The 60,948-nt window shown below is 43.9% G+C and overlaps 2 protein-coding genes across 3 annotated transcripts; one reads left to right on the top strand and one right to left on the bottom strand.

Annotated features, from left to right (window-relative positions):
* The first annotated feature begins 6,988 nt into the window (after positions 1-6,988).
* Positions 6,989-23,919, top strand: RSPH9 (radial spoke head component 9). 2 transcript variants are annotated; one of them, XM_075042994.1, is made up of 5 exons: positions 6,989-7,531; positions 7,728-7,890; positions 8,443-8,572; positions 9,145-9,291; positions 23,670-23,919. In XM_075042994.1, the coding sequence occupies exons 1-5, from the start codon at positions 7,242-7,244 to the stop codon at positions 23,828-23,830; spliced, it is 891 nt and encodes a 296-aa protein (XP_074899095.1). In that variant the 5' UTR covers positions 6,989-7,241; the 3' UTR covers positions 23,831-23,919. The 2 variants fall into 2 exon arrangements, with proteins under 2 accessions (XP_074899095.1, XP_074899096.1); XM_075042995.1 differs by having other exon boundaries at positions 6,990-7,468.
* A 1,241-nt stretch (positions 23,920-25,160) lies between these two features.
* MRPS18A (mitochondrial ribosomal protein S18A) lies at positions 25,161-47,451 on the bottom strand. The gene is made up of 6 exons (XM_075042996.1): positions 47,303-47,451; positions 47,083-47,114; positions 43,469-43,573; positions 36,334-36,457; positions 35,449-35,515; positions 25,161-25,900 (listed from the first exon to the last, which is right to left on the bottom strand). The coding sequence occupies exons 1-6, from the start codon at positions 47,400-47,402 to the stop codon at positions 25,756-25,758; spliced, it is 573 nt and encodes a 190-aa protein (XP_074899097.1). The 5' UTR covers positions 47,403-47,451; the 3' UTR covers positions 25,161-25,755.
* Positions 47,452-60,948: the final 13,497 nt, after the last annotated feature.

Genomic DNA, 60,948 nt, shown 5'->3' with positions numbered 1-60,948 from the left:
TCGTGATGGTTCTCTGGGAAAGGAAATGTGGTTCAAAAGCATTGCTGTAGTCCAAGTCTGCATGTCGCAGGTGGTCAAAAGTTGGCAACAGCCCATCCCACGTTGATTCTACCGTGCTAGGTCAAGCTTTGTGATGTGTTGTTATTAGTCTGAGGTGAATTGTAAGAAACACTATGGCTGTCTAAACCAGGAGTCCACCATAGCACCCACTCCTTTGCCCCCAATCCCAGTTTTCTTTCCAATGGAAAGCCAGAAACATGGCAGGGAGGAAAGGGAACAGAGGGCAGACAGTTACACACCTAGGCTGCATCCTGACAAGCAAGCAGGATGTGACTACAGTGCACATCTGGGCCTCCAGGCTGGAAAACAGTTCCAGGCCTCAAAGTTCAGATGCACCTCTATGCCTCAAAGGTTGTCGTGAGCATGAAATTGCCCTGTGGCTGGCTGTAAAACCCAAACAACGGACTGTGAGACTCACCCCATTTTCCATTGGCACAGCGCTGTGTTGCTGCATTGACAAACTCACAGTGGGGGCTTGGGCATGTGGTTTCTCTTATTGTCATTGAGGAAACTTCCCTGGCTCAGATCTGCAATGACCTCCAGACCTTGCTGGACAATGACAAGGTCACTGTGCTGCAGGAAATTCTTGAGGTAGAGGCTAGTGGAAGCAAAGGCAAATATAACAGTTACTGCAGGAAAGCAAGCTGGTAGTCATTATCATTATTATACGTAGCACTACTTGTATTCCCATACAGACAAAGGCCACAGGTGAGGCTGGGGGGGAGGATTAATTCTGCTACGTGCTGAACAAACCCAGAGTGACCCTCCACCCTGGCAGTTTACAGGTGTAAGCTGGGCTCATGTAAAGGAAGATCTCTAAATTTGCAGTATTTACTTGTTCACTTTTTTGCTATAAATTCTTTCACTTATTTAAAGATCAGAGAACTGGAAAAGATCAAACAAAGAAAGGCTGGAGTCTGCAAGGAGCTGTGTGGCTCAAGCCTACAAATTATGATTTTATAGATTTAATCAGGTTTTGGGAGTGATGCAGACAATGATAAAGAAATCAAGGCAAGGAGGAGAGAGGTAGGAAATAAATTTCAAAGGATTATGACTCTGGATCAGGTTAAGAAGAGTCTTCATGCATATCCATGAAACCACAGACTGCATACTCCCTTTAGATCAAGTAGGAGTTTCTAAGCAGACAAAAAGGAAAAAATTCTCCTACCAGAGCTCTGTCAATAAAGACATGTCAATAAAGGTTCAGCTGATTAAAACAATTTCCCAAAACAGATGATAAAATACATTTTACAGGGTAGTCTATTACTTCTTTCAGTGACAACCCTTCTCCTCTGTTACAAATGATTACTTAGCTTTTCAACAGCTATGTTGGAGGCACACATGCATTTAATATTTGGAGTTTTTCACATATAATTCCCTTCTCAATGGGCAGTGTGTGTTTAAGTTTTTGCTAAATTAACAAGGACAAATTCTGCTCTTTGAAAATTTGATGTAAATCTGAAGTATCTGCCCTTATATACTTACACTTGTTAAATCAAGAGTAAATGAGAGCACACTTTGGCCTCATGATATCCAGCAGAGGGGCAGGAATACAATACAAGAAAGGGTTACTTTCTAACTGCTTGTAAGTTTAAGGCAGACAAATAAATAATAATAATAAGTCTTTGTTTCTGAAAGGAGATATTCAGTCTACCCAAAGCACCATCCAAATCATTAAAGGATTCCCAGGTGCCAGTATTTGGAAAGGGTATTAGCTATTCAAACAGTTTAGGCAGAGGTCTCTGCTGTTCTCTCTCCTGGGTCATCTCAGATTTCCTCCATCTCTGCCCAGAACTGAGCACAGACGGGAAAGAAAGGCTGGAAATTTCACAGGAGTAACATTTTCTCTAGAACTAGAAAGAACATATTTTTCAATCTCGCAGTATAAATGAGGAAGACCCTCCTTTGTTAGCACAGCTGCAAGGCTTGCTGGGTGAGGGCCACACACTGCATGTGGAGGGACACACTCTGCAGCAGATGCTGTGTAGGGAGACCTCTTTTCCTCCCCTTTTCAGATATAATTTACCTGGCTCCATTTTATTACTGGGAAAAGAAACCACATAAAAGTGTCAGCACGCCGCCGCTGGATTGTTCAAAGTAATTCAGCAGCAGGTGGGAAGAGTGAATCCACACAAAGGCAAAAGGTTTAATGAGGGGATGGTTGAGCTCTGCTGACAAGAGTTAGTGCCCCAGAGATAGGGATGCAAACACTTCTCCAGGTGTTTGATGCTTGGAGGGTGCAGGCAGTCATCTGAAGCCACCCACACCACCTGAGTTGGTCTCTGGCTCCTGCTCATTTTTAAAGGTTAATAGTTCTAAGCAGGTGCCTGAGACTGAGCAGAAATTTCAGATTGGGAAGTATTTTCCTGAGGAAAAAAAAAAAGGTGTTGGAAATAGTAATCACTATAGAAAGTGACATGAGAAAAGGCCAGTGGTCTCTGACTGTCTGGCAAAGGGAGAGACGCGGATGTCTCCAATGGGAATAAGCTCTGCCTAGATGAAGGCAAAGCTTACTAGAAGAAGGATGTTTTCCGAAAATGTCATCTTTAGTTAATGAGATCTGCCTTGTCAATTGTTCTGATCCCAGAGCTCCCCTGGATCCCCTTGCTCACTTCTGCTCTGGGGTCTCAGGCAGTAGGCCAGAAACGCTCAGACCATCATCAGCTTGCCATGTACTTTTCTCATGTGTCACCCAGGTCTTTGTTGCCCCTGTGCTTAAATGGTTTAGAAAGGTTCTGCCTGAAGCCACCTGCAATCTGCAGACTTGTTGGGCTTTCTTTCATGGACAAGTTGATTAAACCTTGTTACACCAAGACTGTGAGGACAAGTTGATTAAACCTTGTTACACCAAGACTGTGGTTACTGGTGGCTGCAGATTCATTCCTCTCTGTGATATCTAGTCTTGGTCACAGCTCTGAAAAGCCTAAATCATTCAGGTCTCTGCCACTATAAGATATGCTCTTCCACCGTTTTGCTGTAGCAACTGCAGCTGGTAGAGACAAGATGAGCGTCAGTCGTAAAAATTGAACTTGTAAAGACCAGGGATCATTGTCAGCAAGCTGCTTCCAGGGAATCACCAAAACAATTCGGCGGTCTTTCATGCAGTGCCTATCCTTGCTTAGGATGTCTAAAAAAACCTGTATTAGTTATTTGTGAATATATTACCTCCTAGATGATGGGCAGCCTGAAATGTGGATAATACCTATACCAATGCATTAAATCCTCCTGAAGCCTAACCACAGTCAGGACTACACTTACGTAGCAGTTTCTCACTGTGCTGTTTTGTCTTTCCCAGGGTTCCTCAACAGTATCCTCCTACTCAGACTGTCGGCAGTTTGACTGGCAGCATGGCGGGTACAAGGTCAGAGGGCTGCATCTCACCCCTCTGGGCACCTGAAATACAAATAAAGACGTGTGTGTTCAGTTGCCAGCTGGAAGTATCACAGCTACTCATGTGATGCCCAGGCAAGATGATATAATCAGCACATTGGTACTTCTTACCCCAGTAAACTCTTTACCTGTCCCCTGCGCCAAGAGCACTCAGAAAGATAGATGCTATTAGGGGAGTGATGAAAAGCATGAGATGAACCTCAAAGATGTAGAAAACTTCATGTCACAAAACAAACAAAGCTCTTTGGCTCTTGTGCCTGTCTTTTTCCGAGTAGGGCAGGATAACTACTTTCTCTGGGAATATTGCCTGCCCAGGATTACACCAAAGAGAATCTCCAGGGAAGGCTTGTCAGTCATCCCGCAGATTTCCTCTTTATCTCAGCACAGCTGTTCCCATCCTGACCTACTAGCCTGATTTCTTGCTGACTTGTTACTAAGAATGCTACTGCAGGGATTCCAGATGTGGAGGAGCCCACCCTGTGGCACACATTGCACCTTCACCCCTTCCTCTCTGAGTCTCCTGGTGACTGCACACAGCTAGCTCAAGTCTCACTAATGGAGAAAATGGCATTGGTCACGCACAAGTCAAAAGACCCACATCCTTTTCCTTTGAACAGTTTGCAGTCAAAGTATTCCCAGAGTTTTGCCATATTTAGTACAATCTACGAAACAGAGGAAAGTGTCTGTTATACCAAATAGGAACATCCCTGGCCTCCTCTGTTGCTATTAAACTGTTACTTGGCTCCAGTTCCTTACTTTAAGCTCAGCATTTCTCAAGGCTTCATTTTGCAGTGCTTGAAATGTGTTCAACTCTTTGTCATCCACAGTGTCCTCCTGTTCTGTCAAGCAGCCATCTATCATGCCTTCCTTACCGAGAACTATTGAGAAAAACCTGTACTTTCCTTTCTTGTTTACTATCTTTTACTATCCTATTTACCTTATACAGTAATGACGTACATGCAGGAAAATGATTCAAAACCACAATGTTTCTGAAGCCAGAGACAGTCTGAACTTTTGAGATAATTGGGAGGGAAATCAGACTTTATATTCAACACACCCGGGAAGAATAACTTTATATTCAACACACCTGGGAGGAATAACCCCTATCTATTTTTTGCTGCATCAGAACTAACTGCAGATTGTCCCTACCACATGAAGAAGTGACTTGGATGATGGATAGCAGTAGAATTTGTGAACAGTGTCAGCCTAATAGATGCCCAGGACAGTACAACAGTTGTCCTGCAAGAGTATTTTGAGGGCAGCCTTCTTAATCTGTACCAGCAGAAATGGTGACATTGATTAATAACTATTTTTCTTTCTCTTGATATGAGGTATACTAAAGAACATGAAGATGAGCTAATTTCCTACTATATCACTAAAAGTATTTTCCAATGTTTTATAAAGCAGTGCAAGAGTACAGGAGCCACTGTGCACTCAGTAGTAACTTACATGTATTTCAAGATGTTTAACTCTGATGCTGCAAATAGTTCTGTGAGCACCAGTACCTTGTCCGAGATGAGTGGAAGGAAAACAGAGTTTGATTTCTCACCCAAAAGGATGCCAGCTCTAATGGGGTGGAGCTGGGAGGAGCTGGAGCTGTTTGGCACACAGGTACGTGTGTGTTCTGTGCAAAGGCAGGAGAGCTCAGTCCTCCGATGGGTGCTGCTCTGTGTTGGTGGAGCACAGCACCTTCCTTCCCTGACGCAGGTCTCTAAGAAAAGCAACCCAGCCAGCAGACGGCTGAATGATGCCTGGTGCCTCTCTTCCCTCCTGGCTGCCTGACTGCTGAGCAGCTCCTCGTTTGAGCCTGGGATGGCAACGGATGGGAGAAACTGCTTTCAAACTGTTTAATAACAGTGATGTTAACCTTTGACCTTGCTGAATAGCAGTGCTTTTGACCTTTCATTTGTTAAATAATACAACCACTTACCTCCCGATCCTTATCAGTGTTTAGTAATTGGGGTCAAGACAAAGCAAGGCAGAGTACAGTTACCCACCAGACTTTATTGAACAAGGAAGAATTTCCTTAAGCTATAGATTTCCTTTTTGATAATCTTCAATCAAGACAGGCAAAGACTGGAGACTGGGTGGCTTGGAAGATCCATAACAGGCTAAAGAGCCTCTCAGCTGTTAGCATCTGGTTTGAATCCAGCTGTGGTTGACAGTGGCAGATATTCATTATGGTCTCAGGTTGCCTCTCTGACTCATATAAAATGAGTTTGGCTTGCAGTTCTACTGTTTACTGGCCAGAAAACAGCCATAACATAAAATATTAACACATGGTTCTAGAGACATTGGTGATCAAATGAATTTACAAAGCCTGAAAATTCCTATTCCCATAAAGAAAATCAGACTATGGCACAGCGGTAGGTGACAGCGTGGACAAAAATTTTGCGGTCACTCCTACATGTTCTGCACGATTCACATCAGAGGCGGTTAACCTTCAGGATTCTGAGTCACTTTTTGTGTGGTGTAAGTAAAACTAATGGGTCAGATTGTGTGCTGTACAGCTCATTAACCATCTCACTTAACAGAGAAGCAGGTGACAGCTGTTACAAGCAGCAGTCCCAGGATCAGTGTTTTCTTTAGAAGTGAACAGGAATGGATGAAAAAGAAATTCAAGAATTTATGACGTAACAATGGATTGAAATGTAAGTGCACACACATACATTTATATAATGCACACATATAAAAGCTTAAACTTCCTAAAGATGTCAAACAGAAATTCTATTTGTCTAAGCAGCTGCACAATCTCATTACTTATTGCATTTTGTAGTAAGCCAGATTGTAAGATTTTTAGGGCAGGAGCTGTTTCATGGATGTCAGACTGTATGTGATTCAGCAAAATGAGCCCCCCCAGGAGTGATCCAAATGCTATCATTTATAAATAAGGCATTATTTATAGATGTACATGAGCTAGATTAGATCTGTAAAAATGGCACTGTAAGGCAGTGAGATTCAGAAGGTTTTTTTTTGCTGCTGGTCATGTAAGAAATGGAGAAAACGGAGCCCTTTGTGGTATCCCAGCTCAGTGGCAATAAAATTGTATGTCCTCCTGCTTTTTGGACTTACCCTTGGCTTTGGGCCTCTTGAAATTGAGGGACACCTAAACAGGTCTGCCACCCCTAGTTGTATTCTTAATGAGTTCCTGCTTGTCAGTGTCTCTGGGTCTCAGGACAGGGTTAGCTTGACACAGGACTGACACAGCCACATCTGCCTGTGCAGGCAGCCGCCTGCAGGCTCTCCAAGGCCCTGCTTTCCCCTTCCTTGCTCTAGAGGAAGCCCGCGGCTGACCCACAAACGGCGCACAACCTCCTGGCAGTGACTACCCTGCTCTCCCCAGCTCCCCGCGGAGGGAAGGCCCGGGCCGAGGCAGCGGTTGAACCACACGGGAGGTGCCGTTGCCCCGTGTCTCTTCAGCCGCTGCGCTACCGAAGCTGCCGTGAGGCCCACCCGGCTCCCCTCCCGCCTCACCCCCGGGGCCTGCCCGGCTGGGCCCTGGGCCCCAGGCGGCCGCCCTCCCGGGCTGGAGGCCCGGCACCGACTGCCCAGCGGGGCCGGCGAGCCGCCGCCATTGTCCGCCCGCGCCCACCAGCCGCCGTTTCCATGGCAGCGGAGAGGCGGGACCCGCCGGTGCCACGTCGGCGCCGTCTCCCCCAGGCCGCTGTCGGGGCGCTGACTGTGATGGACGTTTTGGGCCGTTCCCTGCAGCGGAAGCACGCCGTCACCTTTGACCCCACCGCCGCGACGACGGCGCGACGGTTGCCTGGCGACGGCGACGCGGAGCCGCCATGGAGGCGGCGTCGCTGCCTGCCGCGCTGGAGCTGGCGGCCGGCGGCGGCGCGGGGCTGAGCCCGGAGAAGCGGGCGGTGCTGGGGGCCTCGCTGGTGCTCCTCCAGCGCGACTACCGCTTCGAGCGGGTCTGGTTCTGGGGCTGCATCCAGGGCGTGCGCGGCGCCTACTACATCGCCGAGGGGCTGGGCCCCGACCGCGCCGCGCCCCGCAGCCGCCTCTACAGGTGCGGAGGCTGGGCCGGGCCTCACCGCAGCTCCGTGCAGGGGACGAGCACCTCCCCGGGGAGGTGGGGCGGGGGAGGCCTAAGCGGTCTCGGGAGGCTAGTTTGAGGGCTGGGGGGAGAAGAGGGGGGACTGGGGAGCCCGGGGGGTCAGCTCAGGTCTCCTGGAGGGAGCCTCGCTGTGCCCTGAGTGGTGTGGCAAGGCTGCATTGAGCCCTGGTCTTCAGCGGGCTCGGGCCTGTGTCGTGCTTGTTGCTGGCAGCTTGAACTGCGTGGAGTGGAGCCTCCTGCCACCAGCGACCGAGGAGATGGTTGCGCAAGCTGAGCAGCTGAAGGGCCGTTTCCAGGGGGATCCTTCTTTTGAGTATGAGCACATTGAGATAAACGCAGCAGATGCTGAAAGATTGTTTGAAGATGGCAAGGAGGTAAATACAACCAAACACTTTCAAACTCTCTTCGCTACAGTTGTACCCCTCACACTAGACAGGTGGTGGCTCCTCCTCCGTGTTTGTAATAAGCAGCCTGAGCCTGCACTTAGGTCACTGTCATTGTGTAGCAACAGCTTCTTGATTGAACTCTTACTTCAGTTACTTCTGGAGTTAGACACAGCTCAGAAATATTCTTCCTCCTTTATGTTTTGTTATGCACAATTGGGACAAATCCTCACTGCAGTGTCTGAAGCTTTACATAGGAACTGCAGGTACCATTCTTTATAACTGCATAGACAAGTCATAAGTAGCTTAATTGAGGGGGAGGAAAGGATGGATGAAGGGGGAGACAGTTAATTCTCTGGTGAATCTAGACTGCTGCTGCTTCTCTTCTTATGAGAAGAATGTCCGATTCATGGTCCTCCTCTTGGTGCCACTGGGCTCCAAGCTGATGAATCTGTTGTGGTTTCTGTTGTCACCTTGAGTTTGTTTTCAGAAATGACAACAAGGAAAGCCCTGCCTTTAAAATTTGCCTATGTTTTGTTAAAGCCCATGATCAAGGAGGAGGCCCGCCTGCTAGCTACGATAGAACAGATAGACAAAGCAGTTGGTATCATCCCCCGGGGGGCATTTGTGAAGACTCCTCTTGGGTCTGTGCATGAAAACAGAAACTTTGAAGGTAAATTCTCATTGTCTTTATCAGGATCAACTGCACTTTGATCATAAAGGCTGTAAATTAAGATTACTTTCTCTAGCTGATGTTTTGATTTCAGGTTTATTTTTTCCCTTGGGTAAGATGAACAGGGAGGAGAGAATCCAATGCCACTAATGTTCAGGTGTATGATTCAACTCTGGAAGGTGGGAGGAGAGTCAGTAATGGCTTTGAGTCATTAAACCTGTAGTTTCATTTGTCTGTGTATAGCTTGTGTCAGTGTTTAGCAATTATAGCTGCATTGAATTCTCCATCTGGAGATAGGATGTAACCAAATGGGCACAGAGAGTTGATCTCAGCTCATGCCCATTGCTTATCTGGGACTGCAGTTAGCATGGTCTGCAGTCCACAGCATCGGGGAGTTTCTGGCATTTGGCAGATGCGTTTCTGGCAAGTCTTTGGTCTTCTGTGGAGTCCACTGGAGAAAGATTGTGATTCTGTCCTATGCTGTGGGCGTTAGAGAAACAGTATGACATTTGATGGTATAATGTATGTTAGCCCAGCTCACTGTATTAATGTTCACCAATGGCTGTTTGCAGGTCTTTCTTTGATGGAGGCAAAAAAGTTAAGTTCCTATTTCCATTTTACTGAGCCTTTTAACCTGAAGAATAAAACCCTGCTGGAAAAGGCTGACCTGGACCCATCCACTGACTTTCTAGACTCTCTGGAGCATGATATCCCACAAGGTAAAGGTAGCAGCATCAAGATATGCAACGAGAGGAAAGGCAGTCTGAGTAGCCTGGGAAATGCTGAGGTGACAAGGTGTGGGTTACTATGGAGTTGGTATGCTTGTGAGAAGCTACTGTGAATCTGTAAAGGAACTTTATCCTTTACTAAATATTGTACTTAATTCCTTTTTTTAAGTGATTATAAATGTTCACAATCATAAGATGTAAGTGTACCAGGGCTGTCACATCGTCACAACAGGTCTTCTGATCATACCAGCAGTTACCCCCTCTGTCTGAGTGCCATATTCCCTCCTGACTTCTGTAAAGCCTGTGACAGCTGATGTTGATATGGGGAGAAATAACTCCACCTGTGACAGAGGGAATTTATGTGGTTTGAAGTATTTCACACCTCTTGTCCCGCCCAGTATTGCTCTTCTTTATCTAAATGGGTTTTCATTAACACTAAGCTGATATCTCTCAGAGGCTGAATTCAAACGTTCCTTTGATAAACTGTCTTAGAAATGCTGTAGTGTAGAATAATCTATACTTTAGTGGGATTACACACTGTGGAAGGAGAAAGGAAGATGTGCATACTGGAATGTGTCTTCAGTTCACATCTCTACTGTTCTGCAGGACAAATGTTAAGTATATTTAAAGCCTCTTCCAGGGATTCCTCTGGCAGGATATTTCTCTAAAGAGATAGGAGTGACTTGTTACTTGTTTCTAACTGCTTTTTGCTGATTTGCTGCATTTTTCAGATTGGGCCAAGTGTTTTCACATCCTTCTGTCTAGAAAGATTCTTGGGACACAATCAGAACTTAGGTTTGCTATTTTATTCCTAGTCTGGAGTAGCAGGATAGGATAGTAGGTGACCTGTGCCAGATGGAATTGGCTGCAAGGCCAGTGAATTGACAGTGTTGTAAATAGCTTTTCAGACTTTGTCTCATATATATATATATCTATCTCTATATTCCCCCCATTCCAATCTTTCCTTTGGCAAAAAAAACCTGAGCATGAATCTAGTGAGCTTCTGCCTGAATTCTGAACATATTTGACTGTTCAGAGCATAAACAATGCTAAAATCTAAACCATTGTTCAACTTACTGGGAATGTCCTTGCTGCAGTCATTTTCCAGAGGTGTAGTCTGGAGACACTGCACGTTTTTACATAGATGGGCTCATTGAGTTGGCCCTTTTGACTCAAAAAGGAGTACTGCAAATTGTGGTTAGGTCCTAGATACCTCCTAAGAAAATTTTAGCTGCAGTTTTGTATGGTAGGGCTACTGTTTGTGGTTCTGTCGTCCGTGTCGTCTGTCCCATCCCCCGTTCCCCCCCCTCCCCCCGCCTTTTTTTTTTTTTTTTTTTTTTGTAGGGTTTGTGGTAGGGAGACTTTAATTTTGTGAGGCCTGAAACCACATGGCCACTGCAGCAAGAGATGAATCTGTGGTGCTTTCTATGTTTCCATTAGAAAACAGGCACCAAGGGCTAAGAGCTTGAAGGCTAATTTGCATTACAAAGCTGGTTTTAGCCACCTTCAGCTGTGATGGAGAATTGCACCTTTGAAAGATTACAGATATTCTGCAGTGTTTCACATCTAGTTCAAGGGACCAGGCAAGTGGCAGGTCATGCTGTGTGTTAGACAAGAAGATGGTGGTTTCGTTGAAGTCTTTAAATCAAATTTGACTTGTAGCTGTATTTTACCCAGTGGCAGATAGAAAGTGGGGCTCAGCTATGCCACTGTCATGTTTGTCTTCCTGTGGCAACCTGAGGTCTGTGTAAGGGTGAACCTTTGCCCCCTTCCTGGGAAGTTGCTGCTGTTAGTGCAGATCTCAGTCTCCTCAAAAAAAGTTACCTCTCAAAGACTACTTGAGCTCAAGTGCAGCTGAGTGCTTCTTAATGGAAGAAGAGAAGATTCATCATGGTGCCTGTGCAGCTCTGGCTGTATTGTCCTGCTCTTTTTTGGACTAAACCTGGGGACTGATGGAATGAGCTTGTCGGGCGAAGGAAGTAAGTGAGGAACTGGTTATAGGATCAGCAAGGCATATAGCCTCTCTAATTGCACTCTATCACATTCAGATAGGAGCTCTGACATTAAAGAAAGATCAACCCACCACCCTTTAACAAGCATTCAGGTTGCCTAAAGTGCTGGTTGCTTGTGAAAATGTGGGGAGAAAAAAAAACACCAGAGGGCAGACTCAGGCTTTGCACTGATTTTATGAGCATGGCTCTGCCAAAGTCACTCACTCCTGGTTGCAAGGCGCTGAAACTGCAGTTCTTGGATTACCTTCCTTCAACTCTGCTGGTGCATGTTGGTCCTGACCAGACCAGACAGTGCGTTTTCTATTTCCTGACATGTTCATAGCTCTGGGAAATCCCCTCATTTTTAACCTGAAGCTTGTCTTGTCTTTCCTGGTTAGATCCTTTCTTGAACAGTTATTGTCAGAGCAGAAGTAGGAATTCCCAAACCTATTGCATCTAGAATTGTGGCTGAAGCCAGAATTTTCTCTGCCCTCTACAAATACACAAAATGTGGACCAGGGATGAGTGACATCTGAGTGATGCTCCCAGCCTTTATGGGCTAGAATTCCCTTATCATCTAAAAAGACATAAAGAACAGGACTGAGAGATTAAGGGGTGATTTTAACGTGTCTAAAAGTAACAACTCTGTTGGAATAGTTTTCTTTATGAATTGGGAGACTGAGCATCTGTGATTACTGTCAAGGGGGTAACTGTCACAAAATGCATGGTGTGTCATTATAGGAGAGCAGAGGTATCTTACAGAATGGAAAGTTAGAGGCAGAGAGAACATTTTATATGACAGCTGAGGTGGGAAGAAAGGAAGTTAAAACCAGGTTGAATAAAGGAAACAATGGTAAAAGCAGAGAGTTTAGTGCAAGATTGGAAAACCTGGAGTTTTGTAACAAAACTGTCTGCCACCCTTATCTTTACCAGTGATATCTGTGGTGACTGCAGGTTCCAGATTCTGTCTGTGTGTCTATCAGGTTATCTTATACTTTAAGGGTTCAGAATAGTTGCTGCTCCTCCCATAATCATACTGTGAGTCTGTCTGTTTTTTCTTGGTGTCTCAGCTCCCAGAGACAAGTGACTGTGACTTAGCTTTTATTAAAAAAATACATTTTTAAAATGATTGTAGAGAGAAGTGGGAGAATGTGAACCCTGTCTCAAAAACAAATTCAGTTGGTTTATCCCCTTTAAAATCTCCAGCTCTCTGAGCAAAACTCCACTCTCTGAGTGGCCTGACTCATGATTTTTGAACATGGAGGGGTTGTGATACTGATCTTCTGTCACCACAGTATCAGATCATGTAATGCTTCATTCTGATCCAAGTGGCCAGCTGGCCAGAATGTTGCATGCTGGGATCTGTAGGTTTTGCTGGCCATATGTCTGCATTAAAGATAAGCTTGTTTGCTCTAGTCTAAGCAGGCAATCTGCTCAACTTTATGCACAATTAGATGTAGCCTTTCAGCTGCTGGCAGATTGCCAGTATGGTCCTTTCTGCTGCATGGAGTTCAGCAACCTGGGTGTTAGCATTTCAGGAACTAGAGTTGTGGCAGTTTTACATGTGCTTGTAGATAATGGAATGGCAAAACAAATAGCAATAATTCCTAGCATGCCTACAGCATTTTCACTTGATGACCTAATGGTGTGTAGATATGAAATAATAGTCACTTGTCAGGCATTGGCATGATGGGGAAAGTGAAAATGGAGGGGGGGAAGGCTGATTTTACTGTGACCATGGTCAGGCAATGCTACATTCTGCAAAGATAAAGGAAGGGGATGGTAGAAAGCCTAAGGTACTAGCGTAGAATGGAAAGCCTGGGAGGAAGCAAAACAGGAAATGGAGAATTCAGTTCTTTGATGCTTTCAAACTACAGTTCAGAAAAGCAGTAGCTTGACTCTGAAGGTTTGTTACAGATTAGTGACTCAGATCACTTTGACATGGAGATAAGGGACACCAACGGGGCACTGTTAAAAACTGATGCAGGAGGGGAGGTATGTCAGAGGCAAAGGGAAAGAAAAAATGTGGATAGGAAAAGACATGAGTGGAAATAGAATTTCTATGAAAAGAGTTTAATCAAAAGTCATGAATCCCAGTCAAGAAGTGGCCACTTTTGGCTGAAAGCCTACCAGAGTTCACTGACGGAGTAAAAGTAGGAATTAGAATTAAAAAAAAAAAGCAATATAAAAGGAAATGCAGAAAGTTGGGAACAATTAATGATCCATATAAATTGGTGTTGATAATGAGTAGAAAATGACAAAGGAAGCCAGGATAACCTGGAGTAATCCGTGACAACTGTAAGGAGGATTTTTTCAAGTATATTGAGGGGAAAAGAAAGCATAGTAATGGTACCGGAAACTGTCACTAAATGGTGACAGTAAAAAGGCTGGTAAGAATGTGGAAGGGCAGAAATGCTCAATAATTTTTTTCTGGTTTGTTTTTGGAAAGAATATGGACTCACATCAAATTAAGACAATAAAATAATATTTCAGACACTATTCAGACTGTTTGCTGAGGAAGGGTAGAGTTAGGCAACCTTTTCTGTTTGTCAAAAAATGAAAATGGCAGAGCCAGATAAGTTACTCCTGAAATCATTCTCTCAGGAGTCTTGTGACATACTTATGATGCTAACCTTTAATAAATACCAGCATTGCAGAAATATTCCCCTAAACTTATCTTGATTAGTAGTTGTGATTCAGAAATCACTGAATGGGTGTATTTCTGGAAGGGCTCAGAAGGGGCTTCAGCTGGGACCAGTATCAGTACTGATATTCTTCAACTTTTTTATAATAGAAGTAAAGGATTGGTAGAGAGACGTAATGACAAGGGCAGGACTGCTACAGAGATCTAGTAAACTGGACTTACTTAAAGAAAATACATTTTGATGTAGCTACCTGCAAAACCACATATCTAAGAGCAGAACTGGAAGCCAGACTTATATTCTGGAAGCTGTGGCTCTGAAAGGAAATCCAGGCACAACCTGCTGAATGTCAGCTCCCAGTCTGATCCTGAGACTTAAAAAGGCTAATACGATCTGTAGATGTATAAACAAGGGCATAGCAAATAGGAACAGGGAGGTGACTTTTGCATATACTGTTAGTGGAATCAGAACTGGATTACTGCACACTGCAAAGCTGGAGAGTTGCAGAAAAAAGCCACAAAATGATTCAAGGGCTGGTGAGAGACATAAACATTTCAATCTGTTTATCTTACAGAAAAGAACATGCGAATGACTGTATTACACTGTGTAAATACTCCATGGAGTTTAAGTATTGGGTACTGAAGATCTATTTAGTATACCAGACAAAGGCATAACAGGAACTAGCAGCTGAAAAGTATAGCCAGAAAAACTAAAATGAAAAATAAGGTACAAATTTTAACAGTGAAATGATTACCAGCTAGCAAGTGCAATGGATGAGTCCGTGTCTCTTGGTATCTTAGCATCATGCTGGATGTCTTCCTGGGAATTATGTTTTAGCCAAATGCAAATATAAGTTGCTAGTCCCAGACGTAACTGAGTTCAGTTTAATGGGCAGTGGTATGCAGGAATCCAGAGATGATTTCCTGGTACGCCTGGCTGTAAACTTGGCAACAGCTGTGGAGAGTGATGTTTAGCTCAAGCTTCTTCATTGTCAGTGACAGTAACACAAAGGTGACAATGGGTTCCTGAGACAGTGACTCTAAGAGCAGGACTCAGTACAGCTAGCTTTGCTTCCTGGACTATGAATCATGAGGGCTCAAAAGAGGACTGAGGAGATTCCTGACTTATCTCTGTCCATTGTGGAGAGTAAACTGGGGAGCTGAGACCTCTCAGATGTAATTGCTGACTCTTTAATGCTGGGAGAGGTGTTTATAGCATCATTCTAAATGGGTACACGGTGGCAGGGTGGATCATAGTGAGTCTTGTCTACTTGCTGTTTCAAGATTCAGCTAGAGGAGGAGGAGAAGTGCCTAGACAGAAGATCATTTCAGCTCCTTTACCATTTCGACTGTGGAGGAAGTGACAGCTACTCAGTCTGTAGCTCTGTTTCTTCACCTGAAAGTGCAGTGGTTTTGTAGCATTCCTTTTACAGCATTACAGACAAAGGGATTTGTGGCTATTTCCTTGGCTGAATACGTTGGGCACTAGCCTTTCTGTAAACTTGCTGAATAATAGCCTGGGTTAGAACACTAACCTCCTGTCCTCTAAACTTCATTAGCACACTCTATCAGTTTAGCAAAAGCTGGTGCTTAATGGGCCCTTGAAGATGGAGAGCTTCTATTTCTAAGTGGGAGATAGTTTCCTTTGGCCACTCTCAAGGGTCATTTTGGTAGCCCCATCTTGGCTGCCCCAAAAGCCCAGGTGCTGGAAGGAAGAAGGCCAGGAGACATGAACCTGCTTTATCTCCATGCATTAACACAGCTAATTAACTCCATTTCGACCCCCCCCCTCCAGGCGATTAATCCCCTATCAGCCTCTGTCTCCAGCCATTTGAAAAGTCTGTGTCTGCAGAGGTATTTACAACCCCCAGCTAGCCAGCAGAGAGCAAGTTGCCCGTTATCAGGTCTCTAAGACAAATGGCTGCCTATCTCCCCAGTGGCCTTGCAAAATCCAGCAAAGTGCTATGCTGTGCTGGCCACCTACTTTCACCCAGCCTCCCTTCTCCGTTAACATTTCACAGATGTGACCTGAGCCCTCCCCTTTCATTGCTTAACAATAAGCAGCACCTCCCCAGCTCTGTGAAAGCTGAGAGCTAGAGCACTTCTTAGCCTCCCAAGAGCCACATGGGGATAAGGCTTTTCAAGCTGACTCACGGAAATCCAAACTAAAAGACCCATAATGAATGAAAGGGTAGTGCTTCATGTTAGCAAGGATAAAGAGAGGTAGCCAAAATGTAGACCGAAATACCTAGTGTGGCTTACAGCTATCCTCCTTCCTGGTTAGGAGAGGTGTTCCTTTGGCTCAGTGAATGTGTGAAACTGAGCTACAGCATCCCATGGAGCTACCTGACATTTGTACAAGTGGTTTTGACAAACAAGCTTTATAACACAGAGGTACAGGAGTAAAACAGATTAGTGTGTCTCAGAACAGTCAGCTTTCAGATGTGGGAATCGAACCGAATAGCTGGCTCAGTGGGTTATTAGTTAAAGCATTGGTACTTGATTTTCTCTGTTAAAACTGGTCAACCATCCCCAGAAATAGTTGTAGGATGGCCGTAGCTGCTACCTTCCAGCAGGGTGCACTATGGTGTCAGCATTGTCAGCACAGAAAAGGAAACCACAGAAAAGTATGAGAAAGAAAAGCACCAAGAGCAGCATCAAATTGAGGAGAAGGTATGGCCTGAGTTTCCAGACTGTATGGTATACTGTACTGACCTCCTGAACTGTAAGTATGGAGAAGAAACTCTGTCCCTTCCAAGCTTAGGCAATTTCTGGAATGGTCGCTGGGCTTTCCAATAGCTTTCTTAGCATCCTTACCTATCATGGGCATGCATACACAAATACATAAGCATGTCTCTTACATCCTTCAAAAGTAGAGACGCTCTTCATTTTTGCTAGTGATGTGTGGACTGGGGAGCCTTTAGAGGCTGCTAAGGCCACTCCTGCAGTGACCCAAGAGGGTTGCCTGGGAGCAATACAAGATGTTGTCCCTCCTACAGCTGCGGTGTTTGCCTGCTCAGGAGTTCAAGATCAGACTGGAACATCTCATGTGGCAGCACAGCAGGAGGACTCCAGAGCCAGCTAGTGTTATAGCTTTCGACTGGCTGTCCGTGGTCTGCCTTGATTGCTGGAAAGGAGTCTGTTTTCCTTGGGCTTTGTGTCTATGGGTAATAAAGCAGTGCATTCACTGCTTTTGGGTCCTAGGTCTGTATCACCTCAGGGGTCTTGTTTAGTCAGAGGCCTTGGATGAGTTTATACTGGAGCAGGGCTGCCCATCAACTGAGAGCTGTGGTGGAGTTCTTTGCCCTCCTGACTGCTGCAGTGAAAGAATGAAGACAGAAGCAGAGTCTTAGCAACTTTCCAGGGATTGTATTTAAAGTTGTTTCCTCCTCAGTAAAAGAAATTGTGGCCCACCCTGTCTTTATTTCAGCTCCTGGTTCATTGGACATGAAAAGGAGATGAACTTCTTGCTGAACTGAGGGGAGATGCTGGTAAAGCCTCTTAGAACCAGAAGTTGTATTTTTATCACCACATCAGTCAGCCTTGGCCTAACCCTTTCTCTAGGGAATGGTGAAAAATTACTTGCAGGGGAAAGCCTAGAGCAGTCTGTGTGTCACTGAAGTCAGAACGAGGTCAGCTTTTGCTTGGAGTGATCAGTTTCTGAAGGGGCTCCACATAAGGAGTGGCAGCTCCTGCCTGCACAGCAGTTGGTATTAGTGCCAGCCATGCATATAGCTTTGCTTTGCTGTTTGCTGCCCCTTTGGCCATAGGACTTTTGCAGGGAGGAAGGCAATGGGCGTTGTCTTGTTTTACTGTACACAAATATCATATGGATTGAAATTCTGCATGCTGAAGGGGTGTGTAGCTGTGTGTAGAGGGAAAAGGACAAGGGACAGTTCATCTATGGGTATATTTGTACAGCAGTTGTGCTGTGCAGAGATAGCTAGGCTATCCCAGGCATTGGAAGATGCTTAGCCATCTTTAGTGTTCAGAATTAGCTTGAAAATCAACACAACTACACTGTGGTGCGTGGATACACTCAGTGTGACAGTCTTCTCAGGAACTGGTAAACTCTTCAGGTAATTTGGGCCAGAATTTGTACTAGTTTAGTATGAAAACACTGACAGTTTATAATCCATGCCATCTGTTCCTCGTCCTAAGCTCTTTTAACCAGTCCTGCTAATTTGATGATGAGGTAAGAAGTACAAATGGTGGACTGACAGGGCTTGTAGCCTTGCCTCTACTGCAGGAGAGTGAATTGGTTGTGCTCTAAGCATTTGGTGGGTTTTGAATCCCAGCATCGACTGCTTTGTGTTCTCTCAGAATTCAGAGATCAATGTGAGGTTCTTTGCCCCTAATCCAGCCCCTGTTCATCATTATCACATTCTCAAAGTGGCCAGTACTTTGTTATCAGGAGAGGCAAAAATCTTACAAGGTGGCCATAATCTCCTCTGAGAGTCAGACAGATATTCTCCTGTGGGTAAGAAAGTGACAGTGACCGAAAGCTCTAGGGGGAAGCAGGCTAGAACAAAGCTGTCCATTGCATCCTTTCATCAAACTGTTAATCTTTCTTTCAAAGACATCACATTTGTTTGGTGACAAAAGCCCCAAAGAAGCTGAATTGAGCCTGAAATCCTGTAGCAAGATTTAGAGGAAGCGTCTTTCATTCAGAGCAGGGAGGGGCAAGAGACTCCTTCTTTTTCGTCCTACCAACCAATGGGCTCACAGAAGCCCACGAAGGTGACGGATTAATGCAGGGGCTCCCCAGGTAGATGCTACGTGACTCCTGGCACGCTCCAAAAATGTTTCCACAGCGACCAACTGAACAAGAAATATCGAGTGTGACAAGATCCAGTGTAAACTTGTGCTTCAGAAGGAGGGTGCTTTGCCACTCTGAGAGATTTCTAAATCTACTACAGAAGACCCAAGATACAATGATCTGTATTGTAGTTGTCAGAATCCAAATAGCAGGGATTTAATCAGTTTTTCCTACTCCTTATACGTTTTAATTGCATGTTATCTTGCTGTTTCTTCTAGTGCACAGCCCCATTCCAAATCTTTGTTCTGGATGCTTTCTGTGCAAAGTTTGCATCTTTTTCTTAACAACAACAAAAGTAAAAAGATTCTAACTCTATTCTCATTATCGGGTGGATTTAGGACTAAAGGGCAAACTAAGTGGGCTATAGGGGAGGCTGTAATTTGATGTGTATTACTTCTGTGCTAGCTTTTTCATTCCTTCCCATCCTCTGCTGCTCACTTATGTCTGTGTATTGTCCCTTCTTTTGTGTTGGCATTGCTGGCTGTGCAGCCAGATTCCAGCTGGAAAAATAACTATTTTGGTTAGACTTTTTCAGCCAGATCGTTTCCCTGACCTGGTTCACTGAGCAGTAAATAAACACTTTTGTGGTCTCTATGATGGAAGAGTGATGAGGGGGGAATAAAGGGTTTGAGGGCAGGGGCTGCTTCAACTGGATTAAGCAGCACTATTGTCAGATGTCTGAGTATGGCCTGAATTTCACCCAGTACTCGGAGGCACCTGAATACTGTGCATCTGGGACACCATTGCAACAACATCCTGAGTCTTCCTTGTCAGCAGGAAACAGGTACTTTGTGTGTAAATGGAAGGCCCAGGCCTGTCTTAAATCATTTGTGCTGCGGAGGCATCCCCAATGGGAGAGGATAATGGAGACAAAAGGCCTCTGAAGTAAGATCATTTTACTTTGAGGTTTGGGCATGGTTGTGTTTGTGTGTCAAATACGTGGCAGGCATTAGGACCACGCAAGATCTGCTTGGCAGCATCTGACTGCTTGTAAGCTCTGCTTTCCTGGCTCTGGAGTCTTTTTAAAATAGTACTGAACCTGCAACCAGTCTGTGTTTTTATTTAATTATTATTAAATAGTTATATGGGGAATTGGAAATATTGACAGCAGTGTTAACATATGGGGTGCAGGTGGTGTGTCAAGCAAATGAAAGAGATTTAGTTTGCAGCCAGTAAGTGGCATGAAGGAGTTTCAGCCCCACATAGGAGTGTTTGGATGTGTCCTTACAGCTGGTAGGCTGTGTGTGAAATGTCCGTGTGGCGAAATTTGTTGAGAGCCAGAGCACTGTGACCTTTCCTTGCAGCTGCTCGGCTTTGCAATTTGTCTTTGTTCCCTACAAACAGCAAATTAGAAGTAGGAAGCTCTTCCCAGTGTAGGATTTTCTGTTGGAGGGAAATGGAAGCTAAATCCCATGGGTGTAGTGTAGCTTTGTCAGAGCTAAGTGCTTGGAGTCACGCAGCCAAGCAGTGGCTGCTTTTGCAAAGCGAAACGGTTATGTTGCCCCTCTCTGGGTGTTAATATTTGTCCTATAACTCTATACTTCACTCTCACTCAGGACTGACTGCAGCAAGATATGTTATAACCTGCTCTTGTGGCAGCATATTGTGTTAATGGTAAGTGCAACCATGCTGTAGCTGCTTTTCCCTTGAGATATTTCGTCCTTTGAAGAGGAATTGATAATGTCACTTTTATGACCTTCTGTGAGCTTTTGTGATGTGGAGCTTCTCTATCAGGCTGTCTAGCTCTTAAAGCTGTTTCTTCTCAAGCTTGCACTGAAATGAGGCATTGCTGAATCACCTCCAAAGCAGCAATGTTATGAGAGGTCATACTGAAAGTGGACCAGTTACAGCAGGAAAGTTCTTCTGTAGACAGCCCTCTTAAAAGGCTTTTGTTTAAAAGCTAACGTCTCATGCACCCTATTGCCTCTGTGAATTACAAGATTCAGCCCGTAGCTGAGACAGACACCCAGGATGAGACAGGGACTTGTTGGCGACTGGAAAGGAAGAAGAAGCTGAGAAGGAGGTTGACTTTTGAAATTCAGTCCTGGTGTCCTGGCAGCTGTTGAAGGGCCATAAAAAAGGCATTGGTTTAACACTGGGTGAGCATCAGGATCTTCAAAGCACTTTCTTGTTTAGGAAAGATGTAAGGAACTCCTCAGAATTCTTGCCTGTGTTTGGAGGGGTGGAGGCTGCAGCCTGATCCAAAGAGGGAATAGGAAGCTCCAGATCTTCATCCAGCGGGTATTTTTCCCATGCTCTTTCCTCCCACACAGCAGCTCCCTCCCTTCCCTTCTGGAGCAGCAACAGGCATTAGTTTCAGCACAGACAGTGCTTGGCTTCCTTAGGTTTGCTGGGTGCAGCTTAAGAATTAGCTTGCTCTTTAAAAAAAAAAAGTATTTTGAAGAATGGAAACCTCACCAGAGCAGTGTTACTGTTAGAAGTCTCTGGCATGAGAGCAATGACCTCCGGTTCCCTGCACCTCAGCAAGCTTTGCATGATGAGTGAAGTTAACTCTGCTGCCTGATTAAGGAACAATACAGGCTACAGCTCACATGTAGATGCAAGTTAAAATCAGTATTTAACTCTAGGAAATCCAGCTTTTACTTGCTGTCTCCTAGTTCTAGTTGTATTCCCTCCAATGCAAAAAATAATAATTTCAAATTTTTTTTCCTGGCAACTTTTATCTAGGAGCCTTGGTGTACCTTACAGACTGATGCTCTGAGCTTCCAAGCCTCCCAGTAAGAGACATGTTGTCTGACACAGGGGCAATGACAAACACAGGGACTGCCATGGGATATTCTGAGCCAATATTAGAGAGGCTTTGAACCCAGCATCCTGCTTCTGCATTTTTATAGTAATACAGACCTACAGCTACCTATGCAATGACTTTACTCCTAGAACCATTTGTAATAGCAGGGAAGTTTAAAAAAAAAAAAGATAAAAGATAAAAGCAGCATTCAGTTTTCATAATTATCCAATAATAATAACAACAATATTTTATATTGTATTATTAAATGCATTTCTCAGACTTTCTCTTGAAGGAGGAAAGAAGGCTTATTCATTTTAAGCTATTATTTCATACTGTTCATTAGCTACTGATTAAAGTACTTTTAGTGATTTATGACATCATTATTTCAAACTCCTACAAGAAAGGTGGGCCTGAAAAAGCATCTTGTTTGAAGATTGTGAGATTTGAACTGTGATGGAAGAGAAGACAATTGTCTTGGATCTTTCAAGGAGAACAAATTTCTCCATGTCTCATGAGTTCAAATATTAATTTTATTTTCTGGACCATTTCCTCAAATGCTGCTAATGTGGTGAGGTATGGAAAAAAATAAATACTGAGATAATGGGCTCTAATTTCTTCCTTTAAAGAGAAGGACCAAATTAAGTACATAGGTTCTGGAACTTTAATGTGATGTCTTCTTAGAAGGCAGGCACCAGCATTGTGTATCAAATGCAAGGCAAGCTAAACGGCCTGTGCTTTCTTGGCAGCTGCTGGCAGACCAAATGAATAGCTTCATGAGCTGCAGTCAACCCTTGGGCCATGTCCTGTGGAGACCTGTTGTAGGAACTTGTGGTGTTAAAGCCTTTCAGCCCTTTGTTGGATGTGACTAAAATTGGCCAAGAGTAAGAAGTTAGTGGGAGGGGGAGGACTGGCAGCTGACAGCAATCACAGAAGCCCTTCCCCAGGCTAACCATGACACAAGTAAGCATGAGTCATAGCATAAATTGATGAGCCTAAAATTATCTACAAAGATGAATACTGTCTAACTGGCCCAACACATTATGGGCTTTCTGCTTACTCTGGAATTGGCAGATTTTGGCTTTGGGTGCAGATAGTCTGACCACTTGACCCCAGACCAGTAGTAGCCTGACAGCTCCAACTGCATTCTTTTTTTTTACTTGGGCTTGCTGCTTTTGCTTTTAGATGGAGATTCAGGAGGAACCTTCTTCCATACATTGTAGCCTCTAGGCATTACTGATTTGGTGCTGAAGCTGGTATTTTCTTCTCCTGGCAGCTCCTTGACCTCCAGCACTGAATCCAAGCTGATGCTCCAGCCCCCTCCCCTCCGGCATTGTTCCCAGGCTGTTGTGTCAGATGCAAAACAAATACTCAGTGGCTCAGAGCTCCTTGCATCCAGGAGAAATTGGATTTTCACACTGGCTCTGAACATCATCTGCAGAGCCAAAGCAAAATTAATGCGGAAACTAATCCCTTTGCCCCTACCACGCACATCCTCTTCAATGATGGAGCCAAGAAAGACTGAAGAGAATTAACCTTTTCTGTAAATTTCTCTCAGATAGGAAATACTCTGCTTTTCACTTCTTCCCCTTTCCCAGTTGCTGCATCACGGAAACCAGTCTTCCCTGGAACAGAAAGTGCTGCCTTCCTCTTCCCACTACTAATGCTATAAGTTTATTTTAAGAAGAAATTTCATACATATGCAGGATTGCTATAGCTACTCTTGGGTCTCTATAGCTATTAGCTAGGCCAAGTAGGCGGCAGAGCTTGTTAAGAGTAACTGCTGCCCACTCAGAAGCAGCCAAGAATAGCTGTAGCTTCTCCTAGGGATCAAGTATACAAGTCTGGAGCTATAGGGGTCCCTTCCTGTGATGCGTATGAGATCACCATCATAGCTATGGGAATAGGCTACTGTGTGAACCTAGACTCTTAGACATCTGGAAACGAGGGCAGCACGTAACGCTGAATTGACAAAAGAAAAAAGGGCATCAAGGTTTCTGGTCTCCCTGAGTTCTCTCTTTTCAGGTGTCACAAACACCAGTGCAGCCTTGTGCACTGTTAACTGGTCAGGCAGAACCTGCTGCAGTCTTCCTCTCAGCTTAGGGACAGCTTGCTCCAGGAATGCTGCCTCTTTCTCCTTTCCAGTGACTCATTAGCATTGTTCTCACGCAGGCTCCTGGACTGTCCATCTAGAGAAGGGAGACACTGTGGTGGTGCTGCGGAGCCTGCTGTGGCTGGGACTGACGTTCTACCATGTCCCAATGACCAAGCAATACGGCTATGTCTACTTTGGCACTGGTGAGAAGAACTTCGATCTGCCCTTCATGCTGTGACTACCCCATCTGGGATGAGGACTCGAGAACGTTTAGATTTTGTACTTAGGAGATTTTTGTTTACTGCTTGTTCTAATAAATGTGTGAAGCCTCTGTACTTTGAGCAGGATTCTTTTGTGCATGGACTCTGGCCCTGATTCTTTTCCTAGGACTTCACTGTATGCAATCCTTGCTCAACTCCAGATTGAATTCCCTGTAATATGTCACGGTATAGTTTAGATAGTAACAAATGGCATTTTCTTCCATGACAGGTAAAGCCCTAGGTCAGAAATCAAACCTAGGCCATCTGTCTGATTACAAAGACACCATGCTTACACAAAAACTAATGTGGAGGCAACATGAATGAATGCCTGCTGTCACCCATGAATGACAAACAAAACCAGAGTTGGAGTCAGAGTAGAAAGCTGATGCGTACTGTAAGGGATCTGTACTAAACCTTGAGCTCTGGAAAGGCATATCAAAGACAGGAGAGTATTTTGTTTTTCAGATGTTAGGTTTCACCAAAATTAGAGGGGACTTTCCAGCTATTGGCACTAAACTGTAGAAAAAAATTAACCATGGGCATCACCTGGTCTTTTGCAAAATGTGCTCATTCAGGTTCATCTCAAGGCAGTGGTTTAATCCAGTGACTTTTCCAATAGTAAAGCTCACTAAGCCAAGCTACCTGGGCTAGAAGACATAGTAACTTCTGTACATAGGAGGAGACAGAAAAATCTTTTCCTTTCTGAAGGGCTGTAGGTTTCAAAGCTTCGTAAAATAGAGATGGTCAGGCAGAGATTTTATCTCAGTATAGTTAATGAAGTCTTGGCTCTGTCTCCCAAAGCAAAAAGATCCTGGCCAGCTCAAGGGGCTGAATGTACGGCTTCCATTTCACAAAGTAAGGCTAAAAAGAACCATTATAATCTAATTTGATTTCCTGGGTAATACCAGTGTATCCTTACCCTTTGTTCCTGTTCATGCCGATAGGTATTAGCAGATGATTCTGATGAAAGCAGTATAAGGTTAAGGGCACAATAGTACATAAAAAACCTGTTGATTTGTACCCCCCAGATAAATAGCAAATAAAAGGGGCAAAGCAATAATGACCCCGATAAATGTAATGAGCCTTTCATACCAGGCCCATAAGTAGCACTTCTCAAGTAGCAGTGGTCAGTAGGTAGAAGGTGCATACATGTACTGTACAGGGAGAGAAATGGTGCCACCTTTTAGTTACAGGGTGGAAAATTACACACATCCATCTGCCTCAAACTATCTCAGGAAGCAGCCATATCACTGACATGGAAGACTTATGGCAAATGTAGTTGCAAGGGGAAAAAAACAGGCCAAGTCATCAAGGATGTCAACATTCTGTATTTGCTATATCCAGGAGTGAAGCACAAGCCAGGAATCTTTAAGGGGACATGTAGGACACACACATGCCTGTCTACCACTGCCACAGGTGTTCTGCTGCAAATTTTTATTAAAAAAATAATTTCAGTAGTCATTAACAATTTCTGTTATTGCCAAGGAAACAGTGCTGCAGGAGACTTTCTCTTCCATCAGTGTCACAGGTACAAAAGCCCAAGTGAGGCAAATCCAAGTTGAAACACATTAGTGGGGAATCACCATTCATTGCTGGCAAAAGAAGGAAACATCCTTTTCCAACCCAGTTGTGGGCCATAATGAAACAAAAGCCTTCACATCCTTTCTGGCTTTGAGGTAAAAGTCTTTGTCCCCTGCTTTCTCCAAATCATTCTGCACATTGAACTTTGCTTTGCTGAATCTTGTATTCTCCTAGAGGAGCAGATCATAGCTTATTCACTGGAGACAACACAGAGTACTAAATGACAGTTATGGAATAAGAAAATTGGAGATACTGACAAACTTGCAAAACAAGCAGAACAGTGGAAAACAGCTGTGCTTACTGACTATGCCAGTCCCAGCCCCTAGTGGTTTAAATAGAGAGGCTTGTGTGTATACTTGACATTATCCTTCAGCAAAGGGTGTCCGACTGGCATGGGTTTTTTGCACCACTTAGGGCCCCTCCTCCAGATGGGCTTTGCTGATCTGATGGACCAGCGGGTCAGATACCTGTCAAAACACAAACACATTTCAGTTTGAGACTGATCAGTGAGAAAAGGTTCCAGCTGAAGCAGGAGCAGGCACTGTTGCCTTTGCCTCCCCACATGGCTCTTTATAAAAGGAATAACCATGAGCAGAGCTCCCTCAATTCAGAAGGGACCACTAGAAAGGAATTTTTGTTTGTTTTGGAACTTCTAAGCTGCACCTCTGTACTGAACCCACTGGCACCTGCTTGACTTCCAGTCTCACAAAACAAATCAGGTGTAGTCTCCAGGCTGCTGGCAAGTTGTCCACCTGTAGCTAAACTGGAGTGCCAAATCGCTCCAGTGCAACTAAGTCCAAGACTGAATGCATCCAGCCTCTATGGGACATGTTATTTCAACAGCTGGCCTCAATAAGGTAAACTAATTACAAAGGCTAAACTCTGTGAGAAATAAAGTCTCTAAAAAGGGATTAATTTACTTTTCGTGGATAATCGATTCTGCATGGGATGGGTTTCTGGCCTAGTCTTCTATTTTCGTATGTCCAAATTTGCTTTAGTGTTCTCTGTATAATACTATTGCAGCTTACTGGTGCAGGATGTCAGAACTTACAGTGTAAGAGGTACTAGAATGCAATTATCATCACAACTACAAATCTCTGTGAAGAGCTATGTCTGCTTTTTTACCATTTGAAGTTTTAGACTTGGCTTTGCAAACAAGCAAGGGATTTCAGATCCAGAATCAGTTACTGGAAATCTTACCCTGTGGCTGGGTGGCCTGGAATTTTGTTAGGCTTTAAATCTTTTGCTACCAGTAGAGAGGGGAATAGAGGTCCTTAGAGAAAGAGGAGTCTTTTCAGACAATAAAGATCCAAAGTAAAACCCTAGCATAATCTGCACAAACAATGCTCCAACAAATTAGAATTTGGAACAGACGGATAAACTTTGTCCAGCGATGTTTGCATGCCTCTGTTGAGTAATCCCATAGTCTTAATGTAACCTCAATCAGTCATCCTCTCCCCAAACAGCTTTTTTACCTTTTATTTGCATTGTACAAATTTGAGATATTAAGAACTTTCGATAGAGACCATGTAATGCATTTGTTTGAAGGCATTTGGCACATTCCGGAGAACTACAAAGAAAGCTTGCTATGCCAGGCAGCTACAGACTATATAACAGCAGCCTGTTTTCCTAGCACTTTTCTTCCTCAGCAATCCTGAACAGCACAAATTGAAAAATGAATCACATTTGGAGGTTCCTGCCACTGAAATGAAGCCACTTCCAAAATACTTTGCTTTGGCTTCAAGGAGTTTATGATAGTTAAAACACCTAGAAGCAACAGCAGGAGGGATCTGGGAGACAGCATAGAGCAAGATCCAGCCACTTGTTCTATGCATGCATTAAATTGGCCCCTTTTGACCTTTAATGTTATGCTAGTGCATTAGTGGAATCCCTTACATAACAACATCAGGACAGGAAGTAGGAGAGACTCTCCTGTCTCTAATTTCACATGCAAGGGGAGTTCAGAGAGACCAAATGCAGGTCATCAGTTTGGAATCTGGCAAAGAACCATGGCAAGGCAGCTCCTTTGGGAGAAGCTGTAGGGGTATTAGATGGGCACATGGGGCTAGGTCCTTCTTTTCATATTCCTCTTGCTGCAGGGGGAGGTCTGTAACACAAGTTTTGGTATTGCAAGACTGCACTTACAGCAAAGGAGGAGAAAAATCCCAAATTGTTTTAATGCATCACTGTGCCAAGTGCAGTTCTGGTCATGTGTCCACATGCTTACGGGAAAGTGCTCCCGTGATAATAAATGATCTCACTGGGAGAGAAGTGAATGCGTGAATGTGAGATACACATGAATGCTGTGTGCAGGTTTAAACAGACAGTGGCTTTTTAAGAAATCCCTCTGTTTCTGGGGCCGGGGGGCTGGAAGTGCACACCCCAATTCTGCATAGGAAGGAGGATTTAGTAATGGCCTGATTTTAAAGCTTTTGTTATTTCTCTTTTGAGCAGGTCTAATCCAGCCCTCTGGTCCAGGCTTTTGGCTTCCTTTGGGGACTGCAGGCTGGGGCTTTTCATTGTTAGCTGAAACAGACATTTGGATGCCTTCCCTTCCTGGAGCACATTTGCTTTTAGCGCTTTTAATACTTGCTTTGTCCCAAACTCAAACTTGTCCTATTTTGTTTGCTGCCTCTTTTTTTTTTTTTTTACCTTGGTTCAGCAGTGGCAGAAGCCTGATGCCTGGGAGCAGTCAAGTCTGAAGTTCCTTTTTCCTTTTCCTCTTTGACTAACCCCAGTTCGTACTATTTCACAAATTATCTTTTTTCTGAGAGTAAAAATAATCCACAAAACTCACATATGAGAGCTTCAAAGTCCAGCACACAGGACTTTTCTGCAAACTCTGCTGTCCATGTAAGGTAGCATAGCCCCTTTTCTAGCCAAGTCACCTAACTTTCAATTGTATCCAACCACACAGTTTGTCTTGGGGAGTTTTATAACAACCTACAAACACACACTGGCAGATGGTCTGAATTTTCTCAACCAGCTGAGTGTCGTCAGGACAGTACCTCCATGTGGATGCCAAATGCAGCTGGTCCGCAGTCTCCTGTTATCTCAGTATGCAGAGCTCTCACTCTGGACAAAAGGGGACAGAACTGCCAATCTCTGGGACTGGCAATGAACCTCGGGGCTCTGCTTGCCCCCTTGAGTATGGTAGGATCCTGGGCAACAACGAGAATCCCGAGACTCCAGCTGCATAAATGAGTAGTTTGGATAAAGTGATGGGAATCTTGGTGGGATTTTCCTGATGGGAAATGGCAAGCTATAAACAGGATGGAAACAACTATGGTTAGTCACCTGCAGTCATTGCAATCGCCTAAAATCTCTGTGGCACATGGAATTCTGTTTCCATGGATTTTATTCAGTAGGCAGGAGGGCCCTAAAGCCCTCCCACTCAGAGGCTGCCACTTAACCCCTAGGAGTAGGCATAGGGCTTCCATGTGCTGGGTAATGGAAACGACATACCCATGGGGTAACTGCAGTCCCGCATGCAGCCCAAGCAAAGGCCATGTTGGTGCAGTTCAAGGCTGAACTTCTGAACCCCCACTGAACTTTTTCAGTCTGGCTTTTGTTTGGATTAAGAGTAGAAGGCAGAGGGCTACAGTCTGCAGGAAGCACTCGATCAAAGTGCTGGCAAGACTGCCTCCTCCCTGCCACATCCCTTCCCGTGACACCCCTTGGCTTTGCTCACCTGCAGCCACTCTGGCTCTTTGCTTCTGAATTCACATGCTATGCACAGCACAGTTTCCATGCAGATTAGAGAAACCACATGCTGCTGGAGTGAAAAGCTGATAGTGAAACCAGATTCTGCTCCCAGGGATGAGAGGTGTCTACAGAGCCCGAGAACTTTGTAATTCATGAGGAGTTCATGTGGAACCTGCCTCTTTCCTAACACATAGCAACTTCTTCGGTTCAGGTGATGGAGGAGGGATTGACTTGGATATTATCTGTGCCAAGTTCTGTTCTTCCAGTAGGAAGCTGAAAATGGAGTGGTAGCTGAGCACTCAAAATCAAGTACTCCATAATCTACAGCACCTCTTGCTGACAGAGCCCAGACTCAGGGAACCTGTGACATCCCTTAGTCCTTTTGGAAAGGGAACAACTTCAGAGTGTTGTGCTTTAACCAGTATTTTAGACCTGCCAGAAGAAAATGAGTACTATATTCACGTTAAGAGAGCATCTAGATGCTGGCTTGAACTCATTGACTGTTCTGGATAGAGTGTTAGTCCACCCTATCCATGCAACAACCTCTGTGCTGGAAAGAAAACTCCTGAGCTATTCAGGTTTCCATTCCTGAAAGCAAGGATAGAAGTTTGTTCTGCAGCTGTGCTTGACTGTTTCCCAAATGGTGCTGGTGTGTGGTGGCTTGCACACACATGACTCTGGAATATGAGAACAGTCTGTCACTCTGCATGGTGCTGGTGAAATCCCTGAGAACTTCCTCGGCCACATGGGCTAGTGAAAACATTTTGTTGCTGCAGCACTTCACTGGAACATGCCAGGCTGGAGCACAAATGGATGCAGAAATAACAGCAGGAAGTCATGAAAGGGAGAATTCAGGCTGAGGATGAGGGAACAATCCTTGGCTGCAAGACAAGTTTGCTTGTGGAATCATCCCTTGGAAACAGTGAAAGCCCCAAACTGGGCCAAACATGAGAAAATGAACTGTAGGGAGTAATTCTGCATTGATGGGGGTAAACTTCATTGGTTTTCCATGTCCAAGTTGTGCAGACAAATGATATGGAAGAGAGGAAGAGGACAGTAGACTCAAGAGTTTATGGATGATGTGGGTACTCCCATGGCCATATTTCTTCAAAAGCACCCATAGCTCGTAAAGCAGTTAAGTGGTAACATTCTTGAGCTATCACTGTCAGAAACAAATCAGGCAGAAAGCAAAAAGGCAAAGAACTAAAGTCCAAGAAATGAGAAATATCATGGTAAGTCCCAACTGCAGGGGGTAGAAGAGTGAGCTATGGAGTGCTCCCCAGTTGAATTCTGACCACAAGGTGTTCTCATGTGTCTCCTACCACCCCCAGGACCACACAGCTTGGCTCAAACTGGCATTTCACTTTCATGTTATACCTTCTTCTCCAACTCCTAATCTCCTCCTCTATGTTACATTACATCCTGGATGGGTGATCCCATACTGTGCTAGACAGCTGGAGACCAAGAACAAGGCAGGATCTGCAGGCTGCTACTTCCCAAAGCATTCTGTTCTTCCTCTTGCATTCCAGTAGTAGAAACAGGATCAGGAGATGGGGTGGGTAGTGGGAGACCAGCTGCCAAGTGACCCAGTGCAAAGCAGGGAAATTCTTACCTCTCTGCAGAGAAATCTGGGGCATGTAGGAGGGAATGTCCAAAGTTCATACAACGGAGACAATAAAACCACTTCAGAAAATAGAGCAAGTATTCTGCTTTTTGGAAAACACTGAGCAAGCACCAGAAGAGCACATTCTGGAGGGGAAGAGGAGGCAGAGGGTTTCTGGATGATAAATCCACAATTCACATCACTAGATCAATGGCAGGGTAGCACCCCTGACCCTTGTTAAAACCAAACAGTTTGCTGATAGTTCCATACGGTGGCATGTTACATTTTAATCTCAGCTAGGTGATAGCCAATGCACGCCAGACACTTTGTATTTGAAGCAGGCTCACTTTAAACAGGGTGACTGTGACATGGGGCAAATATTCTGGCCAAGACAGCCACATGTGCAGCCAAGGAAAAGCTGAGGAGCAGCTTTTCTGGTGCTCTCAAAAGTATACATTAACACAGCTCCTTAACCCGTCTTTATGTATTTCCTTAGCACCTTTGCCCAGGAGCCACAGAGCTTCTCCTATGCAGCTGGCCTGTATATCATCTCAGGGGCAAAAACCAGAGACAAAGCAGTTTTTCATCAGGCTGGTTTGTCCCTCTTTTGGCAGCAGATGAAGCTGCTCTCAAAAACACTGACACAACCTTGGAAGAAGCCTGGCCAAAGGAAGCATCAACCAGAACTTTACCAGACTGGAGAGAAATGAAAGGGATTGCTCATCCAAATGAAGTAATCTGCCAGACTTCTGCCAGGCAGGGGTTGCTGCTCTGAGTCTACAGAACATCCACAGAGTCTACATGAGGTAAGTGAATGCTCAGGTCTGTATTAGAGCAGAGGTGCTGGGCTCTGACTCCCACTTCAAGTTACACTCCCCACAATGAATCTCCTTCAATCTTTGGTGGTGTGAGCGGAATCAGTCCCTAAGGTTAGCTTAGGCTTTCATCTTGGTCCTGTCACTCTAGCAGCTGATGGTGTAGTCTAATGTCAAGAGCTCTACCATCAGCAAAACATTCTTCAGCTCAGTGTAAGATTTTCTGTCCCCAGATAGTAGGAATCCTCATAGAAATACGTAGAGTAATATCTGTAGTAGACAGTGACTTCTCAGAAGTCCCTCCTTTAAAAGAGTGAAAGATTTCTCAATTCAGAGTGAAGAGTTAGACAACAGATTGCTTACAGGGGGGCAATGAAAGGAATTTCAGGGCAGAAGGGGTGAACACACAAAAGAACAGATAAGACTCAGAGAGAAATGCTGTCCTTCAGCAGGGCAAAGCTTACTGTCAGTCTTGAGACAGACTATATGCCTCTACAGTGCTCTGTCTATTCTTTTCACCTTGCACCTTCCTATTTTAGAACAGTATAGCAGAAACTGTCTTCTGTATGCAAAGCTTTCTTCCATGTGCAATGCAAGCTCCTGATGGCAAGAGAGTAAGTGCAGATGAGTGAGGGGGAGAGACAGCAGGAATGAGGACATGTGACTGGGAATGGACTAAATTCTCAGTATACTGGATACTACTAGCCACCTGTGAGAACTACCAGTTTGCAGCCCTGATAGAAGTTTGTCTCCATCTCTGTTCACTGGCTTGTTTCCGCATGACTACTTTCTTTTGACCAAGGAGGACCAGACTCCTGCAGAGCCAAGAAAGTGATGCCTCTTTCACCTTTGTAAGCATGAGTGCACAGCAATGGGCAACCTTCTGTGCCAGAATCCCTGGTTCATTCACACATCACATTAAAGGTCCCTCAAGCAGCTGGTGACAATTCAATAGCCCCAGCATCTAAAACACGGGCACTTCAGTTTGCTCCTGTACAGTGGCTGGTGAGGGTTGTTTTGGAGGGGATGGGGTACAGAAGGGCATATTTCAACACCACACTCAGAGTAGGCCCACTGGTGGAGCACAGAAAAAGCCATCACTGCAGGCAGAGCTGGAGAGCACAAGGGCTGGTTAAACTGATGTTAAGGAATGTACATTACCTGTGTTCCTGTCTTGAAAGAGCTCTAACAAGGGGCCCAAGCATATTATGAGGCACCTCAGTTTTTCCGCATTGGCATTCCAGAGCTACGGCAGCAGTGCAAAAAAGCACTGTTACCTCTCTTTTAAGCAGAGGGGTGAAGATGACTAGAACAGCCAATACAGTGAAGAAGAGCTGAAGCTCAAGGATTTGGAAAATACATCACTTAACTGTGCAATGTACTGCCTGCTCTAATAGGCTCTCTGTAGATCCTGTTGATCCCTTCTTGAACTGGCACTTAAAAACCCAGACAACATAAACACAGTGAAGGAACAGGCTAAGTTAGGTGTGTAGCCCTGATACTACACTAGACAGGATTAGAGAATGACCTGGTCATGTTCTCATGGCATTGTACAAGGCAGCTTGTTCCACTCAAAAGTCCCAGCCCAATTCTGCCCCTGTCCTCCCATCAGCTCACTTGCATTTGGCAGCACCACAGGTTGAGTGGTTCCCAAATTACTACAGACTTACAGAAAGCTTTAGAAACAAGTACAGAGGCAAAGACAAGGTAAGCTTGGACAAGTCATTTATGTGGGAAACTTTTGGTAAGAGCTTTGGCTTCATTCCCCAAATAAGTACTGGTTGAATGTCTTCAGCATGTACCCTTCAGACTACAGGAAGGAAGCAATTTATATCTCCTGCCTTATGTGGTGTCAGCTACTGTTTCAGAGAGCAATGCGGGAAGTGTAGGTGGGGGTACGCACAGTCAAAACTCTCACAGAACCGCAATGGCCAAGATTTCACAAGGCTCTAACATGCAGAGCATTCCCCTTCCAGCAGGCTGAGAAGACAGTATCATGAGGGACCAGGAGAGCACTCCTGAAGTACCACTGTGCTCTATCCTGGCTTTGGGACTCATTTGTTTAGTTCCAGCCCCATCACCAAAACTTTCAATCCATTTTCTTGATCCCATTCTCTTGTCTCCACCCAGACCCCAAAGCTTGCCTACTTCAGTGCTGTTCCATCTCCTCGGCAACAGCTGTGCTCTCTTTTTCTAAACTCTGCTTCCATCCTGCTTGCTACGTCCCCTTGCTGGGAGGAGAAAAACAAGGGTAGCGTAGGGAGGGACTAATAATGCAATAGGGAGGGCTTGGATAGTAATCTCCAATTTAAATCTCTTGATTTTAGAGGTGTAGCCTACTACACCTACTTTCATGTAGAACATATCCAGAGGCATCCATTCTTTGTTCTCACTAAAAGCCTGTGGAACAATTTATAAGAGTCAGGACATTAGATCTGGAGTCCTGGTGTGATGCCAGCAAGACACAAGATTTACCATTTCCTGTCTCAACCTGCTATGCAGGGTTGCTATGTGAATGCTAACCAGACAATGTGCTCCACCCCACAGCTGCTAGATAGACACAGCTACTTAAGAATCCCAAAGACTTGTAAGACACAGGAAAGAAGTAGTTTTCAGACCTGAAGTAGCTGATGGTTACAGGGCTGCATCAAATTTAGAGTCCTCTAATTTGATCCTCACTGACAGCCAGTACGCAGCCTGTCAGCATCCAAGGGACATTTCCAAGAGCTTGCCTCAAATCTCCACTGCAGAGAGTCAGACCTGAAACGCAAGAGTCTCCAGCCGCCTCCAGCTTTGCAACCTAAGCTCTCCCAGCGACAGCCCCATGGCCTCTGGTAACCCCATGGCTTGCTAACGTGAGGTTCATAAACCGCTCTGACATCCCCATGGAAACAGAGTGTGAGGTCATAAACAGGGGATTAGCACCTCTGAGCACCCAGCACAGTACAGGAGGCAGCAGCAGGCTTTCCCTTCGCCCAGCAAAGGCCAGGGACCATTCAGGCTTGGGAGGGGGAAGAGACCCTGTTGCATAGGAAGGGCAGGCAGAGGGCGAATCGCTGACTGGGAGAAACGGGGATGGGGCAGAAGGGAACAGGCTCGTGATGGGCCCCTGCTGGCTGCTCAGCCCCCCACTCACTGCTGGTACCCCTCCTGGGCACCCTCCTGTTGTTGGGGGCCAGGCACCAAAAGCATAAGAGAGAAGGGAGCAGCCTGGAGAAAAGAAGGCTCAGGGGGGTCTTACCAATGTTTATAAATACTTGAAAGGAGAGTGTAAAGACAACAGAGCCAGGCTCTTCCCAGTGGTGCCTGGTGACAGGACAAGAGACAATGGGCAAAACTGAAATACAAGAAATTCTGTCTGAACATAAGAAAACACTGTCTCACTATGAGGTTGGTTCTCTGGAACAAGATGCCCAGAGCAACTGTGGAAGGTCCATCCTTGGAGATATTAAAAACTTGACTGGACCTAGTCCTAGGTAACCTGCTCTAGGTGACCATGCTTGAGCAGGGGGCTTGGACTAGACGATCTCTAGACGCCCCTTCCAACCTCAGCCACTCTATGATCCTGTGATTCCATGTCTGTGGCATCCTCCTGTGACTGCCCTACCGAGTGTTAGTGATGAGGAGGCAAGTGCAGCTGAGGAAGGGAGGGCAGACTCTAACATGTGTGGCAGTTTTAATCCTGTGTGGATAAATGGTTTGAGTAAGATGTGGTTTGTCCTTAAAAGACTGACATGACAGTATTATGACAGAGCTTCCTTCTCGAAAATGCTGTGAGTACTCTTCACGAGCCCTGTTGCCTGAGGCATGTTTTACCCAGTTACAAGGAACTGCTTTTTCTCTTCTAATCTATTCCTGAAAAAAAGAGATGTGGAAAGACAAGACTATTCACCTGTTGAGCTTGGGTTTCTTGGGAATATGCCCTTCAGGAAGTGGAGGCCTGTGGTTTGGCAACAAACCTGAAACAGAAAAAGAAAGGTGTGAGAATATTTTGCAGAGCCTCCTTGCCTCTATAACATACAGAAGTTACATTACACCTTGTAAGCCAGGCAACCTAGGTCCCTACTGGGACAGCACAGCAAAAACTCAAGTACAGTAGAAAGGCTATTTTATCTTAAGTCATTGCTGAATGTGCACCCCAGCCAAGGAGAAGCTAGGAGGTTCTGCTGGGTATAGAGAAGAAACACACACCAAAGACACAGCCACTTGGTCTCACTGAAGAGGCTTTTTGAGAAGGCATAAGGCACTGGTGTCCAATCAGATTCCATCTCTGTGATGAAAATCTGACTATTAAAATTTTCAGTCCATTTAATTTGGATACAACTCAGGTACGAGGTATGAAGATCAGCAAAATACTCCAACTGTGTCAACCTGGGTCCCAGTCCCAGGGTAAAGCAAAAAAGTCTTCACATGGCAGATGATAGATAGGTGCATGTTATTAATGGGGTAGGTCAAGCTTACACTAAATCAAGTAATTTCAGAAGCTGGTATTTAATCATTAGTTACTAGAGACTGAGCCACTTCCCAGATCTTTCTGCAATGGTAGACACATCTACGGGGATAAATGTCTGCTGCCAAGGCAGGAGCCAAGATACACGGAAAGTGGAACAAGTAGTCTCTGGTCCATCATCCTGTCCCAGCACTTGGACCATAAAGAGTTTGCTGGGTGACTGGACAATGACATCTCACTGAGCTATACTAATTGGGTGGGAGACCCCTCTCAAGGGTTCTACAGGTACCCCACAGTAAAGGGTTGTCTCAGGAGGAGGCTAGGTACCTGCACGGTGAGCCATCTGCACACAGACAGCAATCTTCCTGTGCTCCTCGAAACAGAGGCCTGTGATCCTTCGTGGCAGCATCCCTCCATCAGAACGGATAAACTGACTCAGCAGCAAGACGTCCTGAGGGAGCAAGAGAAGGGCAAAACCATCAGTGCTACAGCTGTTTTAACTGCTGTGATTCTAAGGTGTTGTGCTGACCCTTGCACTGTGTCCAGAACTCAAAACAAAGCAAAGCAAAACAATGATTCCTTTCTACGCATTTTGGCTGCAGCTTGACAAGTGGCTTTTGCTTGCTGTCACTCCGCCTGCCAGCTTAGCTCAGTAAGGTCACTCAGATGGTCTGAGCCTTCCCCCGACTTCACTAGTGTAAACACATGATGTCAGCTGCAATTCCTGCTACTTCACTGTTGCTTGCTCCAAGATTCTAGCTAAGATAATGCGTCCTAGGTACTCAGGCACAGTTACACAAGACCTACAGATGGATACTGTTTACACAACTTGAAATGCCATCACAGCTGCTATCCTAAAGGTCAGAGATATGTTAGATCACCTCTGGCCCCCTCCTTGTTCCCTCAGAGCAGGATTGTTCTCTGCCATCTACTCCTCAAACTTTTATCCAGTTTCCCATGGTGGAACTTCCCTCATGTCTCTCTGGAGGGGTGGAGAGCAGGAAAATGGTCCAAGATCTTGCACGAAGAAGCTTTTTGTAAGAAAAGAATGTGTACTGATGAGACGGACCTAATAGGATAAATCCCTGCCTTCAGTCCTTCGACTGTGCGTGCATTAGATGGGGCTGTTACAGCCATGCTGGATGGAAGGAGCACTCGGAGCATGCCAAGGGTTTGTCTGTGATTCAATAATCATTTAGATTACACTGCTGTTGACCTTACCAATTAAGAGCTCTAGAAATGTAAAGCACTCAATAGAAACAAAATTAAAGGGATCTCTAGGATCAGATAGTATCACAGGACTGGGATGACAAATTTTTAAACACAGCGGCAACAGCTGTTGTACGAGTGTCCCATTAACTGTACACAGTACAACAGCCCAGTATTTTGATACGTGCTTTACATTTCCACACACAGCACCAGAGAAAATGTACCCCTCAGGCCAAGCAGGTCCCCTTGACATGCTGACATCAGCATAAGTTGGCCCAAAGGCCCTCTGGAGACTCTGTGCTTGTTTTTTTCCCCATCTCTTGACAGACTTGCTGCTGGTTGAGAGTTTACTTCTCCACCGCTGTTGTAAACACGTTCATAGTTGAGGTAGCTGGACCATGTGGAGGCTGCCTGCAGGCGGGAAGGGACCTGCCAGTGAGCACCTCCAGAATTCAAACCAGGTATGTCAGCACTTTGCACCCCCCCTGTCTAGGGCAACAGGCAAGAATGAAAAGTACTTGCTGCTTTTCACATTGGGTGACCCTGGCTCTGCCTGTTGCTCACAGATTCGCAGACCTGCTCCCACTCCCCTATCTTTGCTCTTTTACAAAGAGCTCCCTGCAGCATTCCTAGCTTCATTTACTGCCCTTGCAAAAGCAAACAATCACAAGTGGATATAAAAATGAATATTCAGAAAACCTAGCTATCTAGGAATTATACACCTACCCTCAATGCACAAGACCAGCTCAGCTCTGAAGCAGGCTGCTGGAATTCAGTATGGCTTTTAGGTAATGACTGATTCTGACAGATGCTGCCGTACAAGTGCTGCAGTAAAAACCTAGCTGTTTTTGTTTTGGGTTTTTGTGGTTTGTTTTTGTCCTACCCGCTCCCTGCCTTCAATCCCACCCTCACTAATATCATCATGACACACAATTTCCCTCTTCCCTTATCTGGCTTCCTTTCTACCTCCACTTGTCTACAATGCATGTGTTCAGACTGATTTTCAGATCCAGCTCCTTTGAAAACATGGCAGGTTAGGCAACTTCTCACTGATACAAAATGACTTATCAACCACCATACAGAGTGATGTTGTATCCAAAGAACAAGAAAAGCACAGCTGAGCAACTAGCAGCAAGCTCCTGAGAGGCCATCTATGGTTAAAACGGAAGTGAAATGTCCTCAGTCCAGCTAACACATGGCCTTGCTAATGAGAACAGTAACAAGGGGACCAGTTGGTGCCAGCTGCATTGGTGGAAACTGGACGGAGGCCAGCCAAACTGTCCAAGGGCACTGACTTTTGACCACTCCTGAAATGCACTGGATTGGGTTCAGGAAACCAGAGCAAGACTCCATCCCCTTTTTTCCTCTTTAGCCATCCAGTTCTCCAAATCACCAACAGCTCAACTTGCCATTTAGCACAAACATATTGCTTCCCTAAGTGAAAAAGGGCTGTTCAGCTCCAAGTGCCTAGAAAGAGAAAAACTTTCTACACTTTTCTACTAGCCTGCTGCATTACTCTGTGGGAAAGAGGAAAAAGGGAGCTGATGGCAAGTTTGAGGCTGTTCCAGTCTTTGCAGCCGTGAAATCCTAAGTAGGCCACAGGCTCTTGTGAAGGGTGTGTGTGGTCCAAGTGATTTCTCGTATTACCACCACGCCTCAAGGAGTCACAGACTTGTTATCAAGTGTTTCCATGCAAAGGGGGGGAGGTGGGAAGCAAAAGAAGATAGTCTTTCTTTTTCTCCCTCTGGAAAAAATCAGGAAAATCCATTCTCTGTTACCACCTCTGACCAACAGTGTCACCAACTGACCAACACCCTTGTGTGGCAGTTATTTCTTAACTGAAATCATCTATGTCCCAGCCGCTGCAGCTCCAAATTACACTCAAGCCATTTGGCTTAAAATGCTGCACACTTGACAGAAGGTTTGTCCATTTCTGAAGATCCCCACAGTTAACAGGCCAGGTGCCTCTCCCAGAGTACTTGCACAGATGCATCTTACCACAGGGAGAAAGCAGACAGGTACAGCCAACTTTATGGGGCAGCTGTGGAGGGAAGTGAACAAGTATGTGGAACAGTCAGAGAAAAAAAATATGTCTGGCAAGTTCTCATGGTGCCGTCATGTTCCATGAAATTCACATTTTGTGCTAGTGGACAGCCAAGCCTGTAACCACGGATTTGCTTTAATCACTGGACAGCTCCCAGGAGGCTGGACCCAGATTCCCACCCCTGTAATCTGCAGCATTTGATGAAAACAACTTGGATTGAATTAATCTAGGGCTAATAGGCAAAGCTTGCAGTTTGGTTTCCCCTAATTGCTGCCAAAGCAAGATGACATATTTACTGCCTACTCAGATTAATGATGTTTGAAGTGGGTAAAGGGGAAAACGAAAAACAAGTTTAGCCTTCACTTCTAAAAGGCCTGGATAAACTTGCTGAATGAAACACTATGTACAGCATGTTCTTGTGAATGGATGGCAACCAAAATGCAGAGGCATCTCTGCATTTTAATATCTGCAGACACTTTGGAAAGCAGGATCCTTGACTGCTTACATGCAATTTCATTAAAACTTTCATTTACTGCAAGAAGAGTTCCGTCTGTGTAGCCAAATTACTACTGGACTGTATCAGACAAGTCTGCCAGTCGTTATTTCCAGTTATACAAGAGTCTAGTTCTTCCTTTCCCCCCTACTCCTGGGAGCTGTACACCATTCTCCAGGCATTTCGTAACAGGATTGCAGGTTTCAATCTAGTTGCATTCTGACAATGACCAAAATAATTTTTTATCTCCAATGGATGTGAAAAAAATCAACGGAGGTCTCAGTTTTAATGGACAGACACATGCAGACCACAAACTGTGGGAATGTATACCTTGGGGTGTGTTATCCTGAGCCTCGTCACAGACTAAGGACTGAACTGGCAAAGACAAGTGCAGCCGTCCACACCACAGCTGAAGCAGGTTGGAATCATGACCTGCTAGTGCTCACAATGCCTGTTCAGTTGATTAATAACTTGGGAGACATTGGTCCCCCAGTTCTCTGACAGCCAAAGTAACTCATTATGCCACTACTTTAGACTGTGCTAGATGCACATAACAAAAGGAAAGTCCTGTGAGGTCATATTACTCAGCTCCCTCAGGGGCTAATTCAACACTTCCCTTTTCAAAGTGCCTCATTCAGTCCAATTACAAGCGTCCCAAGCAAAAAAGCTCACACTTTCCCTTCTGTGCAACTGACTGATCTCAGTTTATCAATCTCAAAGGAACCACTGTGATCCATCTATTCTGATCTCTTACCAAGCACAGATTATAGGTTACGCTGTATGAACTAGGCTGTATCTTTAACAAAAATAGCTGTTCTCAATTTACAGACTTTTAGGACAATTAACCACCAGTGAGTAAATTGTACCACTGTTTAATTACTCACACAGTTAAAAGCCTGCAACTTATTATCTAAGCATTTCAAGATTCTGCTACTCATCACTGCTGCAGCAAGGAAAAATAGCAGAGTGCTTTTGTGAAGAAAAGGAAGATCTTATTCACTTTAACGTTTAAAAGCCTGAAAATCTATGACTGGTACAAAGCATTCAAACATATAAGGGACTTATTCAAGCAGAAGAGGTGGTCTATTCCAGAAGTGAAATTTCTCCTAGTTCTCATCAGACCCACAGAGGAATCCTTCTAAATACTGAGGTAAGAACCTTCTACAATTCTGAAATACCAGTTCACACTGCCCTCTCTAGCTTTTTGTCTAGGTTCTCCCTCTGCTCTATAGCAGGAGTACTGGATATATATACACCAGATGCATATGCATTCAAAAACTATATGACAGCCAGGATGGACACGTTCCTAGTTTGTCTCTCAGGACCACAGTTTCTTAGGAATGATCTCAGCAATGATTCTCAAGACTTTGGCTGCAGGATCTCTCCTCACGTTTTTCTCTTGCCTCCATACTGAACAGTAGAAAACAGGATCTAAGAATCAAACTGAAGTGTGGAAGAAAACTCGTAATCTTATTTCACTCTACAAGCACACCTAAGGCTCATGCTTTACATTGTCTGTTGGGACCAACAGCCTACTTCTAATTGTGGAACTCAGGCTCTACAGCATCACATTGTCTAAAACTGCTTTTTTGGTTCTTGACAGCGCTGTTACCTCTACGTGCAATAGTTTTTTGCCACAGACAACAGTAGAAAGTGAGTCTGCATATTAATTTCCAAGATTTAATCCACTCCCATGGCTCATTTCATCCCTGAGCATCAGTTTATAGTTTCTCTGGAGTTGTTAATGTGTGACTCACGGAATGCTTTCCGGAAATCTGTAGAACTACCCTGTTTAATGATGCTGTTGACTCCTTGCATTTAAAAGTCACGTAAAACTCTATCAACCTTAAGAAAGTATTTTCCATTGTAAAAGTGATTGGTCTGTTTTGATCACAACACAATTCAACAACCATGAAGAAGAAAAGAGCTGCAAGAAATCGCTGCATTCAAACATGGGCAACACAAAACAAACGCGATCTGTTTTTGTAGTACTTTCCAAACCTTAATGGTATGTGCCATTTCTCCTAATTTACTATCGTCTGCAAATTCATTGTATTTTTAGCTTTCCCAAATTGTTGGGAAACCATACCAGAGAACACCAAATACTTCCCTCCCCCAACTTATTTCACTGTTTAATACTGCATCCAGCCCAAGTCAGAAAGACTGACAACACTCAGATCACAGACAACTTAATTTCTGCAACATAGGCTTTGAAAGATACTAAACTGGTATTTCATTTACATCTCACATCTGTTGTTTCACCTGCCTGGAGTAACTGCAAGTATTTTCTCTGGCACTATTTCTGTACTCATGTTCTTCATAATTCATGAGTCATAATTAGTCCTATCCAACAGGTTATTTGTTTTTACTCCTAGTTGATACCATTTAACTTGGAATTCGCAACATTTGATTTACCATGTGGTAATCATCAGCATCATTCTCCTTCCTCTCTCAACTACTTAGTATTTCACTTGCTATTTTCAAACCATTTGGCGATTCCTGCAAGTGAAGCAATGTATTTGTTAGCTAATTCCCTTAAGATCTTGGGGCTACACGCAATCCAGGCCTGCTGGTCTGTACCTAATTCAATGCTTAGGTTACTTCTGCACCTGTTTTTTCCTGTTGTTTTACATTTGCAAGATTGCCATTACTAGCTAGGTATTAAAACATAATTTTTCTTTTGTGTGCATGCGCTAGGACTGCATGCGAGCAGCTTAGTCATTCTGAAGCCAATGTGGCTTTCAATCCCTTTCTCCTCTCATTAATGGACTTTCTTTCTCACCAGGATTTCTTTTCTTCCATATGTATTTGTATCTCTCTCGCTCTAATCCTATTGACATTAACTTATTCTGAGTTTTCTGTTGCCTTATCTTAGTAACAGCATGTTCCTGTCTTGTTTTCTTCTTTTCTAATTCCAGTACTGGGGTTTTAGCTTGCAAGGGGGCACTCAGTCCTTTTGTAAACTCAGTGTTTGAATGACCTCTTGTACAGTTACACTACGCATCTTCTATCTTGTGCTTTTTTTTCTAAGGTGTTCTTGACTGTTGTGCTTTTGTTGTAAGGCATTACAGGATTTCCCTCCTATCTTCTACATTTAGTGTTAGTAATCCTCTCATTAGTTAATAAACTTCTCATTAGCATTTCCTGCAAAAAGCTTGAATCAAACCTATTTTTTCTGTTGTGAGGGATGTATGCACGTATGCCCTTCTTCATACCCATCAAGTTTTAAAAGTTATATAAAACAGTTATTACCTTAATGGATAACAATGAGATGGATAACAATGGATACAATGAGAAATTGTAGTGCTTGAAGACATATAATTGATCTAGTCAAGTCTTTTGGCCTCTCTGGAATTAGAACAGGCCTGAATCAGTTGACTAAATTTTGCATTCCAGTTTAATTCTCCTGGAAGTGCAATGCTGAAAGGCAGCTGGGCACAAAAGAGATATATGGCCTTCTTAGATCAGATAGCCCTGTGTATAATTCCAGACCTCCTATTTGATATGAGCTCATCCTTCTTTTTCCCAGGAACACCATCAGCCAAGGCAAATAATTACTATGTAGGAAGATCTTGTTATACCCAAGAGAAGCAGAGATGGAGTTAACTATCTTTTCTACACCCAGCAAAAGACAAGAGGGGCAGATTATGCAGTATGTAGATCTGAGAGCAATAGTTATCTGTGAGGATGGGGGAACTCTCCTTCATTAAACTTACCACATAATCGTACTTATGCTTCAGGTTCCAGCGACAGATGGGACACTGGCCAGAGGGGTTTGGAGGATTTGGTGTTTCAGCATCCTCTATAATTCTCCCTTCAATCTAGGAAAAAATTCAAAGGATATAACGATCAGGCATAGTTTAGACCTCTACCTGCACCTGTGACTCGAGGAATATTTTTCCTCCAGTCCACAACATGTTGACCAGTATTGCGCAGATGTAAGGGGAACGGTACCTGCATTATTCAACTCACTTATACATAGACATACCAAGCACTTTGAATATTCACAGACTATGGGGAAAAGAACAAATCCAAGGGCCATAGAGAACTATTTGGTAAATTCCTGTGTATGTTTTACTAAGCGTAAACTAGTTCACAGTCAGTGTGAAGTTCTTGTATCCACCTGAATTCTATTTATTGCAGTACTCCTTTGAACCACCATGCCTTGAAATTGTACTGGCCCTTTAGCCAAAAGATTTAAAACACATTTTTTCTGGGACTATGAGAATGTCACAGAATAGCAGATGCACGTTTTGGATGAAAACATGTAGGGGCTTGCTAGATTATAAATCACCATCAGGGAAAATTCTGAGCAAAAGTTAAATTTAAGAAAGGACCATTAGGAGATGTCTATGGGTTTTTTGGGTTGTTTGGATTTTTTTTGTTTGTCTTTTTTAAACACACCAATATTTTATCCAGTTTAATTCCCTGAACAATTCCTTTACGAGATCATTTTATAACCTTTTCTATATCACTACAAAGTGGTGACATCTAACACTCAAGTTTTCTCAGAAGTAACATGCAACAAGATGTAGAAGGTGTGTGTGGGAAGAACCTGAGAAATTTGTTTTCTAAGTGTAGGTATTTTAGGAATAAGAAGTCTATCTACATGTGTGCCTGTCTTTTTTTTTGAGGACTTATGAATAGAAGCAAGAGCTATCTCAAATTGCAGCTGAACGGACAGAAAAGACAATAAAACTAAGCCATTTTTTTATCCAAAATGTTTTGGAAGTTTCCTCTGGTCAAATTAAGATTAAAACCAGATTTTGAACACCATCAGACAGCTTCAAACAGTGCAAGCCCCTAGGTGGAATGCAATGTTAATTTTAAAAAAAATCTGACTGATTTAGACTGAACTGTCAGGTTCTGTGCCTGAAAACCTTGGAAGAGAAAAGCACGACATTTTCTGTAAGTGTGCATGGGACACTGGCACCCAGCTGAACTGTCAGAACTATTTTATACCGTGGATTTGTGTCTTTCTTGTCTAGTGATGGCAAAATGGAAACGGGTAAGTTATTTGTAGTTCAAGCACCTCGGTACCTCAAAGAGAGAGAACAATGTCAATTTCTAAGTAAGATTCCTTCCTCCACAAGTAGAACAGCCAGCTTTACAAAAACAAAATAGTAACTATGAATATAAAATACAGGTCAGTATCTAATTTTCTATTAATTGGTAAAGTTATTTTCTGGGAAGCCGGTGTATCTGGTCTTGATTCTTTCCAGTCTAGCTTCAGACTGTACTTTGACTGTAATTCCATCTTAGAAATTAATAAAGATTCAGAATGCTATTGTCAATATCAATTTTTCTTGAGATAAATTTTAGTGTACAGTTTTTGGCAATTATTCCCCAACTACTGAGTACTTTCATATTGTTAACCCACTCAGTTATTATTCTTCCATTAGAAAACTAAGAGGGAATATAGGGGCTCTATGTTCTCAGTATGCTGATGAAATCCAGATTTCTCTCGGATTCGTTCATCTATTTCATGTCAAACACTTCCTTCAATACTGATAAAAGCAAGGACACATAGAAAGATAAGCATAGAAAGATGGATTCAGAAAAGACTGATGTAGAGTTGGCAGGATAAATGGAGTGACCAGAGGATGTGCTGAGAAACATATCAGCCCTTTGGTTGGTCAATTTACACCATGTATTACAAGATTTTCCTCATCTAGGGGCACTGATGGATCCTAGATTGATGCTAGGATATTATACAGTAGACATATCCAGATCTCCCTTATGTTTCTACAATGGGCCAGGAAGAATTATTTTTTTAAAGGCTCTGCTACTGCAATGCATACCGTTTTTACTTCAAGCCTCAGTTAATGTATTGGGACTTCGCAATTATAATTTACAACCCCTTTGAAACCGAGTGCAAAGTACAGCAATCCACTGTGTGTGTTGTGTTGGTGTGCACACTCCCCACTTGTTTTGGTTAAAACAACTTTAGGGCATGCTTGCAAGCTCTTCTCTTCAGGTCTGTGGTCAAAGATTAGTAGTCTGGCACTTCAAGAGAAGAAAAAGAGACATTCCATCACACCTACTGTCACACCTCAAACTTATTTTTGTTGACAGCCTTAGAGATCTTGCAAACTGCCATATTCTATTATATTATATATCTAAAATATAAGTAACCTGCTCTATTCAGGTTTCAAACATGACAGTGTCCACTAATACAAATATGACAAGAAGGAAACTCAGACTTTCAAAGGCATGAACAACCAGGTTTTGCCTGTTTCACCAGCAAGCAAAAAAAGTCTGTCCCCTCCTTATTACTTATGTATATATAGATTAGCATTTAGGTGCACTGTCTTCTAGCTATCCCCAAATAATTCCTGCTCCACTCTCCATATTTACACATTTCAAAATACCTGTACCACCTAGCTCCAGCCAAGGCATAGATTGCTACTGGCATATGTAATGTGAGCAGAATAATGCAATCTCCTTTCCCCTCCCAGTAATTTCAGTACTTCTTCTACAAAATGACAATTCGGTTGATAAAGTGCAACAGATTAGACAGTGTTAATTAAGTAAAATTCTAATTCTGCTGCTTTGGTCTTTTCCTTCCTATCTTAAACTACAGCTGAGAAAATGCTGTTCTTTATTAGTTACTTCAGAACTTCTATTTTATTTTCAGGAGCAGTTTTCCTTTAGTATTTAAGGGCTTCCTTTGACAATACCCTTTTCACTGAAAATTTTTTCTTACCAAGTGCATTACAAGATGCAAGCTTTGCATCACCTGCAGTCACTATGGCACAGTTATTAACAAACATAACACAGATCAAAGGCAAGCAACACGTGTGGTACGCAGTCAGTACAGAGCCATCCTGTGATGCCACATTGTGTTGCTGGCCCAGGGTGAAGTAACAAAGCCACCAGACAAGTCTCCTTCGTGCCTGCCCACACTGGAGACGATGCCAAGTGTCACTACTTTAAAAAAGGAACCCATCTGAAGAACTGCCTCTTGTGTTTTGGGTCCCAAATGCCTCTGGTTGCGGCTTCCAACTTTACCAGGGGTGCAGGGAGGGGTTTGGTGCTCATGGGTGGCTCTGACTGGAGCCACCCGTCACCAGCAACAGGGTGACAATCCCGACCTTCAGCAGCCAAACCCTCCATCGCTTACCCCCACGTGCAACACACTCCTCCTTTGGTTTTGCCTTCACACCCTGAGATGTCTTTCAGGCAGAATAGCGACTTTTTTGCCCTTTTATTTTTCTTCTTGGGGGGGGGGGGGCGGACGGCGGACGCGGACATGGACACAACGGGAGGCTGAAGGAGGGAGAAGCGACAGCAAAGGCAGCTACTGAGGAAAAGGGGTGCAGGGACTTACTGTGGTCGTGTTGCCTTCAGTGACCTCCACAACTGCAAAAAAAAAAAAAAAGAGATAGGAGGACACAATGAGACTCATTCAGCCTAAAAGAAACAGTGTCTTGGGCGGGGGGGGGGGGGGAGAGAGTGAAATACAGCGAACGCAACCGTCTCTTCCGACCGCCGTGAGGCGACGGGGCGCAGGGCAGCCTGGGGCAGCCCGGGGCCACCCCCGGACTCACCCTCCCGGAGGGCTCGGGCCGGCGGCGAGACCCAACCATTTCCAAAGAGCCCGGTGAACAACCGCCTAAGGCCACCGCGCAGCAGGCTAGGCGCCGCCATCTTGCCGTCGCTGACGCTGCCGTCACTCCCGCTTCCGGCGGCAGGAAGGCGGGCTCTACTGGCGACATTTTGATGCGCGTCTCTCCTGCGGGCTTGTCAGCTGATGGGGAGGAGGAGGCGGGACGCTGTTATTCCCCTGCCCAGCATCTTCCCCGTGGGGCGTTTTTCCTTATTTTTTCGTTTGCTTGTCTGTTTGTTTTAAGGTTTGTTGTTGGGTTTGGTGTTTTTTTTTGTTTTTTTTTTTTTTTTTTTTTTTTTTTTTTTTTGTTTGGTGAGCTTGTATGAGCTTGGGATGGAGGTGAATCTAGAGGTAGTGCTGGCTTTGTGCTACGGAGGCCTGAGCTACACTCCTGCCACAGCTCCTGAATCTTTCCTGGCTCTTCAGTGAGAGGAAGAACAGGGGGTGGTTTAGCTTAAACTATGTGGTGGAGAGGCTCCTCTGTTTGGATGGGCTGTGGGGGGTGTTTCAGGTGGTGTTTCAGGCCAGCTGTGGGGTGCAGGGAAGGGGCTTGTTTCAAATCTGTATCTGCCAGGGATGCCAAGGTCAGTGCATGTTCCTGCACTGGCTTTTGTGGTTTGGCAGGTGAAGATTTGAAGCAGCATTTTGCCAGGCTGTAAACTTACTCTTGTAACCAGTGGGTCCAGTTTAGATGCTTTCCATCTTTGTTTTAATATTACTTGCCTTTGACAGGTCTTGGGTTGCTTGTAGGCTGCTGAGAGATCACTTCTCCCATCATCTTTCTTGGCATGCCTCATATCTTAGCTTCTTCCACCTGCCTTTGGTGGAAGGTAGCCTAGAGGTGCCAGTTGAGGGGGTGCATCAGATAGCTGAGACCAGCAAACCATTAATTTTAGATGGTAATGCTGTAACTTCCCGAGGAGCACGCTTAAAGTTGAGTTGAACTGTACTTGATAGCAAAGGTCATTCATGGGGTTTCCCCAAGTGCTTGTTTGCTTTCTCTTTGTCATTTCAACTCTTTAAAAAAATTCAGGAAGCAAAACTAGTGGAGTGAGATAAAATCCCTTGGAAGTCATATGCATTGATGGACATTGATGCTGTTCTAGACCATTAGCGGTCAACAGTGCTCACGTGAGATGTTGTACATTTCTTTGAGTTTCTAGCTAAAATGCGGTGTAAAATATAAATTGTGACATAAATGTAAAATTTAATGTAAAATAAAATTTGATCTTCCTGTCTAGGGAGGTCTTCCACCTCCTTCCTCTTGTGTGTTACATGTGCTTCTTGTTACAGTCCAGTTTGCAAATCTCCTTCTGGGGCAGATCTAAGCACTCCGGGACTTTCCAAAGAAGTGGGAATGAAGGCAGGGCTTCTGTGCAGACTCTCGTGCTCCATGCCAAGCAACAAAAACAGGGCCATCCCAGTTATTCACAGAACAAATTGAGTAAGAATGGTTACCGGAAGAGATCTCTTCCTTTCTTGCTGCATTATGCTATATAATCATTTCTAGAAGCAGGGTGATCTTTAGCTTGTCTAAAAGCGTAAACGTAAGAGCCAAACAAAATATTTACTGGCATCCAGTCTAGGGGTAACTTCCTTATGAGGAGAAGGAGAATTGCTAGGCATAGTGGTGTAGTGTTGTCACGTATTTATGAGGGTTTTTTTTTCTTTTTTTCTTAATATAGAGAGTTTTATCCCAGTGGAAAGAGTTTGATTGCAACAGGAGAGTTTATTCAATGGCTTAAATTAAATGCAATTTCTTCTGCTGGCTTCCTTGCCTCTTGTGATGGGGAAAACTAAAGGCTCTCTTCATGGGATAGAAACCAACAGTTGGTAAGCACAGTGCTGGCTCACCATGGTAAAGATACGTAGACAAAGGGTTAGGGGCTGTTTAAGAGTTTCTCCACTTCAATAGGGCTTTTGATGGAGATACTTAAGCAGCGCTATGGCTTTTGGTTGGACAGAAAGAGGCCAGCAACATTGTGGTAGTTCAGATACAGTAAGTACTCTGCTTGCTCACCTCACCTTTAAACAAATGCTGTCTCTAAAGGAATTTAAGTGACAATTTAATGCAAAGAAGGAAAATAGTTGCTTTCTTAAAAACCTGCAGTCTCTGGGTTGAGCGATTGTCTCTTGTTCAGAGATGTTTTCTTTGTCTTCTGAATGTTTTCTACAACTGTTAGCAATGCAGACCATCGAGTCCCAAGGAGACAAACAAAGCATGTGCCAATTTGAGTTGAAGCCCATCATCTCTTTCCAAGTATGGAAATTTGACATATTTCTGATTTCTTGCAGATAATTTTTGAATGTGTTTATTTCATCAAGCCCTTGTATTCAGGGGAAAAGAAAAATAGCCCTGAATACTATGTCTGTGTATACAAGAGAGAAAAGAAAGTGATTTTCTTTCTTTAAGTCGATTCAGCCATGGTCTGTGATTTGTCAGCACTGTAGAGGGTTGTCCAGTTTAGATAGAACTGGACGTTTCCAAGGAATGGAACGGGATGTCACCGGCCATTGAAGAATGACACCTTTTCCTTTTGAATTAAAATCAAACCTGTGCTCCCAAATGTGGGTCTGGGTCAGGAGCAAGGAAGTACTGTATTTTAGATGAGAAACTTGTGTCCTAAATGCTTATGGCCTCCAGAGATTTTATGGGACTGGTCTCAAAGAAATGGTATTCCCTTGTTTGAACTGCTTTGGGATTAGACATTGTAGATGTTCTGTAAGCCTCTGTTTTTCTTTTCATACTAATTTGAGTTCTGTTCTTGTCTGAAAAATGGAATATGTTTTGCTATTTCTTTTGCTTCCTATAATGTATTACTATTTTCTGCTTCCAACTACAAAGAAACTTTTCTGGTCCTTTGGGCCTTTTCTGGTCCATTGGATGCTAATGGATGACATGTATATCTGCTCCAGAGCCTTACCCATGCAAATAGCTTATGAAAGCTGAGGCTGTTCCAACCAAACATGATTAAAAGTCATAGAAATCTAGATGGAAAAAGCTATTAGGTCACGTAGTTCCCACACGCCTCCCCTGGACCAGTACAGGTTCATTTCCAATGGTACATTTTTGGTGCTTTCCAGAAGGGGTCAGTACAGGTCAGTGTTCACTTTGCATCCGACAGCCTGCCTCCCTTCCCCCTTGAAAAATTAGGAAACCTCAATCTGGTGATGAGTAGGTTGCAAAATGTCTAGAATTTATATTATAGCTTGTAATTTGATGTTGGGTGATCAAAAACAGAAGAAATGTGTTCAAGTCCAACAGTTGATCATCCAAGATTTTAAATGAGGAAATTTAGTGAGCTCTTAAAAATTTCTTGTTAGCTATTTATGTATATTAAATGCTACAGATTCTGGGAACTGTTCTGGAGATGCTTGGTTGTAGTGAGAAAGACAAAGGTTCATCCTGTTGGGTAGTCCATACTTAGAAAGAGCATATTACAATAATATTTTATAGTTACATAAAAAAAAAAGTCTGGATAATTCAAATGAAATTTCTGACTGTAAAAAACAAAAGTGACAAAAGCTTTCTTAAGTCTGAATAAGGAAGAGAATAACAACCATGTTGCACCAAAAATGCAGTTCATCCTACTCAACCACTGCGATACAGAAACCTTTCTGAAGGTTGTCCCGTGTCACGAGTCTGTTAGGGCGTGGAGGCTCCTGTAGGGTTCATCTCATGTATATGAATCAGGTGTCCTGGTTGAGAGTGACTACATGCTCGTCAGCAGGAAAGGCCTGCCTGTTCCACACAACAATAGCTTGCCCCAAATGCCTGTGTCCGTGAAGATGTAACAACCAGCTCCTGAAACAGACTTTAGAGGGTGGAGGAGAATGATATTTGGACAGAGATTAATAATTCAAAGTGTGGAGGGGGATGAAAAGGTGGCTGGAGATGGTAAGAAGGAAATGCTGCAAAGAAAGCAGGGAGGGATGGCACCCTGGTAGAAGAATGAGCGACTCACTTGAAAATAACTTGTTTATATTTTTAAGGTTTTCTTATTTTCCCAGTGGATATGGTTATTTTTCAAAGTAAAATAACCAAGTAATAATTTCATTATGTTTCCTTCCAAGATTTCAAACTAAGTGTAAACAAGAGAAATCTAGTGGGAAAATTAATCTAACTTCCTTTTTCAAGACCACTTCAGTTCTGTGTCTCCCTGCCCCTCCCCCCCTTATATATTTTCACTGCTACTGTTCTTATACGCAGTGTCTGTGGCATTGCTGACACCAGCTGAAATACCTCAGTGGTGCCATTTGTTAGACGGAGAAACCTCTAGGATCCCTGAAGATCACTTCTGATACAGAAACGATAAGTTCTGAGATTTTCAGTGTTTAAAAAATATTAATGACTTTTGATATTTTGGGAATGTTCCATATGGGCAAGTCAAAATGATGGAAAACAACTGAACCACTTGCACTGAGATTTGATCTCTGGCAATTAATATTTGGGCTACATGGGAGAATCATAAGGAACAAAAACTCTCTAACAACACCATGGCAATCAGACCGGCAAACTTCCAGAGCTTTAATATTTCCAGATGTTAAGTGCCTTTTGTTTTCCAACCCAGGTGAAGGAGGAACTTCAGAAAAACAGACAATGAAAAAACACTGAATTTGTAAGGGATGGTTGGCATAAAGACCACCACATCATTGAATGCTCAGATACCAGTGTGCTGAAACACAAGCAGTGTTAATTTGCATTAACAGAAGTCAGAGGGTTTATCTGGGCCATAAAAATAAAATATGTTTTATTCATTTTAAAACATGTTTATATGTTTTTATAATAAAAATGTTGTGTCCTCAGACATTTCCAGGCTGGATTGTAACAAATGCTGAGTTTGCCTTCAACAACAGACGTGCTTGTAAATGGCGAGGATGAGCAGGAGGAGACATGGAGTCCTTTGGTTCATTCACAAGGAAGAGCCCTGGGGTGGTCTTTCACTGGGGAGTCACAAAAGGCTGAAGCCAGCTGTCTGCATCAGTGTTTTGTGCTGTTGGCTGCAGCACATATAGCCTTGACTCAGTTTCTCTCCTGTTGCCACAAAAGTTTACCACAGAGGCCTTGGGACAGTGTAGGCAGAACCAGTGATGCCCAGTTGGTTCTGGCAAACCAATGTGTCACTGTAGAAACTGCTTCACTGAGTATTTAGTGTGGACATCTATAAGCTTCACATCCCTGTCTCTGAGTGCAGGAAGACCCACAAGCTCAGCCTCTGATCACTCTGGTCAAGATTTACGTGATGGTGTCTGAGCACAGAGCAGGCTCTGCAGCTTGATCCAGCCAGGAATCAAACACCTAAACTTTAAGTGAAGCGGGGTTTTTGTAACAAGGCATAGAGTCAAGACTGAAATAGTTTGCAGGAGAGAGTGCCAGCTGGGTTTATACTTTGTGAGAAGAGTAGAGGCTCTGTCATAATGATGAACTTTGCAGTCCTCTTCTTGCTCTTCTTCCCATATTTAGCTCCATGAGATTGGAGTGGGGGAAGCCCATGCTGTGCTCTGATGTTGGACCATGATGGGATGTGATTGAGAGATCTCCAGCAGGGTTTTACTCTTATGGCTCCTCCAGCCAGATGGCTTCAATCTACTGACCAATTCACTGTGCTTTGTGTGAGGTCTGTATGCAATTTAAATGGAGCCTGTTCTCAGCTAGTTTTGCCCTTTTTTTGCCCCCCTCCCCCACATGCACATATATTCCCAACTGACCCTTTTCATGCTTCCCCTTTTCTCTAGCCATTCGGGGAAATTATGCTGGCACCATAGAACAAATATATCAGCTGGATTCGCCTCAAAGCCCTTCACTTCTGGAGGCTTTCAGTCATCTAACTCCTCCAAGTATTTCTGAGAAGAGCATTCATTTAGGCAACTGTGCTGTTGATGTAGCTCTCAGAGTGGTATTTCTTTGTGATGCTGCTGTTTTCCAGCTGGTTAGAAGTTTAGAATGTGGCACTTCTTGTACACACCTATGTTTGCTACCACCCTGAGTCCTAGCAGATTTGTCTAATCGACAGAGCATAGTTATCTGAACCTTGATTTATCTTTGCATTTTGCAAATCTGGAAAGAACATATTTGCTTTCTATTTTTTTGGTTTTTTTTTACATTTTCTGATATTTTTCATGTTTCTGATATGAAAAGCCCCAAATATCATGACAAATAAAAGCAAGGACTGCCCTTCTCACTGGATTTTTATCACTTAGCACCAAAATTACACTAAGTAGTAGACAGTAGGAGACAGTCTTATTAGTCTTCTAAATAGAAGACAGTAGAAGACAATGGAAGAGTGATAACAGTACAAGACAGTAGGACATCTTTGTTTGTTTTGTTTCAGTCATCATCAAGCTTGCTTCCTGGACTGGCATGTTGGAAAAAAGATCAGATGGGCTGGAGTGACTGTTGTTGGTCTATTAAAAGCAGTTTCACTTCATCCCTAACTGTATGTGCTTTCTGCTTTGCAATCTGTTGCATTGCATTTTTTAGTGAATTCTTTACTTTCATTAATCAGCATCCTGGAACAGACTTGGAAGCTGCTGGAAAATAATAGTGTTGGCCTCCTTGCCAGTCAGGTGAAAACACAGTATGCTTTTGCATTTCTTATGGCTTCCTAATAGGAGTCACAGCCGGCTGGATACCTTATCTGTTTAGAGGTAGGGGAAAAGGGAATTTCCCTTGGGGAAAGAAGGGCACAGGAGTACTTTTATGACATTTTCCAATACTCCTGGTATGTTGGACTGTAGGGTCTACACGGGCCTCTGCCAGGTTGTGCAGCGCAAAGAGCTGTTCCACTGATGAGCGTTTCCAAAGTGTATTGCAGTGCAGTGCTGCTTCTTTTTTCATTTAGTTTCTCAGTTCTTTCCGGGAAAGGCATTCAGTGTCTGTTAAGTGTGAGTGATAATGACAAGCAATTCCCATTTTGATATCTGAGACATGGAAATAAACTCCCCCTCCTGACCCCAAAGATACTTGTTTCTGGTACCCTGCAGATCTAGTATATAAACAAGAAGGACTCTGCCTTTGTCCCCCTCCAAAACAACAAAACAAAACTGTTAACTGTAATCTCGCTGAGTGAATCAGAGAAGAATATGAGCTTGGCATGCAACAAGAAAGCTGAAACAGTGCTCAGCAGAGATGAAAGTGAGATACTGATGGCCAGAGTTTAATTGGGTTTTCATAAAACATGCTGTTCTTCACAATTTGGCTAGCGCTTGATAGTTTCTTTTCATGAGTCTGGCAAGACAATGAAACTTCAAACCATTTGCTTTGCAACTGGATAAATGAACCAGAGAGATATCCAGAAGAGCACTAGGACACTTTGTCTCTTATTGAGAAGAAGCAACTCAGCAGCGAGGGAACAAGAGCCTCTTGCAGCCATACAAGCACAGTTCAGCAGTAAATCAGCTCAGCTGCAGTCCTCACCATGATATTCTTTAGTTGCCACTGGGGAGAATTCTGGTCATCTCCAGACAAGATTTTGAGTTGAGTTAATATTTATTTCCATTTTTACAGATGTGCTGTCTGGTGATGGATGGGGTGTGTTAACCTTCTACTTTTTCACACCTGGTCCACACCTGTTTGGGATCTCATTCCGTGCCCTACTGGGCAGCAGCTCTTGAACTTTGTTGGATCCTGGATCTCAAGCCAACTGAGGGTGGTGAACAACTTTGAAACTCTTGGCCAGAGGGCTTTTTGTTTTTAAAGTCAGAGAGGTTGATAGGTTTTGTTTTGTTCTTGAGTGAATATTCATTCTCATGACAAAAACATTTCACAATAGGCTGTTTCCATCTGACAGCTTTTTGGCAGCACATGTGTGAAATAAGTTGTTTTTTTGTAGTCCATTTCCTAGTGGGTGAGAATATCACTGTCTCAAAAAGGCATTGGACTTTCATTGCACTCATTGATAGTTTAATCAAAGAAGTTGTGGACTAAATATTCCTCAGAGTCTAAACTCGCTAGGGAACATAGAAATTGATCCTCCAGCACACTGGGAAGGAACTTGTTCTTGTCTTGCCTGTGCAGCACCTTTTGGATAAGAAAGGGGCTTTGGTCTCCAGAGCTGTGGATTCAAGAGCATGAAATTCAATACAAAAATTTTAAAACAAAAAACAAATGGCATTGTTTAGAATCCTGTTATAGCATGTTTTTTTCATTTGCACTCCGGGAGCTTTAAATCTTAGTATGTGAGCACTAGCCAAATGTAGGTTGGTCAAGACTAGGGAGGATCTGCAAGGAAGTTCAGAGAGACCCAGCTAAGCTTATTGAAAAGACAGCTCAATGGCAAATTAAGTTCCCTGTAGAATGGCAGAAGATAATGCATGACTGGGAGAAAACTCATTTGCTCAGACATCTTGAAGTGCTCTAATTTAATTCTTTTAGTTTAGGAAAAGACTTGAGCAACACTACTCAGTGTGCTCATCACTATTACTGAGAATATACTTGATTGGGCAGTGTGTGAACGGCAAGTATGTGGAGTCACTGTAGTTATTAATAAGATAATTGAAAGCCAGAATAAACATCATGTTTCAGGCTTTTAAACTAATGTCAGTTCAAATTTGGATGGTTGACAAGTTACTGAGTGGATTTTACATCCTCTCCTGACTTGTCTGGTAGCTTTTTCTAGAGGCCAAATACTGAACTATAGAGACCTTGGGACTGATACAGCAGTGACTCACATGTTCCACATCTGCTGGTTTCTGTCTGTATGGGCTAAAGGAGGTGGCAAGTCAGGGCTGAGGTGCATGGAAGGAGCTGTGTTGCACATCTGGGGCAAGAACAATTGGGGTGTCAGAAGCGAAGGCCAAGGTGTGCCAGTAGAGATGGGTTATGGGATCACGGAGCTGAGTTGTGATTAACTTGTGAGTAGAGCAGCATGTCACTTTGGCATTGGGGTCTATCGATCAAGGCTCAAAGACAACTACTGAGCAATATGTTGTGGTCCCAGGGCTGGAATAATAGGAGAGCTGCAGGTCAGTATGAGGACCATCTGCAGAGTTTGTTGTGGTGACACCAGGGAACACAGAAAAAGGAGGGGAGTTGCCAGTCAGGAGCGAGGGATGTTGGCAGAGCTCAGTATTTGGAGTAACTGGTTAGTGCTAAGGTGCTTTCTTCTTCCTTGGATGCCACTATGTGTCAATCTTTCCTGTTTTTTTTGCAATTTTCCTTTAAGAATCTGAATCCCTCTGAGCAGCAGGTGATCTTTACTGTAACGTAGAGGAATAAGCTTGGGAAAGTTTTGTTAAAAGAGAGTGGGTTATAAAAACAACCCTCTCTGCAAGGCTTGAACCTGTCAGCATGACACTGCTGACGACGCAGCTGGAGGGGGACGCGGCGGGCTCCTCGGCCCTGAAGCAGAGCAGCCCACACAGCCTGCAAATGTTATGGGCTCAGCGTGGGTTTGGGGGAGGTGTGCCTGCCTTGCCAGGTGGGCCATGCATGGAAGTCAGATGCTAAAGTGGCCATAAGCCCCTAATCAAAGCAATTGTTTTGAATCCTGGTTCTGCCAAGGGCTTGAGAGGGGTGAGGAGAGTGCATGAAAGTCCTGCTGGGCTCATCTCCAAAGTACAGCATGCTTCTGAGTGTCCTCTTTGGGACTAAATTATTGGCCCCTTGCAAGATAAAATAACTCTTTGTAAGGATAGTTCTCTCTGCAAGTGGCTGCAGCATGAAGTACTGGTGTCCAGGCTTGGAGCAGTCAAAAAAAGCTAGAAAGAAAGTGGCCAAGGCACTGAGGAAGCTTGTGTTGCTGAGGCCCCAGATGCTGGTCTGCCCAGGATGTCTTGGTGTCCTGCTCAGGGTCAGTAGCTCTAGAGCAGGGGTTGCTACAAACATTTCCATCCATCCAAATTGACTCTGTTTATTCCTGTTGGCTTTGCTCCTGTCTCCTTTGTCTTCCAGAAAAGGAGAATTTACCTTCTGCAAATGCAGGGCTTACATGCAATTTTCCTGGAGCTTGGACAGTCAGCCAAATCAGCAGGACCTTTTTGGAAACAACAGGAGCCAGCTGAGGTCAGTTTTGATCCAGTAGGAACTTTACTAAACCAGTCTTGATTAGGAGTCACTTTCATTAGGCCAAGTCAGTAGGAACTGCAGAGAGCTGGCTGAAAAGGTGTAATTCCTGGTGAGGAGCTCTTGGATGGAAGTCACCTCCTAGACGAAGGAGTCAGGGCCATGCTGTATTATTTGCTGCTAGAAGGGACTTTGTTCTTGACCAGCTGAACTAGACTAGGCCCTTTAAGTTTCTTCTGTTTTCCTCATTGTATGCTAAGACCCTTTCCAAACAGGCAGCAATGGACCTATAGCTTTTGTGTAAGGAGTAGCAGAATTTAGTATGCTCTTTGTGGGTGCCCTGAGGCCAGGCTGGAACCTTCTCTGCTCACAGCTGCTGTCTAATTCCACTGTGTAATCCTCACCCCAGTTGTATGGAGGCTTCTCTTGATCTTCAAATATATTGCAGGAAACTATTTCCTCTCATTGTCCTCAGAGCTGTCTATTTGGAGAAGAGGTGTCATATCATAGCAAGACATGCAAATATATGTAGTGCTATGTTGTGGGATATTCAGCATGCCATGGCTCTAGCCATGCAGTACCATATGTGAGCATGCCCTTGTGTCTGTCTGTCAAGGCAGCTCACCCTTTTTCCCAGGATTATTTTGCTTCCTGTTTTCTGGGTTGTTACATCCTGATGATGGCATATATTTTCTTGGGATGCTTCCAGGTTGTCCTGCTTCTAATGCAGCATCTGATCCGTGCTCTTAGGTGACTAGCCGAGGATGCAGGCCACCTGGGTTCAGTTCTCTGCTTTGGCACAGACTTTGTGCATGACCTTGGCAAGTCATGAAGTGATTTTTCCAACACGTTTTTCTTGTGACCAATCAAATGACACATTTTTAGAAGCAAAAGTCAAGCTCCAAGAAAACAGCAAGAATAAGCTTTTGCATGCTGGCCATTCATGAATTACAGAGTACCTACATGAGGTCTGTGTGGTTGTGCTTGAGAAATAATAGCTTAGAGTAATTGCCGAATGATCAAGAGCATAGCTACATTGGCAGAGCCACCTAGTGGGAATATGGTCTGCATGTCTGGAAGTCTTTGTGCTGGACTGGGCATCATTTACTGCCTCCCTTCTTCCCAGTCTAGGGCCATTTCCCTGTTTATCCACTGACAAAAATGAGGACAGTATAGGGTTGCATTTGTTTCAATCCATCTACATGAGGGTTTTTGCTGGCAAAGTTACATCAGCAGCCCTCTTTGGCTGGATGAACTTTGCAGTGTGGGACAAGCCTTAGTCTTTGTGTTCTTCAGGGACTTAACCGTAACAGGGATGCAACTTTGCCTCTCTTCCCTGTAGGTCTGTATGAAGATGAACACATTAAAATTTAGAGTTGCAGAAGCTGTAGCTGAAGGGACTATTGAAAAATTTTGATAGATACAGTATCATTCAACCAAGATTTCATAAGGTGTTCAGTTCATAAGATGACTTGAAACGTGTGCACTTGATAAGTGGAAGTGAAAATATGCATGAGGTGGAGAGGTAGATCAATGCAACATTTCCCTAATTCTAAATATCCTTTGCAGTGCTACTAAAGATACCCATGTTTATATACAAGAAAGGAAAATGTAAACCAGCAGAGCATTAAGGTGATCTATTTACTTTTAGCTACTCACCTGGCTTGCACAGTGTTTTGGTTGTTGGTTCTGAGTCTTGTCTCTCAAATGGAGTAAAATCATTGAATTGGGGATTCTCAAGGGGCAAGTGTGGATAATGGCACTTTACTGTAAATTCGAGGCCTTTCAGCTGATCTTTGTTAGTCTCTGCTACAGGGCCAGTAGTTCTGAGACTTAGTGCGCAATTAGGTCTCTTTCAAAACAAAATCGTGAAATGGTTCCAACTCTATCCTTGAAAGCTTCTGCTGGTGGAAGCTCTGTGACCTGATCCGTTCCTCCACAGATCAGACTCTGTTATAAGAGCTTTTTCCAGTGTGGTCTGTAAAAGCAGCTCCTTCTCTTGGCCTGAAAACTGATGGCCCAGTTGACCTACCACTTTTGGCGTCAGGAAGAGGCCCTGATCCCACTGGTTTCAGAAACAAACATTCCTTGTGGCCGCTTCTCTAAAGTCAGCTTTTCACATCAGTGCATACTTGGCCTTCGTACTTTCAAAGCAGCTTTTTTTTTTTTTTTTTTTTTTTCCCTTCTAGATACTAGGGAAGAGGTTCAGAATGTCTGGTAATGCAAGAGCAGTGTGATGCCAGGGGCTGTATTGCTGGCAGCATAGCATAAACATGCTTGTCTTATAAGCTGGTGGCAAAGGAAGTTCTCAGAAAGCCATGGAAAGACTACCTGGAAAATCAACAAAGGTGTTACATGTGAATGAGCCACCTTCCTTTTTGCAGCTCTCAAAGTGAATCCTTCTGCAAGGTCGTCTGGGCATTTAAGGGAGTGGTAAGTGAACCACACCTCTTCCAAATTCTTCTCACTGACCCACCACTGGGCCTTAATTCTGCCACGGAAAAATCTTTTAAAAGTTCATTGTCAACAGGCAAGTGCTGTCTGTTCTCTGTAAGGACACCATGTATCTAAGTGATCTAAAAATATCATTCCATGTTGAGAACTAGAGAATCTGTGTCCTCTGTAGGGACCTGAGTTACAGAGAGTAACTAAAATACAGAATTTATTAACTTTGTCCAATAATTAATTGCTGGTAGCATGTGAGGACAGTTTTCAGAAAAAACTAGTTTTCATTCTTGGCTTCCTGAATTGATAGATCTGGCTGTCCACTTACCTGCCTACCTCTACTGGGCATGCACAAGGTGATTGTGAAGAATACAGACACTGAGTTAGATTTTGAGCTAGATTCTTTACGTATAAGCTGAGCCTGGCACAGACAGCTGGGGACAGATAATCAGGAAGCCAAATGTAACTTCCTTGTCATATGGGGCAGTCATAGTGTGGGTTAGAGTATGCTAAGGGCAGTTTTCTCTTACGCTACTGATGGATAAACTCCATGGACCCTTAATCTGATGAAGAATCAGGTAATAAAACAGAATTCTGTCGAGAGCTCTGCCCCTGTTAAGACATCTTTCCCACTGGGAAACTCTCCACTGTCCATTTGCACTCACAGTCCTGACAATATGCATTGAGTTATGCAAAATGACAGCAATGGAAAAAAACCTGATGAGTGGTAGCTAGTTTCCAGGCCATTTCCTCCAGCCCAGGAGTCTTCCCATCCCATCTCACTCCCAGTGTGTTTATAAATGGCAGAGAGGAATTGGACTGTAGCATACAAGTCATGTTGCTTTTGGTTTTTTTTTAATAGTATACAGTATACACTGGATTGTAACATGAACTGCAAATGCTCTGTAAGGGGCTTTTTGCCCTTCAATACAAAGATTTCAATCTGTGCCCCAGTACAGCTCTGCCTCTGTCTTCTAATGGGAGGCCTCAGCATGGGGAAACATATCCTAGGAAGGCAGAACAACAGGGTGGGAATTGGATGCGGAGGAGAGTGGCTTGGTACTAATGGCCAGATAGGCTCTGACAGCCTCACACCAATGGGCCACTCTCCTCTACAGGGAGTTTACGAGGCCTTGGCT

Source organism: Buteo buteo, chromosome 12 (genome assembly GCF_964188355.1).
Source record: "Buteo buteo chromosome 12, bButBut1.hap1.1, whole genome shotgun sequence".
Classification (NCBI taxonomy): Eukaryota; Metazoa; Chordata; class Aves; order Accipitriformes; family Accipitridae; genus Buteo; species Buteo buteo.
This window is presented reverse-complemented; position numbering and strand designations above follow the sequence as displayed.

What these genes read in the sequence shown, in the direction of transcription:
- RSPH9 (XM_075042994.1), top strand. Translation starts at nt 7,242, where the DNA reads ATGGAGGCGGCGTCGCTGCCTGCCGCGCTGGAGCTGGCGGCCGGCGGC. An exon ending in TGTTTGAAGATGGCAAGGAG is followed by an intron (nt 7,891 to 8,442) that starts GTAAATACAACC and finishes GTTTTGTTAAAG; the next exon opens with CCCATGATCAAGGAGGAGGC. An exon ending in GGAGCATGATATCCCACAAG is followed by an intron (nt 9,292 to 23,669) that starts GTAAAGGTAGCA and finishes GTTCTCACGCAG; the next exon opens with GCTCCTGGACTGTCCATCTA.
- MRPS18A (XM_075042996.1), bottom strand. Translation starts at nt 47,402, where the DNA reads ATGGCGGCGCCTAGCCTGCTGCGCGGTGGCCTTAGGCGGTTGTTCACC. An exon ending in GGCCCGAGCCCTCCGGGAGG is followed by an intron (nt 47,115 to 47,302) that starts GTGAGTCCGGGG and finishes TTTTTTTTGCAG; the next exon opens with TTGTGGAGGTCACTGAAGGC. An exon ending in AAGAAACCCAAGCTCAACAG is followed by an intron (nt 25,901 to 35,448) that starts GTGAATAGTCTT and finishes GTGTTTTGACAG; the next exon opens with GTATCTGACCCGCTGGTCCA.